The sequence below is a fragment of the Maniola hyperantus genome, chromosome 21, assembly GCF_902806685.2.
Source record: "Maniola hyperantus chromosome 21, iAphHyp1.2, whole genome shotgun sequence".
Classification (NCBI taxonomy): Eukaryota; Metazoa; Arthropoda; class Insecta; order Lepidoptera; family Nymphalidae; genus Maniola; species Maniola hyperantus.
Window position 1 is genome coordinate 4,855,467 of NC_048556.1, and position 69,970 is coordinate 4,925,436.

Below are 69,970 nucleotides of genomic sequence, written 5' to 3' on the forward strand. Positions count from 1 at the left end.
TTTCTACGAAAACAGCCGTATTTATACAAATTCACTCCAGTAAGTCGATTTTATAAAACCTGCATCAATCATTACTACAATTTCAATTGTTGTAATTGGCTGAATTTGTGCGATTCTTGTTGCAACGATGCATTGTAGCCAATAATGAGCGGGCGTCAATAAAATCAGAGGTGATTGCGATCGTGACATTGTAACTGTCATTCTACCACAATCGAGCAGCAGATACCCTCTCCGCGATAGATCGTATGACATCGAATGAGTGAAATATCGATTTTATCAAACTACCTCCATTAGACAAATAAATAATTATGTCATTTACCAACAAATTCAAATCAATTTTTAGAAATAACCTAACAGTACTATATTTAATAAAATTCAACAATTTTATCAATTTAGGATAAAACTTTTATATCACCTACTTACCTAATTAACTGTATTTTTTACAACCTTTGCAACAACCTGCCTATTTAATGTTTATAAAAGGAAACTTCTATTATTCTAACTCTATTACAAAGCATATAGATTTTAATTCAAAGACCTTAAATGATCCATCACATTCCAAGCATAGTTGGGAGCATGAAATAGTAACATTTCACGGTGCGTCCGTCCGTGGACAGCGCCGTGTAAATTGTACTAAAGGCATGACACATAAAGTGCGACGGCTGCGACTAGCGATCTTTATGTTGTAGACTAGAATCACTAGATGGATCATTCTGACGGGCTGCAAAGTTTTTGTTGCAAAACTTGGGTTAACTTTATTGCAAACCCGTCTACGACGCGACATTGACTCCAAGTGGCCTACTTACGCAGCGTTCTTTGACTTCTAGCTTCAGTCAGATGTTTCGTAAACTTTTACAAAATTATAGGTAGGATTTTTTTATTTTTTTGTCCGCGTTTTTTTTCTGTGGTATCATACTATCATATTATCAGTACTATCACCTGTCTTCGTTTTTGCCAGCGTTCTGGTTACCTGTATAATAGTAATAACAGTAAAAAGTATACTATTTTGTGATTTTACCGTGGTAATCAACTTAAGAAATATAAGTGAAAAAAGAGTCTCAGAAATATTACCTTTATACATTTCAATTTATAAGAATTTCTAGGACAGAATTATTAGTCGCTCGTCACTGCAGGTTGAGCGTTGTGTGTCTGTGCCTTAATACTTTGCTTTGGTACATCTGAGTTTATGGAGGCACGTGTTGAAAATCTTATGTGAGGAATCTTATGTTGGATAAGTTTTGAACTTGTTAATAGATATCTATACCTATCGAAGTTGTATGTTAAATTGTTAATGTAGGTTCCCATAATACATAATTAATAGCTTATGCCCGCGACTTTGTCCGCGTGGACTACACAAATTTCAAACTCCTATTTCACCCCTTAGGGGTCGAATTTTCAAAACTTCTTTCTTAACGAATGCCAACGTCATAATAGCTATCTGAATGCCAAATTTCAGCCCGATCTATCCCGTGGTTTGAGCTGTGCGTTGATAGATCAGTCAGTCAGTCACCTTTTCATTTTATATATTAAAAGATTAACTAGTAAAGTTGGTTACCGTTAGGCATAATAAGTTTTTTTTAGAACAACTGTATCATATTATCTGCATCTCACTAATTCGTTCTATCAAGTAAAATTAAAAAAAAACCTGTAGAACAGTCAGTCAGCAGTCAGTCAGTGGGCTTTACATCGCGCGCAACTATAACGTCACTTTTTCTCGATAAAATATAGCACATGTCTATTTCCGAATACCTTTGTCGATACTACAGTCGATCTAGCGACGGACATTATTGCTAAAAATCATTTTCATTTGGTGATTAGTTTTTTCACTTTTTTCACAGTGTTAAAAAAGGTAGGTGTTCATTTGTTTTTTTTCAATAAAAAGCTTTCTATTTGCAAGCCAGTTCAAGCCAATTTAAATAAAATATTTTATAAGTTACCTCCTTGGTTGGCATGTTTCGGAGTAAAAGATCGTTCAATTTTTGAATTACACGGCAGATATGAGTTTATTTGCTATGCAATTTACTTGGCCGCTAAACCACGATAGTTATGGATTTTCATACAACTATTGCTCGCATCTATTTGGCCAGTACAGCAATTTCGATTTATCTCGTACACATATGAGTGAATTCTCTAATCCGTGATCTCGTAGAAGGTTGTCAAAATAATGCTCAAAGGTGGGTGGGACAAGTTGGCCGGCATATCCAATAAAAGCCACTTTTCAAATGAGCTTATATATCACACGCTTAGATTTTATTATGGGCAGAACGCTGTAAGCCACCGGAGAAAAGAGATATCTCTCCTCTGCAGGTAACATAAAAACGTGCAGTTTTTACTAGTATTTATTGTAATTATAAGTACCTAGTTCAGCTATAAAGCGCGTATATTACTGTACTTAAATTACTCCAGTATGTATGTATGCTATTCTCAAAATATGTCTTCACTAACGTCATGAATTATTTTTGTATATAACATTAAGTACATACCTGAGAAGAACAATGCTGCAACTTACATTGCATGCAACAAGCTCGGGTTTTCCGCGGTTTTCCCCGGTGGTTTCATGAGATAAACTATTGCGTTACAGTAATTGTAGGTTATAAGCAAAAAACTATCATACAATATAACTCTATTGGTTATTAGGCCAGAGCTCATACAAAAATGCCCATGGTCCTTTCCAAGCATGTTTTAGAAAATGATTGATGATTTTCAAACTTTGGGAGATTTAGTTTCGTGATTTTTCACAGGTTATTTTAAGGAAGGTAGCAAATGAAAAAGCTGTTCATGTGATTTTTCACATGTTATCTCATATCTGTAAAATGAACCATCTCTAGTCGATATTATGGACATCCACGTACATCGACCCTCGAATAGAGCCGGTGCTTGTAAGCATTTCTCAGCAGCCAATTGACGTGATTACTTGATTACATACGATAATTCTGTCAAAAGCGGGCAGATTTGACATAATGACGATCGAAATATTTTATCCGTTCGATCGGTCGGTATCGACGACGTCAATCGACGTTGTTACAATAGTGAAGTCAAGATGGATAATCAGATGTTTTATTTCGGATATTTTTAGGGTTCCGTACCTCAAAAGGAAAAACGGAACCCTTATAGGATCACTTTGTTGTCTGTCTGTCTGTCCGTCTGTCTGTCAAGAAACCTACAGGGCACATCCCGTTGACCTAGAATCATGAAATTTGGCAGGAAGGTGGGTCTTATAGCTGACATTTGGGGAAAAATCTGAAAACCGTGAATTTAGGGTTAGATCACACAAAAAAAATTAAATTGTGGTCATGAACTAATAATTAGTATTTTCAACTTTCGAAGTGAGTGACTATATCAAGTGGGGTATCATTTGAAAGGTCTTCACCTGTACATTCTAAAACAGATTTTTATTTATTTTTATGCATCATATTTTTTGAATTATCGTGCAAAATGTCGATGAAATACGACTGTAGTACGGAACCCTCATTGCGCGAGCCTGACTCGCATTTGGCCGGTTTTTTTTGTTGATCTTAGAAACATAGAGGCCAGCTTTTTGATTCAATGTTCCATGGAGTTTTAAAGATTCACTGCCTTTTATATTGGGTTATCACGTTATCTGGTGACGCGTTTAATGGGGATTTTGTTTGCTTGCTATGAATATCGTCCATTTAGAATTTAAATAAGAATTAAAAAGTGACTAGTTAAATGGTTTAATACTAAGTGTTATAGAAGCTGCGACGTCCACCTCCTAATCGGAGCAAAGAGTCTCCTAAAAAGTTAGAGGTGTGTACTCGATCCCGGGCACACACCTCTAACTTTTCGGAGCTCATCGTGAGGAAACCTGAGAATTCTCCACAATGTTCTCAAAGGTGTGTCAAGTCTGCCAATCTGCACTTGGTCAGCGTGGTCGACTACGGCCAAAACCCTTCTCACTCTGAGAGGAGAGTGGTTCTTTGTAGTGAGCCGGCGATGGGTTGCTTATGATAAATACTAAGTGTTACTTTTGGTTTTGGATTTGTAGGTAGGTATGGGAGCCTTATGGTACCTTACTTTTTCTCTGAAGTCTACATACATGTACATTGTAGGTACTGTACATCATATTATGTTTTTCTTTCAATGTGTCCGTTAACTGAACGTTCAACCCCAGTTTTCATACTCTACTAAGGTAAAATGTGTTCCAATTAGTTTTAAATTATTAACTAGGTAATTAACGCCAATCACCTTATTTCAAAAGCTTTTTATATGCCTTATTAGATTATTTTAAAAGCTAAGTTGCAAGAAGTAGGTAATTACCTACTAAGTACCTTGCCGACTCTACTCAAAAAGTCTGCTTTCCGAACAAGGTTTTATGAAAGTCTTGATTTGGCATACTTAGTTGATGTTTTTCATATTTTAATTTAAAACTTTTCTATCCATTTTTTATTTTATCAAAACAGAATCGCCTTTGAAAGAAATAACAAGCAATAAGTGTCTAAGAAACTGTGATAGCCTAGTGGTTAGGACGTCCGCCTACTAATCGGAGGTCGAGGGTTCGATCCTGGGCTCCTCCCCTCCTAACTTTTCGGAGTTATGTGCGTTTTAAGTAATTAAATATCACTTGCTTTAACGATGAAGGAAAACATCGTGATGAAATCTGCATGCCTGAGAGTTCTCCATAATGTTCTCAAAGGTGTGTAAAGCCTGTCAATACGCACTTGGCGAGCGTAGTAGACTATGCCCAAAACCCTTCTCACTTTGAGTGGAGACCCGTGCTCTGTAGGTATCTAAATACACCACAACATAAGAGTAATTTGTGTAGGTATTATATTTATTTTATACAAGGTTACTCCACCTGAATTTACTTAGCAATCTATGGCGCGGTAATTTTAAATATTCAAAGGGAATTAGAGCTTATTACTTCCAAATAAGGCGAAAATTGCATGAACACAATTTATGTCGTAGGATGTCTTTTACACTTAGCACTTTAGTAACAATAGAGCCGATTTTCAGCGGTTAGACCAGTTTCTTCATTAAAGGAATGACGTTTTTTGTTTTGAATAAAAACTTTGGTTACGTGATTTCTTATGTTAGGTACCTACTTAAAATTTTTAAATTTTTGAAGAATCTATTTTTTACATGAAATACATTTTCAGTTTTCCCTAATGCACAACAAATTATCTGGTGGTATTTTTTTCATAAATTAAGAGCTTATTAGCTTACCCAACCGGGCTTCGTTTGGGTACAATTTAAAGTGCATAGTCAGCGGTCAACTATTAATAAATTTATTTCTTTTATTGACATGGAATCATACATCGATTGCAGGTTGCTTGAGCGAGAAAATAGTTGACAGCTGTCAGCTAGTAGCTTCTTCATAAGAGGTCGAACGAAAATCCTATCCCGTCGGTCCCAGTTATCATCCCTATATCTGCTTCGAAAGTACTTAAAATTGTAATCGTTAACTATAGAGTAAATGATTACAATTTTACTTTCGAAGCACATTGGGGTAATTTCTACATAGGTGGAAATTACCCCAATGTGAGCTATTACTATATTTAATAGCTGTACTTTTTGCAAAATTCAGATTGCATATATAAATATTATAATAAGTACTTAGTTTCCAGTAAACTTCTGATAGTCCTACAAATAGGATTGGACTAAAGAATGTAAGTAGCTTACATTGTATCAATTTGTAATGATAATAGATTTTTTTCCCAAATTATTACAACTTAAATATAATTACAGTTAAAAGTGCCTGCCTGGAAAAGCTTTCTTGCAAAATTACCCCTTATTTACTTACCTTAGCTTTAAATGCTTCTTAATTCATGTTAAATATTCATTCATTTGCATTCGTTATTTTTTTAAATAAAGTGTTTTCTTTTCATTTTAAGAGTATCTGTTTAGTTATAAAATAAATTAATGGTTATCTAAAAGGTATCCCCGATAGGTTCAAATACATTATACAAAATAAAAAATTTCATTCAAAACCCCAAAACCAAATGCAAATGTTCATGGGCGGCGGTAATCACTTAACATCAGGTGACCCGCCTGCTAGTTTTCTCGCGATTTTTATTTAGAAAAAAAAACCAAAATAGCATGACTCTTACCTCAAAAACATTTTGATAACGGCAATCAACTGAACTTGAAGTCACAACACAAACTCAATTAAATTCCATTTCAAGTTAGAATTAAAAAACAAACACGACCACACAGTTTGAACGGAGGAGTCTCAGTGATTATAATGACAACAACCCTAATAAAAAATCACTAATTTATCGTCAAAATATAACCATAAAAGGAGCCATAAACGGCACGTGTCTGACATTATTCAACACCTATACCGCACAGAACGACCGAAGCACGATACGAAAAAAATCTATTTTAATTCAAAGCTAATGATAACGCGTCGATATATGCGTGAGCTTTTTATTAGAATGAGATTAGACCGATCCTTAAGCTCGGATACCGCCGTGCGCGAGCGCATCGGAACAGCGACTATAAAAAGCCTCCAACAGAGCCTCTCTTTCCCGCTCGAGTTACTTATTTTCTTTTTTTTCTCGAAACGCACCTTAACGAGTCCCGCCGTGCTGGGGGACATCCAATTTCAAAACTGTCTTAAACACTTTTGACTTGTCATCCGAAAAAAGGTGGCTTTCGTTTTGAAGAAAAAAAAGAAAATTTTAAGGCTTCATTTTTAAGGTGCATTAACAGCGTGCAACAAGGACGGATATACCGTGCGTTTTCTCGTTGTTTTGGCGCGAGTGGAATAGAATGAGTCCGTGCTACAGGTATTGCTTCAAATTAATGAGTTTGAAAGGGACGTAAATAACGTTGTAATTACGGAGCGGGTTGGGTAAAAGAGATGATAGTATAATGAGTGTAATGACAGTTATTGATAATCAAGTGCGTCTTGCTGTGCGACGATTTGCGAAGAGGCATGTGTCTGTATCATGATACGGAATCTTGAACTAATAAGATTTTAATGAGACAGTTGAGTGGTGCGCTTTGTGTACAGTTACGACCTTTTTTGTAATCGCTTTACAATAAGCAGGCGTTAACAAGTACATATTATACGATAGCTAGCTATTATATAATATGTACTATATACTATTGAGCATTATTTACATAATTAACGTTGTAGTTAAGTGATTTGTGATTTATTGCCTTCTAAATTTTAAAATATTTAATTAGATATGAAATTGTAGAGATGTAGAAACGTGAATTTCGGTTATTTATTAACGTACCTAGGACGTAACGTACCAGGGATTTCAACATTAGACAGACTAATAGACAGACCACGACAGATACTAAGTACCTATTTACATTTGAATACCATACCAACTTGAAAAAGATGCGATTGAAGTACCTAGATTACGTTCAAGTAAAGCACCAAATAAAGGCAAATAGAAAAAAAAGCCAAGACCCGAGAATGTTAAAATAAGTTAACTTTTAGTTCTGCATAGAAACTTTATTCTTCAGTTAAAAGTTGTTTGACGATTGAAAAATCGGAATTAAAGCAGATATGTAAAGTCAATTCAAATGAAGATGCCTGATAAAAATCAAAACAAAAACAAAATAAGTTTGAAAGCACAAAAAAGGCAATAGTAGCCCGCGGCCAGCTCCCGTGTTACGCGTAATCACCATAATCTCATCATCACACTAATACCCTGGCGGATGCACAATCAATTTCACCAAAGCCGTTTTATCGTGACCATAGTATATCTTTGTACCTACATAATATCACAATACCATCTATTTTATATTATTATAATACTTACCACAACTCAACATTTAAATAGGTATCTATTTATTTAATAATAGCTTTATTTTTAGATATTAGATCTTCTTCTGATCATCATCATCATGTTCCATCCACCCATCACCAGCCCACTAGCATAGGTATCCTCTCAGAGGGTGTAGGCCATAGTTCGCCTCTCTAATTGTCAGGCATGCAGGTTTCCTTACGATATTGTCTTTCACTGTTGAAACAAGTGATAGGTATATTAATTACAATATCTTTAGCGCTTATGATGATTTTAATATCGATAACCAATCATTGTCTGATCGCTACTTACTTATGTTCTATATTGTCCAAAAAACAGGTAAATTGTAAGTAAGACTAGCAAACGAAGACATATTATTTTGTACCATGCATCGTACAAGATATTTTAACACAACAAGTTAAAAGTTTAGTAAACTTATTATGTTCATGAACACATTTAGATTTTCTTATTTTTTACATTTTTTTTTGGAATATTAAAATTATAGCCAGGAAAGCACCCTATAGGTTTCTCTTGACAGACAGACAGACAACAAAGTGATCCCATTTTCCTTTTGAGGTACGGAACTCAAAAAAGTTTCGAGGTCGCAAATTCTAAACATAATAATTGAAATATGGATCTCAAGGGAAATATTCTTGGAATTACAGAAGGATGTCCGGAAGATGATGTCGATGCAATTGTCTGAATCACGAATGAATAAAACCATATCGTGCCATTACAAACAACACAAAATATGAATAAATTAATTCTAACATGAAGTGGTTAATTCATTTCCTATTTATGCTCATTTATATTTTATGCCTGCAAAGTAATTTATAGCAAGGATTCATGAATGAGGTAAGATTTAATAATCTGACCGTCTTTGAAAAACTTTTGCAAAAACTATAAAATTTAAAGACTCAGTCATAGGTCATAGGCAAATAATAAAAATCGGATTTACAAATTTATTTTCAAACTTTTAATTTGCTTCGAAGCTTTCATGTACATAATATAGAACTGATTTATTTTAAAGAAAGGTAATGTATTGTATAATTTTCATAAGAATTAATTTGACAAAATAAGTGACTGATCTTTTCATACTTTTTGTTTGTTCATATAAATATAGGATAAGTAGTATGCCTTAACTCAATAAATAAAAAACACGATTACTAGCTTCTAAAGGAGTACATAAACGATTATAGGTACTTTTTGTCACTACCTTATAGATTTAAGCAAGAAATTGTATTAAAGTATTAGTGACGAAAAAATAAAATCAAGAAAAATCTCAGAATTTGCGATTCGCAAAAAATATTACCTTAATACAAAAATTAAGTCGTCTACGTGACCTTATTGCCATTAAGATCTACTTTGATATAAAAAGTTGTCGTTTAAAAACAACTCTTACAATTGCAAATAAAATTCTCAAAGAGTCAATAGATGATTTGATAAATTGATTCGTGAACATCAATATAAAGAAAAGACGACTCTTTTAACTATTCAAAGGAAAGATAGCGATGATAATTTGAAGTCTTTGAAATTCGTTTAACGTAAAATAAATAACTGAAGGGTTGTTTAAAAATAAAAACAATCATTTTTATTTTAAAGTTTTGAAAACATGGGAGGGTTTACGCTATATATAAACTACCTACTAGATGGTGCCCGCGACTTCGTTCGGGTTGATTTAGGTTTTTCAAAATTCCGTGGGAACTGTTTAATTTTTCGGGATAAAAAGTCCTAAACCTACCATCCTTCCCCGGGATGTAAGCTAACTCTGTACCAAATTTCATCAAAATAGTTTAAACTGTTGGGCCGTGAAAGGCTAGCAGACAGACTGACAGACGGACAGACAGACAGACAGACAGACAGACACACTTTCGCATTTATAATATTAGTATGGAGTATAGAGTATGGAGTAAGTATGGAGTAGAGATTTATAAGCTACTTATTCATAAACCTATCATCATTATTTGGGGCCACCACGCGTACATGATGGTACATCGTACACCCACCAGAAGGATAAAGTGGGGGGACCACGGACCCCACCGGAGATCATTCCTCAAGCAATTAATTGGTCATAGAAATAATAGAAAAGAAACCGTAAAAACTGACTTAAATAAGGCAATATCACAGAAAGGCCGAGGTTGGTGATTTTCGGCAGTATCAAAAGGGCGTCTGGGACGTCCGGGCGGCGCGGAATCGTAGGGCGAGTGACATCGCGTCATTAGGCGGCCACTCACGCGCCACTAAACTGCGACACGTGCGCGCCCTATCACATACAGTATGATATTTATTAAATTCTATTACAAGTTAGCCCTACTGCGATCTTATCTGGTGGTAAGAGATGATGCAGTCTAAAATGGACGCGGGCTTGGAAGGGTATGGCAGCCTTATTAAACCCACACCCCTTTTCGGTTTCTACACAGCATCGATCGTACCGAAACGCCAAGTCGCATGCCTCCCACTAGACTAGACTAGAAATAATTTAGAACTTATTCATTCCCAAATCGCCCCTGTTTAGTTTAATTTATTCTTATGTGTCAAACCATACTGGGACCAAACTATACAAAAGTTTTTATTTCTTTCTATAAGTACATAGAACTTGCATGGCCGTAGCCAGGAATACTTCAGAGGGGGTTCGTCAGAGCGTTAACAAGCGCAAGCAAGCGTAATTTTTTATTATTTTAATACAGAAAAATTAAAAGCGATAGCGAAACTAGCTCGGCCATAATAAAATTTTATGTTTTAAAACTTACCTTTTAAATAAGAACTAGTTACAAATAAAGTTATTTCTTGTCCGGCTAGGCTAGTTCGACATAATTAATTAATAACATAACCACCCACAACATTTTTTCGTAATCCAATCCTAATTAAGTACCGGAGCACCCTGTCGCGTCGCTCGTCATGATGACGACGTATTTAACAATAACAGCAGGGAGGTCCGCCCAAAGGTGCCGGCGTGACTTACAAAAGCACGTACTGCACCCTAATGTAAACAATAGACAAAGGGCCCGCGGGTTATTAGACTAACCGACTCTTATCAGAGCACCCTATCGCACTGTACGGGGAACTTTGGACCAGATTCGGCAGTTTTTGGAGCTGTAATGGAGATGATATCGGCGCCAGTATGTGGAGGTTCATGCAAAAATGTATAGCCAGAGGGCCTAACTTCATAACATCATTGTTACGAATTTTATCTGATTATCCAGGGACTCTAGAGAGGGCTATCTTGCTTACTAGCCAATGTGCTGAGGGGGGTGTTGACTGTTGGTGCTTCCGCATGACTGCGTAGAAATCATTTACGCACATGAACACCCGCAAAAATTGCCGACCCACCGTCCACCTAGTGGGGGTCTTCCAACGCTGCATCTTCCGGTGCGAGGTCGCCACTCCAGCACCTTAGGACCACAACGTCTATCGGTTTTACGAACTATGTGCCCTGCCCATTGCCACTTCAGCTTCGCATCGATCATGATGATGATGATGACATTGAGTTTGCCTATTACTGAACAAGTCCTGGTTCTGTCTTTAGCTTTATCATTGTGGTCAAAAGTTTAAAGTCCTTGACCCTTAAAATCCACCTGTCCTGAACTTGACCTCGAAGGCTAATCAACGGAATCACCAGCGAGCGGAGAGCGGGCGGGCTCCGATTTAATGCACCCGCTAATTACGCCTTGTTCAAATTGTAGCTTTCTCACGGACCGTAGGGCCGGGTTCCACCTATACAGATTAAACTAAACACCGTTTAAAATATTTTTGGAGCGAAAATCTTGAGATGGGGGCTTTATCGCAAGAAGTGAAAAACGAATGAACGAATGCGGTGCTTAATTGAGAATAAGCTCATTGTTCTGTGGTTGCCTATATAAGAGAGCTAGACAGCGAACATGATTTTATATACTATGCGTATTTGTACACGTGATTCGCATTCTTCAGGTATTCCAGAACACCTCACTTCTTTTTTTTCATGTCTCTCCACTATTGGAGGTTATCTTATCATTCACCAAATGGAAAGGGAAATGCGGATTGTTACACATTTTATTTAGGATTTTATAACAATTCTTTGTTACTAGTTCACGTATTTGTTATGTGGACCCACTAGCAAATAAAATATTTAATAAATGAATTAATTATTTTTACTATTAGGTAAGTTGATTGAAACACATTGTAAATAAAAGTTGACATCGTTTAATTTAAATAAGTCCTAAAATAATATGCAAAATTTACTTTAGATTAATCACTGACTAAGAAAATGGTGCAACTGCATAAGGATTCACCCGAGTCTTGGTACCTTACTGGCATCGCTATACTTTCTGCCCTAACCTGTTACCGGTCAACCTTCGGGCTATCTTCATCTCTATCACGCCCACACAACCTGCAATAACTCTATCTCGCTCACCGATCTCAGGTCAGACCAAGGTATTACCGTAATGGTACTTAAACACATATTTAAGTAAAGATACTTTTTGTGCAAAAAAGTTACGTCTGTGTACGATCTTTCTTCGTTGTAATTAACTAACAGCTGCCCGCGATTCTGTCTGCATGTATACCTAACTGAGACTACGTGTCCACTAGCAATAAAACTTGCAGATTGCTTGCTAAAGTCAAATTGCGGAACTAATTTTTTAATACATTTATTTTTGTAGAAATTGCCGAAAAAGGCCCCCCTGGCGCAGTATTGAGCGCTGTGATCGTATAAGTGGGAGGTTTCAAGTTCGATTTATATTTGATTTCAAGTTGATTAGGTTACTGACTGGGTCATCTTAACAGAGATCACGCACTCATCCGATCCGAGTCCGTGAAAATACGGATTAAAAAAATATCTACGACATTGTCATAAGATAAGCTACCATACAAAACAATAGAAACGTATTTTCTCGGATTCGGATCGGATGAGTGCGTAACCACCGTAAGTGGGTAACTGGTCGTTAAATAAAAAAATACCTGCGTAAAAAATAGTAGGTACGTAGTTTTAATTAATGTCTGAAATGCAGTATTATTGAGAATCCAAGGGATTTAGTGTTTATAGTGTAGGTACTAAAACATCTTTACAATTATTCAATAATAATGAAATTAAGTATGCTTATCAACATTAAAATACTAAAAACAAACTTCTATATGGCCCTGTGAACGGGACATCCAGGAATATCTTCTACGTGCGTGAAAACTGTGAACAATTTTTTTTTTAATCTGACATATTATTTTGTAAGCGAGTAAAATTATTAATATAGGTATCTGAAAAGTGTACAAAGCACAAAAATCATAAATTAGATGTGTATGAGATATCTAATATATCTCTATCATACCATATGCGGAAAAAATATCGCAGATTTTATGATAAAATCTAAATATATTAAAGAAAAAAGTGACTGACTGACTGGCTGACTCATTAACTGATCTATCAACGCATAGTTAAAACTACTGGATGGATCGGGTTAAAATTTGGCATGTAGATAGCTATTATATGCTGTAGGCATCCGCTAAAAAAGGATTTTTGAAAATTTAACTCCTGAGTCTTAGGGGTTAAATTTCTAACCCCTATATCAACCCCTTAGGGCCTAAGGGGTTGATATAGGGGTTAGAAATTTGTGTAGTCCACGCGGATGAAGTGCTAGTCATAAATGAAATACCACGTTAACAAAGTCGCAGACGACTGCTTTTAAAACAAAAAAAATTGTCATACTTAGGTTAGTGTCACAGGCATATTCCAACAAGTCACATAGATCCAAAAAAGTCCGTTTTTCATCACCCATTTTCCCGCAAATTGGAATGGTGTCATGAATACACGTTTCTGCTAGGCTGCAGAATTGGTCGATTTTATTCTGAAAAAAAAAAGATACCTAAACAATTTCAAAATTTTATAACAGCCCCCAGGCAAGCAATACGCACTACCACCACGCAGCACCACACAAATCCTAAAACTGCTTGCCTGGTGGCTGGTTTTTTCCTGCACGCTTAACAGTGGGAGGACGGGCGTTGCATGTTGCATGCTGTTGCACCATACCGATTCGATTTGTTTCCGTGGATTATAGCAAATGAAGGTTTTGGTTCATTGTATATCATGCATTTCCGCAAAGTAACGCCTGCTTCTATACATCGTTTTAACTGTGTCTTAAGTGTGAGAAAAGTTGTAGATAAAGTTCGCGACAGGTCGAGATGGCAATCGGGGTACGAGGCGGGGGACGCACCGCACACCCGCACTCGCCCGCACCGGGTTAGTGTGGGGCTGTGCGGATGTGCGGGGCGTCCCCACCCTGATTGCCATTTAGACCTGTCGCGTATTATACCTACGCTCTTTAGATATCAATTTATAGTAGCCCACATTGAATAAGGTCTTACGGATGGCGTGGATGCGTAGTCAGGAAGATGGCCGCAAGCCGGTAGAAGGATCCATAATATACCTGAAATATAGCATTATGCTAATTACGCATCATATTAAAGTATTAATTGTGCAACGCAATCGTTCGAAATGTTTACGCGCTTATAAATATAGCTCCAAGTCATATTGCAAACGGAATGACTTTGCATAAGTAAATAAATCAATTTTAAATCGCTTCAGAATATTTTGATATTGCTTGAATATCGTTTTATTCTATAGTTTAATGGTAATTATATATTATAAATTTATTTTTAGGAAGTCGTAGCTAAGAGTCGAAATCCCGAACTTGTATGCGGGGCTATGGGAGTCCATCCTATTACCATCCCAAGAAAACTCCTGCAACATGTGTCATTGATGGAAAAAAGTTACAACCCTCAGCTATAAGGAATCGTTTTTTATCGATGGCAAGTTAGTCCTTGACAGCGGTCTCACCTGGTGGAAAGTAGCTGCCATACTCCTTCCAGGTTAGACTGCATCATCACTTACCAGGTGAAATTGCAGTCAGGGGCAGTTGGAGGGAATAGGGATATATGGCAGTTTTAACTCATGTCCTCATTGGAGTATCATATCGATCTGTGTTTGTTCTCTGCGCTGCGGGTGGTTCACGCCACTTCACCGGGCGGCATAACAAACGGATGAAGCACAAGCTCACTAAGGCCATAAGCCAAGATGGCGGGCCCTAGTGAAATCCCGGCTTAAAGAATAACACCAGGGCACAAAGTTGCCCTGCACCACACCCAGGTAAGGAGCAGTGGCGTAGCTAGGTAACCAAGGGCCCTGGGGCAAATCAAAAAATGGAGCCCCACTGCTATCGAAACTGGTTAGGTTTTATCAAGTGAAAATAATACCTAAATATACAAATACATTCACAGAAAGAATTTAGGGGAATTCCCTAGTAACTTTCGAATTTCTCTCAACTGAGTTGCCATGATTAAATTTAGGTTGCAACTTGTCATATTTATTTTGAAAATGGGAGAAATTTTCAAAAGTTTAGTTCGATCGAGATTTTCTGGTAAGGATTCGAGGGCCCCCTGAGCTTTAGGGCCCCGGGGCACTGCCCCGCCTTGCCCCTAGGTAGCTACGCCGCTGGTAAGGAGGCTAAGCCTCGACGCCCGTACCCCTGTCTGGCCGTTCCGGCCAAACGGAGAAGACCCACACATCATTAAGACGTATACTCACATTGAACGATGATGTTCCACCACATGCTGGTGTATCGATCTATTAACTATGTCTATTAAATGATAATATCCAATTCACTCGTGTTGTGGTTTATTATGGCGATGGCGGTAAACGCAACGCGAATAGAGCTGATGACAGGTGTTGCCAACATTTTATTTTATTCTTAATTTATATAAAAACTAGATGATGCCCGCGACCTTCGTCCGCGTGAATTTGGGTTTTTAAAAATTCCGTGGGAACTCTTTGATTTTCCGGGATAAAAGTAGCCTATGTCCTTCCACGGGATGTAAGCTAACTCTGTACCAGATTTCATCAAAATCAGTTAAACTGTTGGGCCTTGAAAAGCTAGCAGACAGACAGATACACTTTGGCATTTATAATATTATTAATATTAGTATGGATTAGCTTCGCGTGGAATTTAAACTAAACCTTTATCTGTATATATGTACCTCTATAGCTCAATCCACTGGTTCTAGAAAGCTAAGATTTCAGAAATTATCAGAAATTTGCAAGCGAAGCTGGGGTGGATCAGTAAGTAAATATACCTATACCTAAACCTTCTCCCCATTGGTGGAAACCAAATGAAAATTCGTACAATATTTTCTGAGCTTAGCGCGTACATACAGGCAAACTTGGCGGAGAGACTTTTTATTCTACTTATTTATATTTACCTATAGCTTACGTATTATGCTTCTTTTCATGATTTTGGTTTTAACGAAACTTGAAATTTTGAACTTGAAATTATTGAATAAGGTAAAGGTTGATTTTGAAGTTATCGAGTGTTAGAGAATTTTATAGTTAGTTTACAACCCCTGCCTACGATATGTCACTGGTCCAAATAGTTTTCAACATAAAGCGCATGTTTTGTTATAATTTCCTGTTCTACAGCCATAGTTAGTGTTCAGTGCAAACATGGCTTTCCTAACAACAAACTAGAGCATAGACGGCAAGTGATTTGATCGCTCGTGTAAGTTATGATACTTTACAAGCTTTATACTAGTAAGTGCATATTAATAGTTGTAATTACTCTCAAATACTGTTGTATAACTATACTTTTACTCAAAAGAAAAACTTGTTTACTTTTTCAGGTTTTTTAATTTTAGGATTCGTAGTTGAAGTTTGGTCACATGTTGAAATAGAGGCAGAAGATTATTTTTTCCCCTTAGAACCAGTAAGCAATCTTTTTTAATAATATTTCTCAATTTATTTCCCTATTTACAATAATTATTAAAACTGTATGTTCTTCTAAAAATTGTCTGTTTAGCCGCGGTAATCTTTTAGATTATAAATAAGTTAAAATAAATTTGTTTTAGGTTATTAACTTCTGCAAAATGGCTGACCAGTGTCAACATGATTTCGTACCAATTTGTGGACAGGACTCTTTGGGTATTTCTAGAATGTTCAACGATAATTGTGATTTGTACGAATACAACTGTGATGAGAAAAAACGTAAGTATTCATTTCTTTCTTCTTGTTCATCTGATAAGAATAGATTACGGGATAAAAGAGTTTGAAATTATAATAAAACGCGTTTATTGCAGTCATCGTTATATTCTATCTATCCCGTATCAAAAATTTCTATTGTAAAAATTTTCAGTTGCTAGGTACTAGACCGGAGTTAGGAAACTGGCTGGTGTTCATGCCCCGTGCCTCGGAGAGCACGTAAAGCTTATTTCTCTAGTCTTGTAAAGCCATGTAAGATTTTCCATTGGGTTCATTTCATCTAAGTATGAGAGTGAGGGTTGGAGATGTGCGCCTGTGTGCACACACTTGTGCAATGTAATCTCCCGCGTAGATGGCTAATCTCTATGGAGAATGGTCGCCGTGGCCGAAATTCAGTCATTGTAATTATTATTTTTTACCAAAGCAAGCTTTAAATCTTTGTGTGGTATAAAATACTACTTTTACGCAATTATAATTATGTCCTTTATCGATTGATTAAAAGTCTACTTTTCTAACGCTTTGTCAGGCCACAAACTACAAATCATTAGGAATGGTTCACTGGGTCCGCTGTGAACATTTTCCTCATTTTTTGTTATTTTCTTTGCGTTAAAGTGTCCATCGAGGCGTATTTAACTGTACGTTTTTATTTTCAGAGTACCGACATGTTAGAGTAGACGTATGCAAATACGAAGCAGCTGCGGCCGAGAGAATGGAAAACTGACTTAAAAATGATAATATGAGCCGTGCAATTTAAACTTTCAAATTAAATCCCTTGTTATTTTATTATACGCAATAGTGCCATGTCACAGTATAAAGAGAGACACAGTAGTCTGAGGCCTTCGATCTCTGTAGGTCGATTTCGTAAAACCTGCATCAGACATTAATAATAATTATTAATAATCTTAATTATTGTGATTGGCTGAGTTTGTGCGATTCTTGTTGTAAAAATGAATTTTAGCCAATAGTGAGCGAGTGTCAACCAATCAGAGGTGATTGCGATCGTGACATTGTTGTCGTTTAGAGGACCACGATGACTCTTCAACATAGGTTCGAACTACGCAGGCCAGTTTGGGTCGGTCCTTCATCACACCCTTGTCGTACGATTGCTACTGCTGGACACGGCTTAGTCGAACCATGCACTTTAATATGTAAAAGGTTTTTTTTAATATGAAATACTTCGACTGACTTCGGAAATGTGTATGCGTTGAGATAAAATTATGTTCAAACTTTTGAGATGAGAATAGATTACCTGTGACCATGATAAGTTTTGATTAATTATTATAATGGATTATTATTGTTTTAATGCATTTTATAAAGTACATTGATTTTAATTTACGGTGTTTATATTATCTTTTATTGATACCGTTGATGAATAATATAAAAAGTTGCGTGCTTGGGTCACTATCTATTGTACATAGATAGACATTGGCCTAAGCATTGTGGAAGGAAGAAAAATGAATGAAAATATATTTTAATAAAAAAATACTTTAAATAAAATCTCCACTCGTCTCTATTTGTATATTATTAGGTATGTACTAGATGAAGCCTGTGACTTCGTTTGCGTAGATTTAGGTTTTTTAATAAGTACCCCGTGGGATCTCTTTGATTTTTCAGGATAAAAAGTAGCCTACGTACGCCCTGGGGATGAAAGCTACTTATATTCGCTACAGAGTATCGAATTTCCTTAAAATTCGACAATCATTTATAATAAGTATTATTAGTATCGATTTTCTAAAACGCCTACAATCTACATTAAAGTTAAATTCTTCGCGTAAATAAATTGCAATACTTAAACATTATTAAAGCCGATACTAGTTGTAAATAGCCTAAGATTACATTAATAGGAATGCCGTAATGCAATATCTAGATGCATATTATAATTGCCCCATGTATTAAGATGCCGTTTTGATAATATATTATGATACTGAGTCTATGAGATTATTAATAGAGTAATATGAAATCATTTTATTACGTCATCCATGAATGCCGATGTTACAAATCGTAATTAAAAAATTAAATAACACGACTACAGCTGCACTGCCAAAAAACGAAATATCATCATCATCATCATCAGCATGCGGAGGTCCACTGTTGGACATAGGCCTTCTCTAAAGAGCGCCACCGTACCCGGTCCTCAGCCTTCCTCATCCAGCCACTTCCCGGTAGCCTCTTTATATAGTCGGTCCATCGTGCTGGAGGGCGTCCCATACTACGCTTGCTTAAACGCGGTCTCCACTCAAGGACTTTCCGGCTCCAACGCCCATCGCCTCCACGACCGGGATGACTTGCCCACTGCAAAAAAAAAACGAAACGAAAAAGTTCTGTTATCACTCGAGATGATGTATCTAACAATACCTCTCTTTGAAATATTAATTTTTACACTTTCCCCAAAAAAGATGCGTAATTAATGTTTTCAGTCTGTATGTGAGTTTCTTTTTTCCACCATAACATCTAAATGCCTGAACAGATTTGAATGTATGGGGCATCGTAAGAATTCTCACATCACCCTATGTGACACTAATGATATTTTTTTCGAAAAAAATTCAATATGGCACAGTGTAGTTGTTTTTTTTTAAATTACTACTCGTTTGAAAGTGTGTCTGTCTGTCTGTCTGTCCGTCTGTCTGCCTGTCTGTCTGCACTGCACGTTTAACCGATTTCGTTGAAATTTGGCACACCGATAGATTGCATCCGGGGGAAAGGCATAGGCTACTTTTGATCCCGGAAATTCAAAGAGTTCCCACGGGATTTTAGAAACCTAAATCCACGCGGACGTAGTCGCGGGCATCGTCTAGCTGATAATAAATTGCTTAAAAACGCACATAACTCCGAAAAGTTAGAGATGCGTGCCTGGAATGGTACTCTGGACCTCCCGAATAGCAGGCGAACTCGCCTCAACCACTATTCCATCACGTCTTTTTTTCTTAAACTTACATACTTGTACCTTACTAACTAATTTACTATATCCGCGAATACATTTCGCAAACAGAAGCATGCATAAATCAATGCTACCCATGGGCATGTTTGCGCGCAAACACGTGCAAACCAAACACGCAGTGCGAAGCTGCGTAGGCATTTGACGTCAGTGTAACAACTGTTAGGAGTTCCTTGAAGTATTTGCTAAGGATACACAGCCCTATTTACTTCACTTCTTGTCTTTTAATATAATATCGACGCATTTTAGCGCAGCGGCAGAGTGAACTAGAGTGAGAAAATAAGCGGTTTGATCCTGAATCGACAATTTGTTAAATCTTAAATATATAAAAGGAAAAGGTGACTGACTGATTGACTGACTGACTGACTGATCTATCAACGCACAGCTCAAACTACTGAACGGATCGGGCTGAAATTTGGCATGCAGATAGCTATTATGACGTAGGCATCCGCTAAGAAAGGATTTTTGAAAATTCAACCCCTAAGGGGGTAATAGGAGTTTGAAATTTGTGTAGTCCACGCGGACGAAGTCGGGAGCAAAAGCTAGCTTAATATAATATCGACGTTAAAATACGTGCGCAGCGGCAGAGTGAGTGTGAGAAACTAGAGTGAGAAAATTATCGGTTTGATCCTGAATCGACATTCTGTTAATTAAATATTAAACGTGAGTGCAGAAGGACGGACACCTAGTCGTTTCATAGCCTACCTAGAGTCAAATGTAGGTAACATTTGACGCCTGCCAGTGTAGGTGAAGCCTTGATGTTTTAGAGTTCCGTACCTATAGTGTTCCTTTTTTCATTTTGAGGTCAAAAGGAAAAAAAGAACATGCATATGATCACTTTGTTGTCTGTCTGTCTGTCTGTTAAATTATATCAGTGCTGTAGTCCTGAGATTTTAGTAACTAGACACAGTCTAACCTTCCATGGGCTTACTCAAGAGCCCAAATACATTTTCAAAAAAGAAAATAGTTTTCAAAATTTTAACTCAGTCGGGAATCGTCCAAATTTATAAGGTCACAAATAAAAATTTATCGATCGTTCATTATAGCTTGTTATACATAAATCCAATAGTTGGTTCAGCAACTATGAACAGGTAATAGCTTGCAGTCCTGTCTTCATATACCTTGTAACGATCAGATCTTATTACATGCAAACAATACTCAATTAATAACGTGGCAGATTTTCATTGTGATGGCAGCCACACATTCGCAGCCTATCGAATATCGGCAATCGATATTCCTGTCTTCAAACTAGCAGTTAAGAGGGGTTTATTCGTGGTGAGCTCGAAACAAACGTAGTTTGGGCTTTCAATTGAATATTAACCAATCAAACTCAATGCTTTTTTGTAGATACGTTCTAGGAACTAACTACGTGGCAGAAAATAATGTACATCGACCTTTAGAAGGAGATAGCGGATTTGTAGAGCGTTGTCTCTGTCACTCACACCTATATGACGTTTTGTCGGTCTTAACGACAGAGACAACACTTTACAAATCCGCTATCTCCTTCTTAAGGTCGATGTACATTATTTGCTGCCGAATACAGTGTGTCTGTGATTTCGAGGTAGATACTAGATACATACGTTCTAGGAACTAACTAAGTAGGTACTTCTGTATCTGTGGTTTTCCAGATTTCCGTTAAAAATTTCAATAAGTATTCAGATTCTAAGTTACACGATCTCAAGAATTTACATAGAGCCTCAATAGCTCAATCGGGAAAGGAGTGGTAAACTCGCGGAGCATAAAGGGGTGATTCTGCTAGCCCTGGGACTGGGCCCTGGGGCTGTTGTTCTACCTCTGGACAACCGCTTGACACTATTTCTTGCGACATCCTGTATATTATCTCCTATCATATCCTATCACTATCATATTATTTAAATTATTTTTATAATTCGGATTCTTTCTTGATTAGTGCCAGAGGTAGTGCTTTTTAAATTGTGCATTTTGAACGTAACAGTAACACGTGCGTGTGTTTGCGCTCGTATCTCCGATACATTTTTCAGTTGCATTTCTACTTATGCTGTTCATACAATTTAGTTTATACAGCAAGCTTCGATTTATGAAGTATTTATTATTTACTATTGTTACTTTTATTTACTACTTAGACAAATCACTAAAGTTAACGCACCGAAGGACAGAAACTATTTTAATCAAGAGACTTAAAAGATTTTTTTCTTAAGAAATAGAGCGATAAGTATTATAAAATCAAGACCCCCCGCTATTTTTAGATACAATAAGTGAATCAGAGCTCTTATCATGCGTCGCAATCCTACTACCAATAGATACCAATACTACCAATAGAAGTAACTACACTGCCATAAATAGGCCTCTTGAAGAGATTTCTACATTCCAATGTAGATGCTGATTATTTCCAACAATGACTTCCTGGACACAGCATAAGACGTAATCATGGACCGTGGACATGGCCTATAATGTGCCTAAAATGCGTGTTCGTTAAAGAAAATAACTGTAAGAAATCTGATAGGGTCTTATTTCTACACAAGACGTCGAATGTAGTTAAGAAATTTAAGTTGGTACAATTTCGTACTCTTTCTTTTATACAAATCATCCTGTATACATATTTAGACAGATGCTGCCCGCACCAGCCAGGTCTATTACCAGGTAAGTGATAATGCAGCTAGACGAAACGCCGAAATTTGTCTAAGACGCGGGGTGACACCACTCTTTACAATGCCCTGTTAAATGGTATGGTAAAAATGCAGTTACCGGTACAGTACCAAGTAGATGGAGCATTATTACCGCTCCATTTTAGGTTAATGTAATAGTAGGAAGTAATAAATTTCCTGTTTCTTGAGCTTTTTATTAGATTTCCGTACCATGACATATTGTGTTCTTGAAAAGCAAAAATCTGCAAGCAAAATTTCAAGACCCAGTTACAATAGAAACCCGATTATCCGGCCCTCGGTTATACGGATTCGCGATTATCCGGACTACCAACCGAAAATTGTTCGGCCAAGTGCCAGTCAGACTCGCGTATTTTTTCCGCCATTTTGTACGATAAATCAAAAACTATCATGGATGAAAATCTGTTTTAGAATGTACAGGCAAAGCCCTTTCATTATGATATCCCACTTGGTAGTTATCTTACTTTGAAAATTGAAAATACTATTATAGTGAACTACATAATATGCACAAAACCCGCTTTTTTTCGATTATCCGGATTTTCGATTATCCGAATCTCTAACGACAACAATTAGTCCGGTTAATCGAGTTTCCACTGTATTAGATCTCTACGTTGATATGTCATCCAGTCACTTTTTTCTTTATATACCGACCTACATAGGGTCATTATTATTTTTTAAATTGTAATAAGAAAACTTAAAGCTAGCCTTTATCTAATTACTGTACAAATCATGACCGCGTGCCAAGAATACTGGCTGCATTTCCGCGTTGGACATGTCTCGTATTTAAAAAAAAAATAAGACTCCATGGCCCCAGGGTCTCCACGGCAAACGACGACAAACGGGAACAAAAATGTACTTAACTCTCGATAAGAGAGGCATACTTGCCGCTATGCGGTTTCAGCCATTATTTTCATTTATATAATTATTTTAACTTTATTTTTGGACATAAAAGTTGCTATATTTCATACCTGTTACAAAAAATCAAAGGCAGTCGCAGTGGCCGCCACTCCATCAATATTGACACGATAGAATAGCGAGGTTACGTCAAAATTGTAACCAACAGTAGCGATAAAAAATAAGTTAGATATTTCACATATGACTGAGAATAAATAAATAACAATATTATGTGGACTATTCACGTGGAATCTACGAATTTAAAGCAAAAATTGAAAATAAAATGTTACAGGCCGGCTGCAGTAGATTTTAAGTTATAAGATGTAGCGTCCTGTTAATTTACCAATTCCATCATCATCGTCAACCAATAGTCTTTCACTCTTCGACCCTATGTCTAACAGTGGAAAACTATCGGTCTCTTGTGGGGACTTCCACATACCAAAGTTTTGTGTCGTCTGAATCTGCAGCGGTCTGTCCCCCTCTTCCAACGCTGCACTTTCTGGTGCTAGGTTGCCAGTCCGAGACTTTGGGACTCCAACCAACGTCTATCGGTTTTTGCAATATTTGCCCTATTTATTGCCACTTCAACTTCAAATTTTTTGACTTCATATTACCTATCTAACTTTTCGTTTTTCCGCAGTTTCTATCGGATATTTAGTAAAGTGCCAAATATTTTGCCTGATATCAGTCGTAGATGATTTGAGGCACGCAAAGAACAAGCGAGGCACTAGCTCCTTGTACCAATAGCCGTAGCAAACAGCTCGGTCGCCTTGTTAACCTAAACAGTTAACAAGGATCGCAGCACTTAGCTGGAGCACGCAAACTGGGTGGACAAAGCCGGGATCTGTTTACTGTGCCTAGTTGCGGCCTAAGTGGGTTAATTGTTGATAGAATGTCGGTATCACCTGCCTGACTTCTGCCCTTACCCCTTACACTGCTGTTACCTAACATAACGTAGTCGAAATATAACCAGGATCGACGCACTTATACTCTATCCACGGAGAGAAGTTAATATACGGCTCTCTCTGTTACGTAAGCCCATACACATGCCAAAGACAGTAAGTAAATGGGCGTTAACCATTTTGAGTTACCAACCAATCACAAACGAATTCAAGTTTTCCGTACTACTCTACTAGAGAACAAAACTGTTTTCAAAAAGCATTCAAAATTCAATTAATGAAATCAGCATAAGAAAGCTTGGAATGAGTTGCTTAACAGCTTTGTGATAGTTCTAATAAGTTTAAGTGATTTTGTAAAGTGGTGATAAAAAAAAGAATACCCGGTTGAGTTTGTTGTGGGCTCTTCTTAGACTTGGGCGCATTTGGAACCCTCATAGCTTTAGTTTTAATTACGTATATATTTAATTATTACCACTATATCATCTTACAAATTAACAATTTTGACTATCAGTAAGACGGCTTTCACGGCCCATCCATTCAACCGATTTTGACAAAATTTGATATAGCGATAGCTTGCATCCCGGGGAAGGACATAGGCTACTTTTTATCGCGGAAACCAAAGAGTTCTCACGGGATTTTTAAGAACCTAAAACTACAAGGACGAAGTCGCGGGCATCATCTAGTTCTGAATAAATCATTTCAAAATTTAAAACCTAGGTTCGTTTGTGATTGATTGGTTACTCAAAATGGTTAACGCGCACTGACTTTTTATCTTTGTCATTTGTATGAGATTACGTAACAGAGAACGCTGACTCAACGTCTTCTCTCCGTGAATAGGGTATAGTATCGTGCCTAGCAGACACTTTTAGCGATCGATAAAATAAGTTTAAATAAAAACTATCCTGTCTTATTTAACAAACAAGTGGTCTCAAAAACATTTACTAGAAAACGCCTTTCACTTTCTTTTTTTCTAACAAATAATAATTAATAGTCATCCATTAATACAATAATAGAATAATTATTGTGTATAAATATTGCAGTTAGTACATTTTTCTCATGCGCCGCGGAGTCAATTGATTAGGCGGCTCGCTTTGTGGGCACCGCTCAACAATTTGCTCGCGGCCGACCGCCCTAATTTTAATGGCCTTATAAAATTTATACTTAATGTATTTATCATAAGACGGGATAGCATGGATGTGGCTCTTTATTAACAATTGTTTTAATCCCCGACCCAAACAGAGGGCTGTTATAAGTTTAACGTGTATATTTGTGTGTCTCTGTATCTATGTGTCTGTGTATCGGCGATCACACACTCATAAAATCCGAATCCGTGAAAATACGGATATAAAAAATATCTACGATATATAAGAACATCTACTTCCATACTACCCATACTAATATTATAAATGCGAAAGTGTCTTTCTGTCTGTCTGTCTGCTAGCTTTTCACGGCCCAACGGCTTAACCGATTTTGCTGAAATTTGGTACAGAGTTAGCTTACATTCTGGGGAATTACATGCTACTTTTTACGCCGGAAAAACAAACAGTTCCCACGGGAGTTTTAAAAGACCTAAATCCACGCGGACGAAATCGCAGGCATCTTCTAGTATGTCATAAGCTTCCATACAAAACGAAAAGTATTTTCACGGACTGGGATGGGATGAGTGCGTAACCGCCGTATCTGTGTACCTCGGCGTTGGCTGGGTAAGTATCATTGTAATCCGTGTGTCTGTCTGTGGCAACGGAAGGACCGATTTGGATGTAGTTTTTTTCGAAAGCTGTTAAATTGAGATGGTTCTTAGTGTTTAAACGATTGAAGATTATCAGCTATTTTCTCAGCCGGTCTACTGTCGATAACAGTTATCTGTCGATAACATACCAGAATTTCATGAAAAATACGCAAATGAAATTCCAAAGTTAGCAACACGGTACGCTGTGAATATCCTATGTACATAGTTTACTCTGTGGTGAATATTGTGGTAAATTATTAATATTCACCACAGAGTACACCACTATGTACATGGGACAGAATTCCGCCGAATTAAAAATATAGGTAATATCCATGCTATTTCATTAGGTAGAGATAAATGAATCTACTATTGTTTTATTGTTGCGCTAACATTAAGCATCGATGTATAGCGGCCACACGTAAACGAAATCGTCATCTCTTATTTCGTAGACAATAAAAGTTATATTGCAATAACAATTAAATAACAACAAAAGATAGCTCAAGTATCTTATGACTCGAGTAATAAGGTTCACATTAGTAGCAGCAAGATGCCCAAAAGGATGGTAGAAATTGTTCTGGGCGATGAGGTGGCTTCATACAAGGATATGGTGATAAAAATAAAAATAAAGCTTAAACTGTTTACGATAAATGATATTGATGAGGAATGAATAGCTTTTCTTCCTGTGGTTACTTAAGTAGTTTGAATATAAAAGTAAATTATTGTGCATTAAGTTGTAACATTCAAAAACTAGTAGGTTATCTATCTAAGTTATACTTATCTAAGTTTTTGAAGTGAAAACTTATGTGCGTTGCCGCGTCGAGTGATTTTGGGCTGGGTAAAAACTTCAAGGTCGCGTCACTGAAATGCTAATTGGAAAAACCGGCCAAGTGCGAGTCAGACTCGCGCACCGAGGGTTCCGTACTACAGTTGAATTTTTTCGACATTTTGTACGATAAATCAAAAAATATTTAGCATAAAAATAAATAAAAATCTGTTCTAGAATTTACAGGTAAAGCCCTTTCATATGATACCCTAATTGGTATAGTAATCTTACTTACTTTGAAACATTTTCATGAACATATTTTAATTTTTTTTCGTGATGGAACCACAAATTTGCAGTTTTCGGTTTTATCCCATTTATTCGGTGTGCTATAAGACCTATCTACCTGCCAAATGTCATGATTCTAGGTCAACGGGAATTACTTACCCTCTAGGTTTCTTTACAGACAGACAGACAACAAAGTGGTCCTGTAAGGGTTCGGTTTTCCTTTTTAGGTATGAAACTGGATAATATATTGATCCAGTAATGATTAACAAAAAACGTATAAAAAATGATCATTCACCAAAAACGTTTCAAAAACTAATCACATAACAAACGTCGTATTCCGCAAACATATCATTTTACAAAAAAACATAAGACAAATATTCTATTAACAAATGTTTTCCTTTGTAATTTGTTTTTCAACCGTATTATTTGTAGGACCAGAACTTTTATAACGATGATAAAATGAGTCCTAATTTTGCCAAACGTTGTTTGTAGAATGAAACTTTGTAATTTGTTTTTCGTGAATTGATCGGTCACCGGATACATTACATGATGTATAAACATACCAGAAGTAAATTTTAAATATTAATCACGACGCGAATAGGCTTATCGAGAGTTTTACCTTTTATGTTAACCTTACTGATTTAGGTTAGGGATCAAAATGGCGACCTAAACACAAATAGAATTTAACAGTCGGTTGAGTCTGCGTCTGAACGAGACTCGTTTAAAATTCATCAACCACCCGTATTTATACAATCGACTCAAGATGGCTGTCTGGCAATAGAGCATACTACTTCCATTTCAAAAGGGCGCCAAATACAAAATGCGATAACAGATGCATCACCACAGTTGGGTAAAAACTTCTGGAAGAAGAAAGTAAAGATGTATGAATGAATTAAGCTCTTATGTAGGTAGGTCAATCCACAAGACATTACAAGTATTTCTGAACCAATAGTAACTACCTTCCAAGCATGTGCCAAGCGATCCCACCCTACCTAGTAATGGAGTTCGGATGAAAAAGCTCCGATAAAGGTAAATAATGATGTTGTGGTGCGCCTTAATTAAGACCCTGTGGTAGCAATTAAGCTTCAGACAGAACCTCCTGCTAATTAAGAAATGGATTCTTGCAATTTATTAATTGGAACAATTTATATTTGATACTTGAACTTAAGTGAGAAAACTTTGTATGGTAAAATATTGTATAAAATATCTCTCAACAGCTATAAGTACTCACGTATTTAGTCGACGTTAGCCCGACTAGTTTCGAACCCATCCGGGGTCCTTTGTCAAAGGAGTCAGTTTGCGCACGCGTCGCGGTTAAGATTGATAGTTTAAACGCTAAAATAAGGTAAAATCATCATCATGATGAACCCGACGCCGGCTCACTACAGAGCACGGGTCTCCTCTCACAGTGAGAAGGGGTTTGGCCATAGTCTACCACGCTGGCCAAGTGCGTATTCGCAGACTTCACACACCTTTGAGAACATTATGGAAAACTCACAGGTATGCAGGTTTCCTCACGATGTTTTCCTCCACCGTTAAATCAAGTGATTGCTTAATACGCACATAACTTCGAAAAGTTAAAGGTGCGTGCCCGGAATCGAAAGCCTGACCTCCGATTAGGAGGCAAACGAGCTAACCACTAGGCTATCACAGCTCCAAAAAAAAACTATGCAACATTATTCTATCTTCATCAACTACGCCACAATTAAGTCTAAAAAAGTTCATACAGCTCAAACTACTAGACGGATCGGGCTGAAATTTGACATGCAGATAGCTATTATGACGTTGACATCCGCTAAGAAATGATTTTTTAAAAATTCAACCCCTAAGGAAGGAAAGTAGGGCTTGGAAATTTGACAATGTTGAGGGCATAAGCTAGTTGATTATAAAGTCTTTGCCAGGCAGGTACTTAACAAACTTTGACAAAGACGTTTTCCTCTTTCCATCGACTTTTTTCGTAAAACACCTACCTACCTACTAAGTCATTGTTCCGTAAAAGCATGAGTTGTTCGTGCGTGAAAAGTTGACCCTTTTGTTGTTATCGATCAAAAAGTAACTGAAAGAAACAAAAGCTACAAAACGTACTGAAATAAAAGTAAACTTTATCATGATTTTATTGAACGGTTTAGTTTGAAAGGAATTACAAAAAGAGGTCTGGTGTTATATCGTCAAGAATAATTGAAAAGTAGGTACCTAGTTATACTTAAAAAACCGACCAAGTGCGAGTCAGACTTGCGCACTGAGGGTTCCGTACTACAATCATATTATTTTATCGACATTTTGCACGATAAATCGAAAACTATCAAGTCTAAAAAGTAAAAAAATATGTTTTAGATTTAACAAGTAAAGACCTTTTATATGATACTCAACCCACTTGTGATAGTATAATTTGATTTAAATATTTAAGACATTTTAATTTTTTTCTTGTGATGTAACCACGAATTCACGGTTTTCAGATTTTTCCCCTCATGTCTGTCATAAAACCTACCTTCCTGCCAAACTTCATGATTCTAGGTCAACGGGAAGTACCCTAAGTAGGTTTTCCCGCCCCCGATATCTCGACTTTTCGCGTACCGATACATTCATGCACCGATTAATCCATTGATAATGTTACACGTGTCGTGAATTCTGTACTTAGAACTATCATTGGCGTCAATGCGCAAATCGAGGGCGGGTGTCCTTCCTTTTGTACGTATGTTTTTGATCAATAAATAATTTATTATTATTGTTAGCGGCGGCTTCCACGTATGGAATTAGGTTTTTTTATAAATTCTAATTTTTCTGTCTTCTGGAATAAAAATAGTAGTCTCTATCTTTGTCCGTTTCTAGGATAATAAACTAGCTTTGTGCCACGTCACGATTCACGGTCGGTTTAGCGTTTGAGCTGTGAAAAACATTTCAAAGAACACAAACCTTTCAGGAAAAACACACTTTCGCAGTTATAAAGTAGGTATGGACGCAGGCATCGCCGTAGCCAGGAGAGAGGGGTTTGGGGGTCTAAACCCCTCCAAAATCCCAGACGGACAAATTATTATTAAAATGCATCATACACTAGTTCTTGAATTTACCGATTTTTTTTTGTAAATAATGTATAGCTTTTAAAAATTAGATTATTTCGGACCGAATTATTATGATAGGTAAAAAGGATCTGTGTACAAAGTTTTCAATCAAATGATTATATCAAGATAAAAATCAGATATTTAGTAAAACGAACTTTTAGGTTAATAATATTATTAGGAAGTCCATGCATACGGAATAGAGATCCTGTTAATTGAGAGCTAGAGGTTTTACATCTATGGCACAGTGCAAAGTACATTCGTATAGAAAAGTGTATCAATTGATAGCACGTGCGATGTCACCCGGACCTACCCCAAGAGTGGGGACAATCGATGCGAGTCACGCAGTGCCGCGCATGCGCCCTGCAACTGCGGTACTGGCGGCGAGACAAGTGGGTCATGTTTTCATATGGCACTTTTTGATAAGGACTTGGTTAATGGGTTTAATTACCCAATTTATAGTTTACACATAACTTTATTTTAACTTGTTAGGTCCACCTCACAATGTTTATCGAGTTACAAAATTGAAAAAAATATAGTGCACAATTTGTTTGTGTTTATTTTTATATAGTGAAACACTCAATACTAATAAACTTATTGAGATGAAAGTTTCACAGTGCAAATGCATCTGGATAGATTTAAATACTGCTCCAACTTTGATTGAATTTCGTTCTCTATTGGTTTGACATTTTTAGTTTAATGTAGCACCATTAAGAAGTTCTTTGATTTATATTGATGCGTTCTTGGTATATTATCCAAAACGAAATCATCGAAGAACTATTAATTAAAGTGGCTTTCATTTTAACAAAGTAACGTTTCAGTATTGGATTTTACAAAAAATTATATTATAGCTATTTTAACGTTTGAACTATCGTGAGTGATATTCATTATTAACAAATAAACGTATTAGGTATATACGACGGCTAAACGTGATGTGACGGGGCTAGAACTGCTGAACCGATTTTAAAAATTCTTTCACCAGTAGAAAGCTACAGTATTCCTTAGTAACATTTTATTTTCAAAAAAAATCCCAACGAAAATTGTAATAAGCTACCCGTGCGAAGCCGGGACGGGTGCTAATAATTTATAAAATAACTTTCCAACGAAATTAAAGCTTATTGAACTAATTTCTCTCCCCATAAATCTTCATGCCACGAAATTAGAACCTCCGAAAACCGACCTAGTTCCACCGTGACGCAGACTCAAAACCCGGCACCGTAACACATTTGTGCGCGACATTACTGCGGCCATGCCAGTCGTGTTGCGGCAAGCACGCGTCAGTAAAAGCTCCCGGGCCTAGAGCTGACTTAGTGCCACTAATTCTAGTTTTATTTACAAGGAAAAATGTAAGTGGTATTTTTGTAAGAGACCAATAAACTAATTTTAACTTAACACCATATAAATAAGAGAAGATAGAAAAAAAATGCGCAAAATATTTTAATCGCAATTTTGTTTTCGACTAAGCAATGGTGTAATTTTATTTTAAAGATGAATAATAAGCACAGGTTGCGTGGAAGAGATCAATTTTGTGATAAGGTCACCCTTTGTTGTACTAAATTATTATATTATCTGTAGGTACTTTCATGCTGTAATAAACCTATGCAATAAAGTGTTTTAAAAGAATAAAAAAAAAAGTCTTGACTCACTGACTGACTCATTAACGCCAAGCAATTAGACATAAAAAACTGAGATTTTGCACAGAATTATTCCCTTTATGTAGACAAGGAATAAGGTTGTAGTTTTTCAAATTCACACGGGAACAAAGATGCAGGCGGTTCCTAATCTACCTTAACTAATGATCCGATTCTGAATTTAGGCTAACTAAAATAAATTACATATGTACGGAAGAAGTCGGGCAAAAGGAAGTTTAATCATAAAATAATAATATTATGCTTGATGAATGAGTTGAACTCATTTTTGCTTAGTTTAAAAAAAGTATGAACGATTAGAGAGATGAAGAACTATGACTTGAATTCATAATGGAAAAAGTCCGTAAGGCATTTTCTGTATACCTACTGTTTAGAGATCATTGTAAAAATGTGTGTATCTAAACGTAGCATGTGTTTTTACCTAAACATGAAATATAGAAATTGCAGTTTTGAATAATCGGAATTCGGAATACCATTGCATAGGTTCAGGTTTTATTGTGATCCAATAGGTACACCTAAACGTTTCATATAGCAATAACATACATAACAAAAGCACACCCGATCGCGACAGCATATATATCGATTGAGCTATTTATTATGTAGGTACCATATTATCATTGATCCATTTTGATAAATAGTTACTTAGTCATTCTATTGATGCTGAAAGCGTGACAGAGTTATTCCTATTGTGAAGGAATCCTATTTTACATTTTTTTCTTTCTGAGTCGCGGATGCAGATGTTATGAATTTGTATGTAGTTACTAACTTACTATAAGCTTTGATAGCCCAGTGGATACGACATTGCCTCCTATTCGGGAGATCGGTGGTTCAATCCTAGGCACACACCTCTAGGCTCTAACTTTGCAGAGTTATGTGCGTTTTAAGAAATTTAATATTACTCGCTTTAACGGCGAAGAAAATATCGTGAGGAAACCTGCATGCCTGAGAGTTCTCCATAATGTTCTCAAATGTGTGCGTGAAGTCTGCCAATCCGCACTTGGCCAGCGTGGTAGACTATGGCCAAATCCCTTCTCATACAGAGAGGAGACCCGTTCTATGTAGTAAGCCGCCTATGAGTTGATTATGATGATAATGATGATGACTAACTTGCTCAAAGAGGAACTTGGGTCCAGGCACTGGAAGCTCCCACCATGCCTCAACTGTGTCTCTTTGCGCTAATTGGCTTTTCCGAGGACCAGGGCTTTACCATGCTTAGTCCATCCAGTTTTTTTTATTCTGATAAGTACATGCTAGCGCTTGACGGTGATTTTACCTAGTGGTGGGGAATGAAGCAAGCTAATTTGGAAGGGGTAGGTAGTTTTAATAAAACCATACTTAGCTACCCCTGATCGGTTTCTACGCAGCATCGTACAGGGACGCTAAATCGTTTGGCAGCACGACTTTTCGGATAATATTATGGTATGGTATGGTTGAAAGACCACGTCATGTGCTTTCCACTGCGCCAGGAAGGTTGTCATGTTTTTTCCACTGAACGACCCAAGTATCAGCAGGATCCTCTCCCAACCTCTCTAAGTACCCAAGCTGATGGAGTCTTACTCAATTGATATCTCTTATCGAAATAAAAATTTCATTCAATGTGCGGCTCTCCATAAAATCTGCGAAATAATCAATGAAAAATAAACCATTACCGATAAAATCTTTTCAAATTCAAACAACATTTAATCAGGTATTTTTAACACTAACTAGAAGCACATTATTATTAGCGGAAAAGTATTTGATGGCCTACTTCACGATCTTTTGGCTCATAGCCAATATTTTATTGATGTTTCTTTCAGTAACATCGATGGTTAAGCTTTTACATGATATTGGTAAACTTATCTAAGAGATCCTCAACGTATACTTTTTCTTTACTCTGCCTACATGCCTACATACCCTATATTGAGATACCCTAATTATGATGATTTTGAAAATTCTAGGAATTTCAATTAATATCTAATCAAATTACAGTTAGTTGTTTTTTATCATCATGATCATCATCATCGTTAGCTAATAGAGGTCATACTCGAATATCACGTTTAATTATAATATACAAAATTACATTCTGGGTTTTGATTTCATAAGAGTATTTATAATCTTTAACTTTATCTTGTATACATTTTTGGACTGTAATGATGGATTTTGTTCTTCTAGGGCGGCGGAAGGTGGTGCGCCAGGCGGCTTGGCCCCAGCTGAACCTCAAACTGGTCCAGATGGAGAGATCATTGGAGGACCTCGAACGCCACAGCAGATCGCTGCACAGAGGAGGCTACAACAGACTCAGGCACAAGTCGACGAGGTAAAGGATTTTATGATTGTTGCTCATCAGTACCTTATTAGTTATTATAAATGCGGAAGTGTGTTTGTTTGATGGTTTGTTGGTTTGTCCTTCAATCACGTTGCAACGGAGCAACGGATCGACGTGATATTTTGCATGGGTATAGCTTAAGACCTGGAGAGTGAGAAAGGCTACTTTTCATCCCGGAAAATCAAGGAGTTCCCACGGAATTTTTTAAACTTAAATCCACGCGTACGAAGTCGCGGGCTTCACCTAGTCCGTAATAAAAAACAAAATATCATAATCAATTTTGAACATTTTAATTAAGTTCTTTGTTTAAGTTAGGTTGACAATGGTATTGATTCTGATGGCAAGTACGTAGAATATTCACGTCTTTTTCTTACCTACTTTCGTAAGTAAGAAAAGGGCAAACTAATTTTAATTTAAAACTGTCAAACCTCGTGAACTAAGGTACCAGTCTTGACTGTTTTTTGTTGAGTAGGAATAAAATTTTAAGTTGTCAAACTAAATTTCTAAAAACAGAAAGATGCAGATACTCTAAATTGAGTTTAGACAAACACATAAGAATCGACACCATTGCTAACAAAATATAATTTAAGCATCTTTACTCATGGCATTGTCCAACTCAAATTAAATTTACAGGTGGTTGATATAATGAAAACGAATGTTGAGAAGGTGTTAGACAGAGATGCGAAGTTATCAGAATTAGACGACAGAGCAGGTAAATATTATAAATAATTAAGAACACTAAATTATTTTAAAACTAAAGCATGAAATTAAAATTAATCAAAATTTATTTACAGACGCACTTCAGCAAGGGGCGTCGCAGTTTGAACAACAGGCAAAGAGCTTGAAAAACAAATTTTGGCTACAAAATCTTAAGGTAACATAAAATTTAAGGTTACACTTGACCTTCTTGATACAAAGTAGAATAGGATAGAACACGTGTAAAAACATAAAAAACAAATTCTACGCACTGGATGAAAGAATGTATTTAATAAGTATACTTATATCAACGTAAAGATTAAACAACTGGGTCTAGAAACAGAACAACAGGATCTTTAAAAAAACCCTACATGCACGCGGAAGGGGCCGCAGGGTGAAGGGTTCGTACACAGCTACATGATAACCACGACTTCGTCCACTTGGATTTAGACTTTAAAAATCTCGTATACCTACAGAGAGCCCGTGAAATATGGCCTATGTTCATCTCCAGGATACAAGCTACGTCTGTGCTTAGTTTTGTTAAAATCGGTGAACAGATAGGCCGTGAAAAGGTAGCAGACAGGCAGACAGACACATCTTTGCATTTATATTATGAGTATGAATGTAGTGATGAAACACACATTGATAACATCTGTAGTGGTTAACATATTATAACGTTACAGATGATGATCATAATGGGTGTCATTGGAATCGTAATAATAGGTCTACTGTTTGGTGAGTATTGAATTTTTTGTAATTGTGTTTGTTAAAACTCATTGTTGTAAAGTGGTTGAATCTTAGAATAACAGCAGAGTTTAGATGTACTATATTATGTTTGTGCCCTATATTTAGATGAAATTTGTGTGACTGTTCAAATCGCAATTTTTTTTTATTCATTTTAAGATACCTTTTAAATTTTAACAAATTTCATCTTTGTCGTGGAAAATGTTAGTGTAATAATTGTTATTGTCAAGTAAGTATCTATCGTAAATAATAATATTATGTACTTCATATAATATTTTACTTGATTTATATATTTATGTTATAACTATGTACTATATTATTAGATTAGATGGATATAAATATAAAGTTATTAATATTCTAGTTGTATAAGGTCGCAATGTTTAGGATGCTTCGATTTGCTTACTGAGTTCTTCCTCCATTCTGTCTATAAACTTCTGTATTTGATATTTATATCAACTGTCTTTAGCTGATATTTATTGGTAACACTTTCCTTTCTATCCACAAATTGTGTTTTATGTGCACTAAATCAAATTACGATAGTCACAAAACATGACTGCTCAAAAAAGAAGTGTAATGTTTTAAGGATTGTTGGGCAAGTTTCTTTAGTCCACCATATTTTTTAAATTCCTGAACAGATTTGGATGTACGGGGTATCATTAGAGAATAAAATTCAGTATAACCAGAGTGAACTAGAGTGAAAGAAGGTTTGATCCTGAGTTGACGATAATATATCAAAAGGTGATGCAAAATCCTGCGTCGAATGTATTAACATTAGACGCCTGCTAGTGACATCGAAGCCTCGACCTTTTGTTAGAAGTTCCCTTACTGGCGTAAACTGTGATATAGCGCCATTTTCAAATGTTATTTTTTTACTTTTTAGTTAGTTTTTTGGCAGGCCAGTCGTTTTCTAATTTTTTTAATTACGACTTTTCAATAATGTTTCTGATTTACTTATAGGTGATTTATTGTGATTTGATTTCGTGCATATAATATTTTCTTGTCTTATGTTCATTATTGAACATAGCGATAGTGTAGCAGCTAGATGCTTCGTGGCGTATGTTCTGCTTACGGCTCTTTGCAGGTGATAACATTAAACAAATGTTTGGTTAGTTCGATACCGTGGCACACCGAGTGTGGCCGGCGTAGTCACTCCAGCTGTAACCGGCAATGCTACTGCAACTATTCCTCACAATTGTAAGTCTGATAGATCTTCTCCTTTCCTTCTTTCGATGTTGCTGTCTATGTTTAGAGCTTTTAGATTTGCTTTATCTTTCGTAAATATAATAGCATTTGCATCTTTAGTTTGATGTTCTTGTGAATGTTCGTATTGTAGCTTTGAACATTCGTAGATCTCATCTGATGTTATTTTGATTGCTTTAATTTAATTAAAGTGAGTTCCTTGTATGCCTGCTTATCTAAAGCGAAAAGTAAGAAGTAGTACAATAAAGCAGTTTACATTTAGAAATATTTGCAAATAAGACATACTTCATACACTATACATTGGATCTGGCATAGAAGTAACTCGCTTTTAGTCCAACAAACCTAATAAGTAAAGTAAGTATGAGTAAAGTAGGTAAGCTATATTTACGGTTATCCTAATAATTTAACTTTTGTATAGTTCAGTTACATTGTTGAAGTGTGAGGATGTCATTTGATTTGAAATTGTTAGTTTGGGTGAAAGTTCATTAATGCGTAGAGAAAAAATTATCATAAGTGTGTTAAAAACATTTCAATCTCGTAAAAGATTTTGACTTTTTTTGATATTTTTCATCAAAGTGTACGCAACCAAGCACGTAACGTTTTTTCATTACACTGACACGAACACCTACTCATCACTTTGATCACTAACTTTTTTTAACCATTTTCAATACTTTGTATTAGATTCTATAAGTATGATATACTCGTATGTGTATTTAGAGGCAATAGATTCGCAGTTTTCTCTTTTGAAATATTTTTGTAACTTGAAAAAAAATTTTTTTTTTTCAACTATTTACACTTCCAATTAAATACACCATATTATTTTAAATATACCTCGTTACTTTACTATCCACACTAGTACCTCTGATTTTGAGAATTTTACCTAATAAATAGGTACTTAATCATAATTACATTGACATCAAATAATTCTTTGTAATAATAATAATAATTATAAATACCTATTTGTTTCGTGTCAATATTATACATACAATCTTCAATTATTTTTATCTCTATTTCACTAAAAGTACCGAAGTATACATAATTATAATATTTCATCCCATCCTGAATCAATATTATAATATTTTTGGCTGTATTATTAAAATTGATTTATATGTTACAGGAAAATACATGTAACCATTCATCGCAGGATCTCTACTTCTAAATAATGTAAATTACAATTATTAAATCTATAAACCACTACAATATAATATATAAAAAATATGAACTGTAGAACATAGCATAGAAATACGTGTAACGGTTAATTAAAATCCATCTATACAGAATATAAAAACTGTCGAAGCTGTAAACTAAAACGCTCAGCATTTAGATATTGTACAATAGCTTTTTACATAAACAGAAAACTAGATAAATGTCACTGAGTATTTATCAGATTTTACTTCAGTTGTGTAAATAATATCTAACTTTTATTGATAAATCAAAATCAATTTTGTTGAAAACAATGTGAACTTAACTAATTTATTTATTTAAATATACAAGAGGGACATGATAAAATCAAAGAACAGAGCCTCAATAGCTCAACTGGTAAAGGAGTGGACTGAAAACCGAAAGGTCGACGGTTCAAACCCCGCCCGTTGCACTATTGTCGTACCTACTCCTAGCACAAGCCTGACGCTTGTGCTAGGAGAGTGGACAGGAAAGTTAGTTAGAGAGGAAAGGGGAATATTAGTCATTTAATATGGCTAATATTCTTTTAAAAAAAATGAAATTTTTAAATAATTTATAATGAAATAGACGTTATCTGGTATAATGCAATTATTTCATAGTGTTTGGATCACATGACACAATATTGATTCAATGCTAAATACTATATCATCAGTTACATTAAAATGTAACATTTCGTCAATTTATTCAAACTGTCTCCATGCATTGTAAATAATAAGCGCTGTAGTAGAAAAGTTTATTTGCGTGCCTTGACTTTATCTGTAATTTGTGATATCGAATTGAATTGTAATTTATAAATTATTAAATCAAATTGTAATTAAAGGAATATACTATTTCCAAATTCAGTAAGTTTCAATATCGGCCTACGAAATTAGTGGTTTTGTTTGAAGACTTTAAAACTATTTAAAATATTATTTTTCTTTATATTGTTCTAGTAATCAAATTATTAGCAATGTTTAATAGTGAAAAAAAATATATTGCTAAGTAAAAAAATACGAAAAACGCCAAAACTTAAAAGTTAATAATTTTAGAAGTATAGAATTATTATTAGTATTAGTTCCAGATAGTTATTTAATGATGATGCGAATAATATTTACCTATATTTTCAATTTAGCGTTATGTATATACGTATAGCTTTTATTGTGATTTAAGGTAGGTTTGCATCGCACAAACGAAAGTGAAAACAAGTTAATTTTAATTACAACGAAATAGAGAAATATTTATTTCAGTACCTATTGTTTGTATTAAATAATGATTATGTTCTAGCGTAATTCATATTTATATTATTATTGTAAAAGAAGAAGCAGACAATATACATATTATTATGTATTTAAATCAATATGTTTCTAAGGAAAACTATTAAACTCACAAATTTGATTGCTCAGCAAATGTTTCTAACTGTGCAACATTATTGCTTTAACTAGGTACTGCATAAATATAATTATTTCTTCTTAAAAATTTTGTGCTATAAATATTTCTAATTGTGCATAAAATAATTTGTAGTATTAATCTTTTGTTTGAAACTAGCTTATGCCCGGCATCTGTTGCAATGCGTAGTTACGTTGACAACACTATGCCAGACCCTCCCCCCCCCCCCCCCAAAAGAGGAAGGAATAGGGGCTGGAAGGTTATTATGTGTTATTCGGTGCTGGTGCAGGGTGCGCGTCGTCCTGATGTAATAATGTTTGTTTCTGAATAAAAAAATGCCTTTTTGGGCTGAAATTTGGCATGCAGATAGCCATTATGACGTAGACATGTACTAAGAAAGGATTTTTGAATATTCTGCCCTTAAGAGGTGAAAACAGGCGTTTAAATTTGTGTAGTCCACGCTTACTAAGTCGCGAGCATAAGCTTGTTTTTTATATATAAGATTAATCATAGCACAATTTTTTTTAAATAAGTTCGGATAAACGGGTTTAGGTATCTTGATGAAGCGAATGTAGACAAGGATAAACTTTATTTTCATAAAAATGTTATAAGTTTATAGTACAAAAAAATCCTGTCTTCATAATGATTTGATGTATGTGGTAAGCATAGTTAATAAAGAAAGTTAGATATGATATCGGAAAGAGGGTAAATACTGAAAGAGAATTTTTTATTTATTAATTATTTCCATTTCGGTCTTATTTATTGTTTTTATTTTATGTAGTTATTAGTTGCGAACATTGGTTTGTGTGATACCTTCGTTTTAAAATATGCCTTCACACACAAATATGATACCGGTAACTTTTTAATTTAGTAATTAGTTACAACAAGTTATTATTACTAAAATACAACATTAAAAATAATTATCAGATAATAATATATGAATAAAATCTCCAACTCTATTAGTGCTATTATTATCAAAATATAGTTTGGTATATAATATTAAGAGGGCATCACACTGAGTAAAGCTTTAATTTTAAGTATCATTAAATATTAAATTTGCATATTTACACCTACGGGAAAAGAATGGTGCCATTGACAATATTAGTTACTTTATCAAAGATGGATTAAAAGCTTACATACCATTAATAATTAAATTGTTTCCTAGCCATATTACTAACGCTTTAAGACTTTACTCTCTTGTGCATATTTTTAACACTAAAAATGATACTTAATTGTTATATTATTTTAATGGGTTATTGCTAGCACTTTTATGATTGAAATTACTTATATTAATATTTAAAAAGTCTGATTACTATCAGATATTTATTACTTTATTGTCGAGTCAAGATTTTAATTTCTTGTTTGTATAAAATTCAGAATTTATTGTTCATATGTTTTATGAAAGTCTTGATAAATTCCTTGTTGCAAAATACTTGCACTCCTATTTCTAAGATTTTAGATTAAAGGTGTTCAATGTAAAAACCTGTTGTCTTTTTCTGAAGTAGTAAAATATATTCGTTTCAATAGAAGAATCGGAAAGGATTCAAGAAATGGTTAATATAATTTAAATGTTTTTTAGTAATAAATAGAAAAAGTACAATAATAATAACTGAAAAAGTTAATTCTTGTATAAAATCATATTACAAAGCATCTTTTCTATGCATTCTAATGAAACAAATATATGACTAATTATGTGTTAATAAATTAATATAATCAGATAGGGTACTTACTTTACAGTTAGTACTTAACTTGACTCACTATTACGATATCACTATTATCTATACAATTTACTGATAGTCATGTCTATAAATTTTACACAACATATTTGTTTTTCATAATATTTTTATTATTATTATAATATTAGACTTTCACTAGTTCCTTTCAATAATACCTACAATAAAAAGTAGGAAGTAAGTATTCAAAAATTGTATACCTACCTATTTGAATTTAATTTACTTAATTTAATATCTACTGCTAGACATATTTTAAATGATATTTACATATTGAAATCTCCTCCAAACCTTAAAAAAGTTGTCTAATAAATGAATTTATTATTAAATTCTAAGTAAAACAGTTAGCCGTAGAAGTGTTGCCATTTCATAGTTTGAAAGGAGATGTTTCGAGAATGAAAAAAACGGGCCGAATTGAGAACCACCTCCTTTTTGGAAGTCGGTTTAAAAATAGGTAAGATACTTTAAAATAGAGTTTCAAATTAACATTTTCTTTGAAATGGGTTTGTTTGACGGTACGAAACCAAGAGTTTACGCGTGTGAACTGCAACTCAGAACAAAATCCATCATGGTGGTTAGGCCAACGTTAGATGTTATTCATTCCGTATAATATTATGACGTTTATTTGTTTTGTTTGACATAAACCATAACCAATTTGACTTAAAGTGATTCACAGTTAAGACGGTCAGAAGGTCAGGTCAGTTAATGGCATTTTCTTTTTTACTATAAGCAAAACATCGTAGTTTCATCAGTAATCAGACGCCATTATTAAAAACCATGAAATAATTAATAATTTTTTTTTTGTAAACTATACATTTAAACTAATTATTTTTAATGTTGCCGGGATATAGGGATTTCCTCAATTGTCAAAGATTGTGGCACAATTTGAAACATCTCCTTTCACTTAGTTTAAATACAATTTAAAAAATTTAATCTGTATTTTATACATAATTATAAAATTATAAGAAGTGAATCTGAAATTAAGTGATAAAATGATAACATGTCTCAAAGAGAGATCATTCAAAAAAATTAATTTGACAATAATTTTTCTTAAAATATATACTTAATGAACGAAATATAAATACTCTTTTACTTTTAATAATGATAAATATTATTGTTATATTTAATGAACCATTTTTAATTTCTCAGTTTACTTTCATATTTTTTCCTGAGGTGCTGTTTAACATTTTTTCTTGTTATTTATAATATTATGATTTTTTCAAATATTTCAATGTTACTAGTATGCATTTTTTAAGTCTAACATTTTTATCTTTGTCAATAATATCACCTTTTCAGTGTTTTACTACTTTAGTTAAGGCATTCTTTTACCGTGTTTGTAAATCTTATACATCTTTACCATAAAATTATATAAAAAGTTAAGGTAGGTTCATATTTTTAACATGCACTCGTTTGTTTCACAGAATAAAATTAAGTATACCTACTTAATATAATTATAATATTAGTGTCGACCTTGTGTCGACATTATTTGGAATCAATTCAATTGTATCTGGAATACATTCAATTGCAAAGGATGTTAAATTCAAAATGTTATTCAAATACACCGTGTAAAATCGATTTTGTTTTATTTTTTGTGTGTATTATCTACCTATAGAAAAAAAACTATCCAGAAAAGCAATGAATTTTACATAGGTATGCTTGAAGATGCATTTTTATGTGATCCTCATTTTCCCATTTAGATTGGTAAGTGAAGGTCTTTCGTGATAGAGTCTACTGCGTGCCACCCGCTTCTTTTTTTAATGAATATGTACTAAAGCATATTTCATCCATTCATTCATTCAGCCGCCTGCTCACCGCACATCATTCATATCTCCGCTGAAATTGAAACTTGTCCATAGAAAAATAAGGCACCTTCCCTCCTCACAGCTTTAATGGTTCCCAGTTTCACCAAAGCTAAGGGCAGAGGAGATATGGAAATAAATATTTACAAAACATCTTCTCTCCTCTCTGCTCCACTTTTATGGAAACCCGCCCTAACGGCGATTACGCAATGCACATACGTCATCCAAGTTCTATCCGTCATCCGTGAGAATACCAGCGATCTACGACATAATATGTAATAAGCTACCTACCATATAAAACAAAAATGAACGTATTTTCACAGACCCGGATCGGATGAGTGCGTAACCGCCGTAAGGTTGGAATCAATAACGTATGGGCAAGTAACGTAAAGCACACTGCGTTATGGAAGTCGCGATATGCCAATAAATAATTTAATATTTAGCAGCATTTGCTCCACGAACACGACAGCTACGTGTTAATAATGCAAGACAAAGAACAATATTCGTAAATTGATAAATTTAACCCTGTCACATTCGAGCGAATAAAATCCAATCCCACACTAATGCAATTTAAACTTTGTTCTCATGTTTTTACGGTGCCAATTTGAGAAGTATTTTTGTCTATGCTAAATTCTGCAAGCCCTTCATAGACTACAGCTTGGAGAATGATGTGAGAGAGCGAGCTTTCTCTTTGATAGCCGCCATTTTGACTTACAATAATGGCCCGTGTGACGTGAGTTATAAGTTCTTGTCACTAAGCGTTAAGTAATGTCGGTAGTGTACGAACTCTTAATGTAGAGTTCAATTAAAAGGATAAATGATGCCAAGTGTTTGTAGAAACATTGTATAGCCATGCATGTGTGTATAGCAATATTAAAAGGCTGTGTAAACAAAATCAACGTCGCCCGATGCCACATGTTTGTGGTTACAAATATTAAAAATCAGAATATAAGTAAAGATGATGATGTGCCAAGCATGCGTTGCATTGCGACTCGTGCGTCGTACACCTCCTGCACCAGTGCATGGATAGTACAGTAGTACAGTAGTGTAGTAGTAGTAGTAGTAGTGGTAGTGCAGTGTATGGATGGTTTCTGATATACCTAGGTACCAATATCAGAAACCTAGGTATATCAGAAACCACGCACAAAATTAATATCAACAATACTTTAAAAAGTTTAAGCTCAATCAAATGAATGCTACGCAAACGCATAGATAACATACAGACAGAACGACAACATTATTTTTTAAATATAAAACGTATCAATCGACAGTCGACTGTCGACATCACATATTATTAAAACGGGAAAACTAAATATAATGATGTGGTGTTACGTAGTTCTTAGGTCACGGGACCTAGAAGAAAATTGAGCAAATGTACCCATAAGTCCGTGACAGGTTGAGATGGCAATCGGAGTATGAGGCGGGCCAACACCCCGCACACGCGCAAGTCACCTGCACTCGCCCGCATCGGGTTAGCACGGGGCTGTGCGCGGGCGTTCTCTCCCCTATTGGCATCTCGACCTGCCGCGTACTATAAGGATGAACGGATGGGCGGGCGGTGCAAGTTATGTTGCATGTTGCAATATGTAGTGTGCGAACACATATTAAACGGACAACTTAAATATGGCTGTAATTTTAACCTACTTGTGATTCATTACGTGTAGTGAGTGATACATAAGTAATGTGCGAATACGATATTTCGCTGAACAGACAGTCAATTATTTTCTCTGTGGGAACTGTCTAAGAAAACAAAGAGTGTTCAGTTACAGCATCTTGTAGTACCGAATCACTTACTACTTACGCGTATGGTCAATCTCACGGACTTCTCGAAAATGTTTTTGTCGATTATAGCTTCTCAAAATGTTCGAAGTGTGCCTTTTAAATTAACCGTTAATTATTTATTCAAGAATTATAATTTATAAATCCAAATTGAATAAGTAAAAAAAATTAAGCAAAAATAAGTTTAAAAATTACCTTTAATTTAACATAATTCCCAACAATCCACTTCCATCATTGTTTTCATACCTATAGTTATGACTACGTGGGTTTAACTTTCTAGTCTTTAGTTTTGTATTCCAAAAATGTGAAATCTGTAGATTTTGTTGATAGGAAGGCTTAGGAAGGCATTTAAATTTTTATCACAAAAGTGTTAATTTTATTGTTTTAAAAAACAGAATTTCATTCAAAAAACATTCTAAAAATATTTATAATTTTTTCATTCAAATATGTTAAATAAATTCTAAAGAAAGTACCACCAACACCTGCCTATAATATCTATTTTAAATAAGTATCGACATTTGGCATCGGCATGTTTAGAAATAACACCTATTCAATTAATTACGTAACTACTTCTGAAATTATCGTTGTCCGTACCTCTTTATTATAGTCAAGTAGGTATTTCATCGTGAAAGTCTGCAAATTCACACTTGTCCATCGTGATGGATTATAGCTAAACTCTTTACCTTGTGAGAGGAACCCCGTGCTACGTAGTGAGCTGGCGACGATGGGTTGATTTGATCGTAGCGTAGTCTCAATATAATAAAATCGAGTTCGAGTACAAACGGTAGAGGTTGGCAGGATCTCGGAACTAGATCTGGCGTTGCTCGGAGATATTGAATTTAGTGTGAACACTCGGAGCATTATTTAATTACGTGTCAAGCGGTGAGCTGTAACCCTGTGCGCAGGTGAGAGGTGATACCACAGAATACTTAATAGGTAGGTACAGAAGGCTCACTACGAAACGACGCGACGTTTAAATAATAATAATAATTTCATCCCGACCGAATTTCGCCATGGAGATTAGCCAACTGCGTGGGAGATATTATAGTGCACAAGTGTGTGCTCAAACAGAGGTGCATTCTCAATTTTCTCACTCTCATAGCCCGTTAGGACCGAAATCCAACACGACCAGAGAGAGATCAGGTGCAGGACCGATGGCTTTACATGCTCTCCGAGGCACGGGGATGAAACGCCACCAACTTCCTAACTTCGGGCTAGTAAGTATGTTAATCTATATGTATAAAAAGAAAAGCTGACTGACTGACTAACTGATCTATCAACGCACAGCTCAATCTACTAGACGGATCGGGCTGAAATTTGCAGATACCTATTATTATAATATCCTCTAAGAAAGGATTTTTGCAAATACAAACCCTAAGGGATATAATAGGGGTTTAAAATTTGTGTAGTCTACGCGGGAATAAGCTCACACAAAAACGTAAATAAAAAACAGTTTTGTCTGTATACGCAAGTGTGGGCACAGTGTGCGCTGATACTTCGCGGTAATGGGACTGTCAGGTGTTTGAGCTGCAAGTATCGTTTATTTTGTTTGGCCTCTACACTGTTTATCCCTGTGTCTACGACCGGACTGCTTTCATGGAGCAGACGTTATTAAGGTATCTGTACAAAAGGGTAAGGAAAGCTTTTTAGCGCCACATAATTTATGATTGTATTTTGTGGTAACATTATTTTGTGGTGTGCCAACAAAATGGTACAAGAAGCTGTGATAGCCTAGTGGTTAAGACGTTCCCCTCCAATTCGGAGGTCGGGGGTTCGTCCCCGGGCACGCACCTCTAGCTTTGCGGAGTGCGTTTTAAGTAGGTAGTTAATTATCACTTGAAACCTGCACACCTGAGAGTTCTTCATAATGTTCTCAAAGGTGTGTGAAGTCTTCTGCACTTGGCAAATTTTGAATCCTACTTTCTTTTTTTCTCCTCGCTAAAGATACGTCCATTACGTCAAAACTTTAAGACTATCGACCGATAAACCAATTTTATCAAAATTCCTCAATACATTTAAAGCATTCCTTTCAATCTACGAAGCATTCGTTCTAATATCCGAAGTCAAATATAATGAGATCAATCGTAATAAGACTCGTAAGTACCAGCATCATAATATTTTTCTAAAACTCTCACGGAACAACCAGGCATTGAGAAACAAGCCATTAGAGAAGCAGACCTCGAACATCAAAAAAACACTTCCACCATAGTATAAAGTAACTAAAACGATAAATATTTTAATAAACTCTTTTATTCTTGTTTCAATACCAATAAAAATCACGTCCTTTATGAAGATAGCGATACTATTGACAGATAGAGTAAAAGCAGGTCATCGTTTCACGACCTTCATGGCGCTGTGGTAAGTAGTCTTGTCAGTGAGAAGTTCCAGCTTTGATTCCCGATTGAATCACTTAGGGAATTTACAGTTTCTAAATTAGTTCAGGTCTGGTGGGATACTTCGGAACAGGTCTGGTGGGATACTTCGGCTGTATGTAGTGGCTACCACACTTTGGAATTTCTATTCTAGTTTTTTTAAATAAAAATGGCGAGCAAACGTGCAGGTCACCTGATGTTAAGTGATTACCGCCGCCCATAAACATTTGTAGAACCAGAGGAACCACCAATGCGTTGCCGGCCTATCAGAAATTTGTTGGTCTGCCTTTTGAATAACCCCATGTTGTAATCTAATGGGAACACCGCCGAAGGGAGTTGATTCCACAGTTTGCATGTGCGTGGAAAAACGCCACCACAAATTGTTTGCGGTGGTGTGCGGTGCGGTTGTAGAAAAAGGAGGGTGGAATGAGGGGGATTTGTTGTTATAGCGGCAAAAGAAATACAAACTGTGTGGAAATTTCAACTCTCCACCTATTACTTACGGTTCATGAAATACAGCCCACTGACAGACAGAACGACGAAAGCATAGCGAGGCTTAGTAAAGTCCCATTGACAACCTTGGGGTAGCGAACCCTAAACAGCACGACTGATACTATTGTCATCAGCGAGTCGACCTCGTCGGTGTATTGCAGGATATTTCTGTCTCTAGATACGGAAACCTCCCTGTAAGCAGGCCTGTGGTATCGAAGAAATGTGCCTAATCATACAATCAATGTTCAATCATTGCAGATCAGACGCGGCCCGTAATCCACCAACAATTGCAAGAATTATTGTAATCTTGCCATTGTATTACGTTTTATATTGTTTCACGTGGTACTGGATCTACCTAACTTAAATGTAAGTAGGTATGCTGTTATACTTGATTTAGAGCCGAATATCGTCAATAAAGTGATGCTCTTATTGTATGTTAGAAAGGTAAGGAAGGCTAGTTGACAAAGTTATATCTCCGAATAGTACGTGATGCAGACTTGATGATGGAAATAGGCTAACTTAGAAGGAGTATGGCAGTTTAGGAGAACTCTCCAGTCTCCATGGGCACTCCAAGTCGAGCGTGAGAGTTAACATGACTGTGTACGATTTTATTTCAAAAAAATAATATGATTACGTATCCATGTTCACGGATAGCACAGGTAGTTAGGAACATTATATTATCTAGGGATCTTCGTTAGAGGATTTTTGAAGTAATCCATAGAGCGAAAGTAAGTGATATGAAAACAGAATAAAAAGCAGGGAAAGTACGAAACGGAAACACCTTAGTTTGTTGAATCTATCACCAAAATATTGGTAGCCTGACAGAAGAAAAATAATATCTATCATAGATTAATTATTGGTTTCGATTATCCATACTAATATTATAAGTACGAAAGTGTGTCTGTCTGTCTGTCTGTCTGCTAGCTTTTCACGACTCAACAGTTTAACCGATTTTGATGAAATTTGGTATAGAGTTGGGTTACATCCTGGGGAAGGACATAGGCTACTTTTTATCCCGGAAATTCAAAGAGTTCCCGCGAGATTAAAAAAACCTATATCCACGCGGACGAAGTCGCGGGCATTATCTAGTATCTATATAATACGCAAAGGTACACCTATTGAAAAAAGCTGGTATGAATATCTTTCACTTAACATGGTAGAGTCGGTAGACTCCATTATTTTTAAGTATATTGGCTTGGTTCATTCAGGTACCCTGCAATATTTTACGTGTAGTGAGAACAATAACGACAGCGATTTGGAATTGGAATTGCTTCCATCTTGTTTTCATATCGCACGCATTGGCGCGCGCCGGTAGCTGGCCACTTTAGTTCGATAAAGGATAATCGCGGCCATTAGGTAGGCTAGCTCATATTTTAGATGAGAATATTCAATGAGAAGTAAGATGTAGGCGTAGTTTTAAGGTACCTATCCAATCAAGGGGACAGGCACCTTAAGACAAGCAAGCGTTTCCTATTGTTATCAAGTCTCACGCATTGGCGCGCGCCGGTAGCTGGCCACTTTAGCTCAATAAAGGATAATCGCGGCCATTAGGTAGGGCAGCTCATATTTTAGATCAGAATATTCAATGAGAAGTAAGACGTAGGCGTAGTTTTAAGGTACCTATCCACTGAAGGGGAAAGGCAGCTTAAGACAAGCAAGCGTTTCCTATTGTTATCAAGTCTCACGCATTGGCGCGCGCCGGTAGCTGGCCACTTTAGCTCAATAAAGGATAATCGCGGCCATTAGGTAGGGCAGCTCATATTTTAGATGAGAATATTCAATGAGAAGTAAGACGTAGGCGTAGTTTTAAGGTACCTATACACTGAAGGGGACAGGCAGCTTAAGACAAGCAAGCGTTTCCTATTGTTATCAAGTCTCACGCATTGGCGCGCGCCGGTAGCTGGCCACTTTAGCTCAATAAAGGATAATCGCGGCCATTAGGTAGGGCAGCTCATATTTTAGATGAGAATATTCAATTAGAAGTAAGACGTAGTCGTAGTTTTAAGGTACCTATCCACTGAAGGGGACATGCACCTTAAGACAAGCAAGCGTTTCCTATTTTTATCAAGTCTCACGCATTGGCGCGCGCTGGTAGCTGGCCACTTTAGTAGTAGTGTAGGTCAGCTCATATCTTAGATGAGAAGTAAGACGTAGGCGTAGTCTTAAGGTGCATGTCCACTGAAGCAGAGAAGTATGTAATAGACCAATCAGATACTTAATAATTAGTAGATGTGATAATGTTATTGAGCCATCTCTGTGTACTAATAAGTCTGCTGCTCCGATTGGCTTAAGTCGACAGGGACTCTTAAGGGGTTATGTATCCAAAAATTGTAATACTGGTAAAAATTATTAAATATATTTATTATTATTTAAAACATGATAGTGATTGGTTGGTGATTCAAAATGGTTAGCACCCATTGAGATTTTTGGTTCTATCATTTGTATGGGATTACATTACAAAGAGAGCGCTATATCTACTACCTTCATTCCGTGGATAGGTTATAGCTGTATAGATTTACCTAGTGAAATGAAAGCTATTAAGTTTTGTTAAACCTATAGTCGAAACTTTCCCGCACCTACACGCAATCTGTAATCGAATTACGTTCAACAATATTAGATAATTGTCGATAGTTATCACTTAATTGTTAATTGTAACTGCACAGTGGCTTATCGATTGCTACAGATAACTGGGTTGTGACCTAAGATTAGGGATGTCCAATAAAATATATTAATTGCGCTTTTTACATACATATAAAAATAATACTTATTAAAAATATAAAACCTAAGTCCAAAAACAGTGACGTTAGGCCATAGACCTTTTAAGATTTTGAACCGAATACCTTTTATCTACGACTAGCGATCCGTCCCGGCTTCGCACGGGTAGCTTATTACAATTTTCGTAGGGTTTAAAAAAAAGTAATGACCGATGACCTGTAATAGGAGGCGACGAGCGGGTGGATGAGGAACTGCGGCGGAGGACTGTGTTTGGTGACGCGCTCTTGAAGTACCTATGTTCTGCAGTGGACGCATATAGGCTGATGGATTGGAACTGCTATTAAATTGTCAAATAATAATTGTTAATAGCCTCGATAGCTCAGCGGTTAAAGGAGCGGACTGAAAACTGAAAAGTCACCGGTTCAAACCCCACTCGTTGCACTATTGTCGTACCTACTCCTAGCACAAGCTTAAAGGGGAATATTAGTCAGCATGATAAACTTAGCTAATATTCTTTCAAAAAAATTTGAAATATCTGAGATTGGCATCCCTGCAACAGTTGAGGTGATCCAAGGCAATTAAATTTACATGCAGGAGGTGTGAGATATGACTTCAGGTAATATAAACAGGGCCATGGTTTGTGTAACAATTAAAATTGGTTTGCAAGCTGCGGCTATAAAAAGCTATTAACTTTATGTTTAAAAAAGTCTCACAAGTAGGTATTTTTAAATTATTAAATTTAACAATGGTTAAGATGGTCCAACTAAAAATTTGAAGGAAATTATAAAATAAATAAACATAATGTTTTTAGAGTTTAGTTACAAAATAATATACTTATTCTTTCATGCTTTTTATAGTTTAAAAAAGGTTAATTTACGATATTAGAGAGACATTGGGGTAAGATAAAAAAAGCCTATGTCACTTTCTGAGATGCAAGCATGCATTCTGGGAAGCATAATAGGATGCATGCAAAAATCAACCACTATCACTCACTCATTACCTTGAGGGAATTCGATACAATAAATCAAAGGTATCTACAGAGTAAATTCTATAGAAAACTTAGAAGACACTCTAAAACATTCCTATAACTTCCGAAGCCATCACGCCTTATGCAGTAGTGAGTGAGTGAATAGAATCAATTCAGTATTTACAATAATGACACAACTATTAGGCCTAAGTGGACTCTTGTCGCGCTACACGTTACGGCTTAAGTGGACCGTACAATAAAATTTTACTGCTTCACCAACAGCTACCAGGTTGTTATATTTTTTAAGTTAAATTTAAGTACGTAAATACAAATTAAGATCGAGATAAGATTAGAGATAAAGGTTTGAATTTCTTAATTAATATTTATTTATGGTTTCCATAGAATTGTAGCAAGTTTAGAGTCGTTTCTAGGGATCCGTACCCGAAGAGTGCCAACGGGACCCTATTACTAAGACTCCGCTATATGTCTGTCAGTCAGCGGGCTGTATCTCGTGAACCGTAACAGGTAGAGAGTTGAAATTTTCACAGAATGTGTATTTCTATTGCCGCTATAACAACAAATACTTAATAAAAAAATTCAAAATGGTCGCCATGACTATTGCAAAAATACGTCATGTCTTGTACGATGGTACGGAACAATTCGTGTGTAAGTCCGACTCGCAATTGACCGATTTATTTATTTCGCTTCCTTCCTGGGCCTATTTCCGCAATGGATTTAGAAAGTAATAATTCTTAAATTAATACTTAAAATTTCTTTGGTTTCCGCACTTAGATTTTGTCTGTAATCCGTTGCTCGTGAGTTTTTACAGTGCAGAGGTTTAAGTATTAGAAATTCTAATGACATCATCGAGATGTGTGATCACTTTTTTTTATTCAATGACTGGTTAGCCCTTGAGTGTGATCTTACCAGGCACTTACCAGGTGGTGAGTGATAAATGATGATTCAGTCTAAGATGGTAGTGGGCTAACCTGGATGGAATATTATGACAGTTGTGTGTCCATACCGCTAATTAGGACGGCCGCCTGTCGACTGGGTCACGGGAACACCGAAGCAATCAACCGCGACCCAGTCAGCGACGTCCGCCGAGGCAAACACTCCCCCAGGCACCCACTCACGAGGTGTCCCACCGCACGTCAGAGGCACACCAACGATGTAAGTGACTACTTATTATCCCGGACAATCAAAGCATACCCACGGGATTTCGAAGAATATAAATCCATAGATTTATATTCCCGCAACTGCGGGATTATAGCAGAGTCCCGCAACTGCGGGAATCTGCTGCTAGTGATAAATAAATACTGTTCCAAAAATTGCAGTTTTAAGTAATATTCGAAACTTAAAACTGATTTCTATTTAATAAATACTATAGCCAGAACAGTTGACGACTTCTGTGTGTTCAATATGGACATTGCACAGTTGATAACATCGTCCAAGTGACATAAAATTGTGCCGGCTACACTGTATACTGAATGCGCTTAGAGTGAAGAAATATACCACGCGGATTCATTGAAAAACCAGAGCTATATAGAGCCACTAGATATACCCACTTAATTTAAAGAAAACAAGACTGTATTTTATAAAAAAATTGGCAGTCAGTCTACTTCCAATAGAAGTGAAGGCAACCGAAAGACTCCTTGATACTTCCATTAAAAATTTAACCTTTAATAAGTTGCGTTAAGGAACAAATTTTAATTTTTTGAAATTATGTGGAAGACGCGACTTTGAAAGTTAAGTTTTTTCAAAAATCTAGGGTCCAGTAATTCAGCGTCATTTCTTGTTTCTGTACATCTCTGTTTATCTGTTTGTTACTGGAGTAGCGCGATGTAGTTATAGTCCTCGGGTCACGTTTTAGACAAAGCCTATGGGTTTATGTCTTAATTAAGGACCACACGCTCTATACTAGAGAGATGAGATGTCTGAGAGCATTATGTGGACTGCAACCATTGGATACCTGTAAGCCTTTATTTAAGAAACATCATATTCTTACCTTACCCTCTCAATATTTATATGAATTGCTATTACTAGTAAAGAAAAACCCAAACTATTTTAAAACTTATGCTGAGTTGGGTGAGGTGAGATCTCGTAGAGCTCAGAGAAGGAACAAACTAGTTGTGCCTCCTAAAAGACTACAGATGTTTGAAAAGAGTACACACTATATGGCAATAACTGTGTACAATAAACTTCCTGACAACTACAAAAACACTACTATAAATAATTTCAAGAGGAAAACTCATGAGCTGCTTATAAATAAATGTTATTACAACATCTCGGAATTTTTGATTGATGAGCTCAAATAATTTGTCTAAAATAATATCTAAATAATGTAAATCTGATGACTTAGATTAGATGACTGAAATAAATTATGGTCTTTGTAGTGCAATAGTTAGGTATCCCCTCTGTATGACATGTAAAAATTTAAATGACTGTTATTATTTCTATTTTTTTTTTCTCTTGTTTTTGTATGACATAATTAATTTACTTTCTGAATATTATATAATTTTAAAGATTTTGTAATTTACATGTACTTACATGTTTTTAAAAATTTAACTGTAATGTAATATTTAAATATTCATACACCAATATTCTAAGGTAGAATGCATAAGGCTCGCCAACTAATTTTATAACCATGTTATGTCAGCTGCATTCTTATGAATAAATTTATTATTTATTATTATTTATATTAGAATCGAATGTGTAGGAATTCTAAATATTTGAAAGCTTAGACACCATAAATGATGCCCGCGACTTTATCCGCGTGGATTTAAGTTTTTGAAAATCCCGTGGGAACACTTTTATTTTCCGGGATATAAAGTATCTAGCCTATATCCTTCCCCGGAATGCATGCTGTGTCTGTACTAAATTTCGTCAAAATCGGTTGAACAGATGGGCCGTGAAAGGCTAGCAGACAGACAGACAGACAGACAGACATACAGACACACTTTCGCATTTATAATATTAGTATGGAATAATCAACGTAGTATTTATGTACAGCCTGTTTATCCGCGAGCTAGCTACCACTGTCGTATTTAAATGCCAATTTAATCAGTCTAACAACCGGAGGGCAAGGAAATATCACCCAGCGTATTGTTACAAGCGGTGGACGTGAATTTGTTAAACCTGCAGCCCGCAGAGATAGTTCAAGTTATCGCGCTTGATACCGCTGTTGAAATTGTTAATTAACTAGTGTTTGTTAAGTGCACTAAACCGATTTATGACACTGTACCAGAATTAGCAACTAACGTTTATAAGAGACTTTGCATGTAATCGACAAAATTGTCGCACTTTATGAAGCTCAGTGTCTTGTAACAATACACTACAAACCAGAATTAATAACTAGCGTGTATAAGAGATACTACAAGCAATCGACAAAATAGGCTACTTGACTCATATCTAATTTCGTCCAATAAATGATTATTTATTATAGTATTTTGCTTAAGACAACGAAATATATCAATAACAATTTTTAAAAACGCAGGATGGATATATAAAACCAATTTAAAAAAATACAGTTTTTATTTTTATTTGAAACGCAGAAAACGCTGTCAGCCATGATGTGACGTCATTAAATATGTAAACAAAGAAATGTCATCCCTATGTCACGCGGGGACTAACGTAGTATCGATATATATAAAATTTAAAGTCCTGACTAACTTATATATCAACGCACAGCCTAAACATCTAAACAGCTGGTCCTAGATACATGAAATTTGGTGGGTGTGTTCTTTGTAGGTAAAGAGAAGGTATCCACTAGGAAAGGATTTTTTGAAATTCCACCCCTGAGTGGGTTAAATGGGGGTTTGAAATTTATGAAGTCCACGCGGGCGAAGTCACGAGCATAAGCTAGTTTTTATATATTTCTAAAACTCATAGTAAACGTAAAAAAATATCGTTTTCTCTTTATAAATTGAATAAGTTATTAAGTAAGACTTACAACAAACTGATCTTTGCAAAAATAAATTTGGGTTGAAGTCTTTGTCATATAGGATCCCTTTAAGCAAGTCTTCGCGTGTTACGTATATTTATTTCACTGGGCACTCTAATCCACAACTTTCCTGTGGTCTTTATCGATGCGTTTTTTACATTCTCGGATGATACAATAACGATAATTACTATATTTTTCATGCAAACTAGTATAGAAGTCATGTTTATTAAACTTTGGGACGTCCGAGGTTATGCTGTTGTTTACAAATGCATGACGTCAGAGCACAGATAATCTATGGGCCAAACATGGCCGACAGTGTTTTCACCTGTCTAAGAAAAATATATTTTTAAATTAAAGTTTTACGGTTTTTAGGGCGCAAAAAAATATAGTGTTAATTTTTTTGATCTAATAGGACAAATATTAACCATTTAAGACCAACTTAAAAAAAGTGTCAACTAGCCTATTGTCGCACTTTATGAAGCTCACTTTATTGTTACAATAGGCTTCTTTTAAGCTCGGAAAATTTAAGAGTTCCCACGGGATTTTTCTAAATAATGAGCAAAATCACAGGCATCATCTAGACTTAAATAAATACATTTTAAAAAAGAGCCTTTTGGATAGTGTACCTATGGAGATCGAACTACTTAGGAATATTCACGGAGTAGTGTGCGCAAGAGTTTCCAGTAGACAAATAGGCTGGCATGTTTGACGTTTGGACATAAATCTGAGATAGAGGTATAATAGACAACAAATGTAAGCTTATAAAACGTTTAAAGTTGTAACGGATTTTTTTAAAGGAAAGGTTGTTCTAAGGGAGATAATATAACAACTTGAGTGGAATAAGGACTCATTAAAATTACAACGGTGTTTGTCTAAGGGATCTGGGATCTCTAAGGAACGTATGGATGTCTTTATGATGATACGACTGGGTTCATCTCCAAATATCGTTTAAAGCTGCAAGAGCAATCTTAACCTTTAATAAGTTTAGATGCCCTAGCATGAGGCAAGGCAATACTTTCGCGCGGGACTTAGTAGATACATAATATTGAACAATATGACAATTTCAATTTCGAATCACATGTCAGAATATGTCAACGAATTTATGTTGGCAAAATGTATAACACAAGTTAATACAAGTAAAAATAGGCCGGGAAATTCTCATGTCTTGCGTTTGGAAGTGTGTCTTGCTTTGACACTTGGGTATGGAGATAATGTCGTACTTTCATGCTATGAAATGCGCGGGACTTGTGGTAATGGTAAATATACATCGATGGTAAAGATGGTGTAGTTTACCTAACAATTCAAAATGTAGTACAGGTGATACCTACCACTTGTTATAGGAATACAGCTTCTACCGAGAACTCGTAGTAAAAAACTGGGTGCGCTCTAAAATATACGTATTGAAAATAATTATGACGTTATGAAGGTACACTTAAGCAGAATTAATGTTTGCGTTAACAGTTTTGCATATAGGTACAATACAATTTAATCAGTTTTCCTTAATGTTCAGTTAGAACTTGCTGGAATCTAGGACCAGATCGGTCTCATTGTTAACTAGAATTCAAACAACAATGCAAATAAGGTTGAGGTCATAATGAGGTGTTCCAATAATACAAAAGGTGAATAACATAAAAAACGTTCAAGTACTTGGTAAGAACATAGATTTATAAGAATTAAGACAAACTTTTTGGAATAATATCGTTGTCATTTTAACCTACTGATTTTAACCATCATCATCATCATCGCGTGCCCTCTTTGAAGCAAGGTTTGGCCGTCAAAATCTTCGTATTATGCTTATCGTTCTTGACCAGTAGACGTCCACTGCTGGACATACATTGGTTTCTTGTAGAGGCTAAGACACGCCACGTTCTTGCGCCGCCTGAATCCATCGGCTCCCTCATTGATGGCGTTTGTCCACCTAGTAGGGGGTCTACCATCGCTGCGCTTTCCGATATGACGTCGCCATTCCAGTATCTTGGGCCCTCAATATCTACCGGTCCTTCCAACTGTGTGCCCCGCCCATTCAAGTCAGCTTCGTAATTTCTATTGAATTATCATGTCGATGTCGGTTACTCTAGTTTGTCTATGGATCATTTTCGATTTGATCACGTAGCAAAACTTCGAGCTTAACATCGTGCGAATGATAAACCCTTGACAGAAAATCCTGGCGCTTACGTACTAGGAGGCCCGAATTCAAATAAAATAGGACAAGGGCAAGAAAAAAAGAAGAAATACTTAAGTGGAACTGGGAGCAATAGCTTTTCCACCGGCTATGTTGGTTGTATCTACTTAAGTTTGGACGTACCTTAAGAGACGTTGTCTAACTCTGAATGACGCCTGTAATTCGATACGGTGTAGACCTAAACCAGTCACCACCAATTAATTGTCCCAGGTGTAACATTGAATTAATATGTTTTGTCATTCGCAACATTATCTCGACGAATTTGAACTTATGAGTCACTAGATTGTTCTTATCTAGTCTAAAATATGTACCATACATATATTCATTACTCCTTGAAATTTAATTAATTTCGTATTCGTGCCTTTTGGTGTGGAGACATTGGGGCCATGGAGCCCGGGGGCCCGAGCTCTTTTTGAGAAAATTTCGAAAAGGGTTATCGTTATCGAGTCAAACGGGGACCCGAGAGTTGGCAGCCCAAACCTTGGTCAAAGAATTAGTTTGGCTCAAAGAATTTTTTTCAAAAAAAAAAGTTTTATGCAATTTCTGATTTATTGGTTCATAAAGTCACACACGATTGTGAGTTGCACAAAATTCCTTCATGATTTAGTTAGGTAACTAAACCATTCTATTCTGTGTAACCATACAAATCTCATGCAAAATCTACGCGTTATGATTTCCAAGAACCAAAGTGCAAAGTGTCACAACTCGTGAGTGTGACAGTGTTTTGCATGATTTACCCACTATAAATAAATTATATTGTAGTATGATATGATAGATAATGTGTGTATATTAATATATATACGGCAGATTAGATTAAGGAGAGTCTTAGAATAAGTAATTGTATTATCGTAATACCAAAAGTGTTCAATTATAAATTTTTAAATACAGAAATCTGAACACGATTTTCGAAAATTCAATCCCTAAAGGGGTAAAACAGTGGTTTGAATTTTGTGTATATTCCACGCGGATGAAGTTGCGGGCACAAACTGGTATGCAATAACATATTATTTTGAGTTTCTTTACAAATTATGACATTGGTACCACTCAGAAGGTCGAGAAATTAGCGAAGCCTTTACCTTCATCCTTTTACGTTCCCTACATTAATTATAACACCTCTTTAACTCGAAATTTATGGCGTTGTTTTGTTAGTCATTACTCGGTTTAAATAGTCTTAGGGGTTTTTTTGCCTCGTCGCGCGTCGGCTTGATATTGGGTGTTTATGTTGCCATAATTTATTACCTCGGGCGGTGGTTTTTAATGTTTTGAAAGCTTTAAGGTGGCCGTAAACTTACCGGCACGGATATGCTAACTTACTTGGTTAGAATGTTTTTATGATAGGTACTATAATATGAATCGGAAAATTGTGGTGGTAAAAGAGAATAAAGAGCACTGGTTAACCTGTATCACAGTTTTCTTAAATACTCAAAAATACTTATCCTGACTGATTCACCTATCAACGCTTAGCTGGGGATAGAAACTTGAAATTTTGAAAGTCCTAGGTAGGTTTCTTATGTAACGTACCTATGACTCACTAAGGATTTTTCAAAAATCAAGGCCTTAGAGCTTAGGGATTAAACGGGGAATGAAAACCTGTCATTTTTCATGATGAATCAGTATTCAACATATTTGAGCTTCAGGTAATAAAAAAGTACGTATTTGAGGGTTTTTGGAAATCACACGATCGCCGATTTTCAAAAATTCCTTTCGAGCGAAACTAGTCAGCTTCTATGACTTTCGAATTGTTTCATTTTCTAGTAGATCATGGGTCTCAGCCATAACTAATAGAAATATTTAATTGCGAGTCGATGACCATATTTTGATAGACTTTTTTTTTTAATTTTACACAAGCGCTTGGCTGCAATTAGAACTGCTGGCAAGTGATTATGGCTGGCTAGCCAAGATGATGCAGATTAGGTTTCGATTGAAGAGTAGATAATACCTACACATGGTAAAGAAAATGCACTGTTCCGGTGTACCGTCCAGAAATGCCTGAAGCTGTGCTTAGTTTTTTAATATTCGTGAGGAATATTCTAGAGTGTGGAAAATCCTACTGCAGGCCAGCTGTGGTTTGACGTCTATTGGTCGAGAAGATGACGACGATGACTTTAGAAGTTGGGTTATGTGGCAATATTATTAAGTAATTGACGGGTTGGGTCTCAACCGGCCCGGACCGGTTCCGGTCAAGTCTGCGGGCACGTGGTAGATTTATTGTCGGACGATTCAATCTGGGCGATCTGCGGCCCTCGTGGTTTTTTGTTGGCCTGCAATTTTCTATTTGTTTGTGGTTTCGATTCGCGAGTAGGCTTCGCGGCGTATGCTTTAATTTCAGAGACTGTACAGTACGCGGCAGAAAATAGTGTACATCGATCTTTAGAAAGAGTTTTGTAGAGCATTGTCACTGTCGTTGAGACCGACAAAACGTCACATAGGTATGAGTGACAGAAACAACGCTCTACAATGCCGAAATCTCATTCTAAAGGTTGATGTACATTATTTTCTGCCGCGTACTGTTATAAGTATGTGTATGAGTATTAAACTCATACTCAAACTCAAATCATTTATTCAGATTGGGTATTAGTACCTATACACTTTCTGATGGTTAATTGCTGAATTTGCAATACAATGATGTACCTAGCTGTGATAGCCTAGTGATTAGGACGCCCGTCTTCTAATCGGAGGTCGGGGGGTTCGATCCCGGGCACGCACCTCTGATTTTTCGGAGTTATGTGCATTTTAATTAATTAAATATCATTTGCTTTAACGGTGAAGGAAAACATCGTGAGGAAACCTGCATGCCTGAGAGTTCTGCATAATGTTCTCAAAGGTGTGTGAAGTCTACCAATCCGCACATGGCCAGCGTGGTAGACTATGGCCAAAAATCCTTCTCACTCTGAGAGGAGACCCGCGCTCTGTAGTGAGCCGGTGATGGGTTGATCATGATGATGATGATGATGATGTACCTAGTGGTGATAATTAATTATGTTAACTTAAAACTAAAGCAACGAGGGTTCCAAACGCGCCCAAGTCTGAGAAGAGCCCACAACAATCTCATCACCATCGTCAGCCGATTGATGTCTCTTGCACGGTCTTCCACACGCCACGTTCTTGCGCCGCCTGAATCCAGCGGCTCCCTGCGAGATATTTGCTGCCGTCCGTCAATTTAGGTTCGAACTATGTGCCTTGTCTCTTGCCACTTCAGCTTCGCAACCCGTTGAGCTATGTCGGTTACTCTGGTTCTCCTATACAAAATATGAAATTAAAAAAAAAAAAAAACATACAGTCGAATTGAGAACCTCCTCCTTTTTTTGAATTTGGGTTAAAATATCGTTAGGTACCTAGGTATTATGAATCATGGGAACTGTTGTTTTTGGTTATTCTGTAGTAAGCAGGGAATAATAGTCATAGTAAAAGTTTTTCAGACATCCGACCGACTTATAAAGTTTTTTAACCCAAATTCAACGAAAAACCTGCAATACTTATTTTTTTAAATTTCGTGCATGGCAGCGCTCTTGCACAGTATGAATCGGCTAGGTAGTAAGGAAAAATATTTTTTACCAGTTATTGTGGGTTAAATAATATGATTAAATATAATCTAAATCAGTACAGAAATATTCTTCTTAGAAGCATAATTATTACTTACCTTATCATTTTCCTTCTAGGTACTTGTACATTGTCTTAGTTGGAACTATATCTCAAAACATGAGTGGTGTGTGACTAAAATAAAACCACCATGACATCAGATTCCTGGATGCTTTAGGAAAAACCACATTAATGCATCAATGATTTTTGTAGCCTATATGTAGATAATCCATACTTAATGTGTCTGTCTGTCTGCAAGCTTTTCACAGCCCGTTAATTTGGACGAGGTGCAGAGATAACTTTCATCCCAGGAAAGGACATACTTAGGACAAGGCTACATTTTATGCCGGAAAATGAAAGAGTTCTCAAAAGATTGATAAATATCTATATCCACACCGAAGAAGCCGCGGGCATCATCCATTTGATACAGAGATAGAGTAAAAATAGTTACTCTTACTCTTAATCGAGTCGTATGCGCAAGGACCTGGGAACCCGCCGCAATAATAAATACCAAGGATATCCTTAGGTACCATTTTGTTTTATTTTTATTTATTCGTCATATACAAGTTAGCCCTTGACTGCGATCTCACCTGATGGTAGTAGAAGATGCAGTTTAAGATGGTAGGGTGCTAACCGGGAAGGGGTACGGCAGATTCAAAATGATTCATGGAAAAAGGTCATGACCCTCAGCAATGAGGAATACAGAGAGAGGTATTCAACCTAATCCCCACCACCCCTCCAATAAAGTAATCGGTGATCTGAACAATGGATGCGGGCACGTGCACACCGAATTGTTTTCTACCGCACAAAAATATTCAACGCACATCGACGCACGGGCAAATAAAAGATACAAGATGCTGTAGTGATGTGAGAAATATCGACATTTAAACTATCGAAATAAATCTAATTTATGTAAAAGGAAAAGCTGACTGACTGACTATCAATCAACAACTCCTAAATGAGTAAAATAGGGGTTTCAAAGGGAAACCCCTACTCGTCAAAGGATTTTTGACCAAAGTGCATTCATCAATGAAATTAATTAAAGGCATTAGGACTGAGATCACAGATTAAGAAACAAGCACTATTTTGGACATAGAACTTGGAGGAACTTTTAAAAACCTTTTTGTTTATTTGTTTTCTTAGTAAGAATTATTGCAATACCTATATTGCCAAGATTGTCATTACGAGCGGAATTAATTGAGTGTCTTTTAATTACGCCGGAGTGTCACGCACAAACCGTTATGAGCAATATTTCAGTAATTAAATAAGTTTTTTGTAGTATTCATAACATTAGTGGATGAACCTTGGCCAAGAATGGGCATTTCCCTTTGTGTGTGCAAAATCCTGGAGATTGGAAGACCCTACAATAGACCTGTGTCCAGCAGTGAACATAATATATTGGTTGATGATGACGACGCGAGAACTTTTATGTGATATGACTATCGAAATTTTGGGACAAACTTTTTGGTTTGTTTATCGATAAATCTTTTGATTTGGATAGGTACCGACTCTAGCGCGAAGAATCGCCTTGCATAGCGGCGCGTACGGGAATCTCGCGTTACGCGCATCCCACTTTCCATTTCCTCACATATTACAAAGGCTTTTTACACCAAAGGGTATGCCTGCCAAGAATGCTTGTTCGAGATGTGGAATCTTATCGCTCGTATTTTACTTTGTTGCTTTCGATGAATAAACTTTTTATACGGTAGATAAAAGTGGGTTCGGTTGAAGCCCTATAAATATTTAAATCTTTTTCCTTTTTATGATTTTCTCACTGCTGGGTCTAGACTTTTGAAATGTTGTATGGAGGTTTTAAACGTTAACGTTAGCGTAGGGCTGGAATTTCTGAAAAACTTTTTTATAGATATAGATAAAGATTTCCATGAAATTACCATAAACTTTTCGAATAGCTGATTTTAATAACAGAATTCACACGGATGAAGTCGCGGGCATAACAATAACCTAAGAAAAACAATAGGGAATCGCCTATTATTATTATAATTAGAGGTCAAAAGCTTCAAAGATTTTTTCAATCTACAGATGCCTACTTTTTTGTACTTATAAACAGATATTTGTTTTACGTCCTCGCTTATATAGACGTGCAGGATTCCTTTCGCATTATGAGGATAAAGGTATTGTTCGGATTGTTTATTGGACGGGCACAATAGTCTGAAATACGCGGTAGTCGAATAAAGTGTATGCGATCAATAAATATGTCCCCGACATGGTATGGTAATATTGAAATCGGTTTTAAAACATAGAATTGTTTACGTTAAATAAATAAAAGGTTAAAGCTTAGCTTACTGTACGGAGTTCGGTATCGTGTATCAAAAGATAGATTGTCTTTTAAAAACTTACAAGTCGATACAAAAGTAGATAATAATTTTAACAAAATGACTATAATAGCGGCTTATTTTAAACGTGCCTCTTTTAAATGAGCATTTTGTCAAAATTTTGTTATAGGCCTTATTTACTTACACAGAACAAAAATTTAAGCATTGACTTAAGATCAAATAGAAGTGAAAACTAAAACTATCAAATAAAAGTGCTTATTGGTTCGAATTTTCAATTTAATTATTGAATCAAAAATTAAAGTTTCATAATTTTACAGTTATTGGACTGATTAGATTTAAAAATTAATCATAAGTAGAAGTTTAAGCTAGAATAATATTACTTATTAGCCCATAGGCTAGATGGTAGTAGTAATAAAGCTGCCATTTTATGATGGTGCTTTATGGTAGGAAAAAGAAAAAAAAAAATGTAAAAAAAAAATTTTAACCATTATAAAAATAGCTTTTACATATCGGCACTCTGAGCACTATTGAAATTAACATGTCGATGAATCGATCTTGAAGTTTTTGCCCATCTCAAAATCAGTCCTCCCAATTTCACTTCTGTCGGCAGTACCCACTCCCCAATGACTGCCATTTTGTTTACCTTATAAAAAAATCTTGTCTGTTTTTATTTCATCTAATTTCAAGCTCTCGTCTCTCCTCACAAAATAGAACGTGCCGGTTTCTAAAAAGTGGCCAAGCCACTTCATTAGCGCAACAAGCCTGCGCATCGCTATGTATTTTGTATGAGACACCCAAGCGGGTGGGTGATGCCACTACTTTTTACAAAAGAGATAAGATACGATATTAAAGAAAGAATAGTACAATTTTACCTACGGCTGAAATTAATAATAAATAAATTTATTTGTATAGTTTAGTTCTCAAAAAATTGCAGATCCCTAGGGAAATTTAAATAATGTGAATTAACACTATTAATTCTTATCAAAATAAAATAGTTGATCATCTGAAATATTCAATTAAGACCAAAATTGCCCTTTACATCATTTAACTTAGAATAATATCTAAGGATATCACAAAATTAAAATAATATGAAATATCGCAGAACTAACGCGCAACAAAACGAGACGGAGGCGGCGCGGGCGGCGCGGTGGTCCCATTTATAATAATAGTATAAAAGTATGGATATAAAGTTAGTATAATAAATCACTCCTCACTGACACCACATTAGTATCTACATTGCACCCATGCCGGGGCGGGTGGCTAGTAAAAGAATAAAATATGAAAGCAGGTGCAGAATCACCCAACAGCCAGTTAGCCGGCGACGTATTGCGTATTGCAGCTTGACTTGCGAGTACAAATTGATTGGCGCATCGCACAACACGTCGGTGCCGCCTTTGCGCCTGTCATTCACAGCTCACACACTCCATACATTAGATGCTTTTGGTCTGTGTCTACGCGTAACGAGCTAAATCACTTCTCACAACTGGACCCTTATTCGATTTGACATAGAAATCGAGAAATGCGTGAAACTCACTTTCGATGGCCCTTCTGAATACCAAAACTAGGTTTCACGAATGCCTATAGTCCGTGACAGGTCGAGATGGCAATCGGGGTATGAGCCCTGTACATCCGCGCTCACCCGCACCGGTTTAGCGCGGGGGCTGTGCGGGTGTGCGGAGCTTTCCCTCCCCGATTGCTATCTCGAGCTGTCGCGTACACTATACATTTGAAAAAAAAGGAATATCTCTATATCTCTAGACTCTGTAAATAATAACAAAAAAAACCGGCCAAATGCGAGTCAGGCTCGCGCAATGAGGGTTCCGTACTACAGTCGTATTTTTTCGACATTTTGCACGATAATTCAAAAACTATGACGCATAAAAATAAATAAAAATCTGTTTTAGAATGTACAAGTGAAGACCTTTCATATGATACCCCATTTGATATAGTCACTCACTTCGAAAGTTGAAAATACTTAGTAATTATTAGTTCATGACCACAATTTTTTTTTGTGTGATCTAACCCTAAATTCACGGTTTTCAGATTTTTCCCCAAATGTCAGCTATAAGATCTACCTACCTGCCAAATTTCATGATTCTAGGTCAACGGGAAGTACCCTGTAGGTTTCTTGACAGACAGACAGACAACAAAGTGATCCTATAAGGGTTCCGTTTTTCCTTTTGAGGTACGGAACCCCAAAAATGAATCGCCAAATGTGTTGCTGATCGCAAATCTCGAGAACAGCTGAACCGATTTCGGTAATTCTTTTTTTATAACATATTCTTTGAAGTATGAGGATGTTTCTTACGGAGAGAAGAATCGACTGTTAGGCGCAACGAAGTTCGCCGGGGCAGCTAGTATCCTAATAAAATTACTTAATGCACTAGATGGGTCTCTCCGAACCAAAATCGTGTTTTATGAAAATGTCGAAATTAATAACTCTATGAGTTACCTAGCAAAAACGAATTGCAGTCTGCAAAAAATATTGTTGCTATTTATCCGTCTAATGAATAAGCATTTTTTGCGTATCTCTGCAAATAAACTGTCTTTTCTGGCGTTATCAAGCAGCCCTGATGCCTTGCAGAAACAGGGCAGTCTCATCAAAGCCATCGACAATTTATTGAAGGCCCCCTTTGGGTATAGTGACCACACGCACAAAACTGCGCCTATGAAACTGCATGTTTAAAAGTAAAATCAATAAGTTCTAAACAGACTTCTCTACTCCCTCAGAGGCACCAAGCAATAAACACCAAGAATTGTTTATCAACGGTAATAATGGAAACCATGGAGCATATTTAGAATAAATTTATAACCAAAAAGCATTTCGGCGTACGCGCACGCGTAATCTAGTTAAGGCGCACACTCTATACATTAGTGATTATTTACGGATTGAACCGCGCCCCGCGGGGATGTACGTGCGATACGCAACTAATCTAATCTTTGTGCCCGTTTCCATTCTACTGGGCAGATTCTCTTCTATGTTGATAAGCTTAGGCAAAGTACCTTCTTCTTCTTTGTAAGCCCTTATTTGTCCATTGATGGACATAGCCTCCGTGAACGCCATTTTTCCTGGTGTTGGGGAGTCTCCTCTAAAATTTTCCCGCATGCTTGCTGATGTCATCGGACCAAATCTGATAATAATGGAAACCATGGGCAACCAGTATGCGTACCTATGGTGCTCGGTCTCGGATAAGATACACGCGCATCGTATTAAGTTTTGAATGTACAGGCATGATAGACCTCAAAATAAATAACGTTGTTTTAATCTTTGGCACATGCCATGTTCCTTATGCTCTTTGAAGTATATCCTCAAAAGTCCCAACCCCTAGGATGTCGGCTTCACCCTTCCCCTCTTCACTGTCGCTCATCTTTCGACGTTGTTGCTCGTATCCAAACGGGTATAGAAGTGACGAGCAAGTGACGTGAGCTGCCGCTTACTGCAGTTGTAGTGCGATAGGTACCGACGAGCGGTCTGAAGTGACGCGCCCTGCAGTGCAGCGCAGCTCAGCTCAGGTCCGTTGGCGCCTTTATAAAAATTATAAAGTATCGTTCCATCACTCGATACAATGGATACGCGCACCGCGCCGCTCCATAATAAATATGCACTAAGTTATGTTACGCCGGCAGCTCAGCGTTGCATTAAAGATATGGCTCGCTCTGATTCGGTTTCAATGTTTCCGCCGATTCGTTTTACTGTCTGTTGTCTTTTTATCATGGATATTTAATTTAACAAGCTGAAGATTAAACCAATCTTCTATAATCATCAGTAACTTTTTATCAAACCTTAAAACGTGCATTTCGTAGGTATGCGATATTTTATGAAACACTGGAATGTGACGTCACACGATAATGGCGTACTTTTAGTTTAATCGATAATTTAAAATGGTTAATATTACATTTAAAACTAACAAAAGACGTGGATTTTACGTATTTTGGAGCACCCTCTATTTAATAATCACTGAGGAATAATTAATTTTTGATGTAGTCAAAATACCCAATTGACTGTTTATATCTATTTACTTACGTTTATTAAGGTTGTATGTAAAGTTCATTTAAAAACCTATGTCACGGCCACTTGTAATCGCATCGTATAAATCAATTGAATATCGCAATAAATAATAGCTCTGACATAATTATTATACCTATTAACAGTTTATTATCATACATCGGTAACCTCGGTAACTAAGTAATCCTTGATTGCTTCTAATAATAACTTGCGTATGAATTTAAACTGGAATATCTAATAATTAAAGATCTCAATCTATTGTTCTGCGATAGGTATTTCTATTTTCCTTTTAAGTAAAGTAAAATTAATGTCACTTGGAGAAACAGTAACAAAAAGGTGGACTAAAACGTCGGCTACGTGCGAGTCGGACTCGTACACGTAGGGTTCCGTACTTGTTCCGTACCATCATGAATGAGAGAAATGAATTTGTTATACACTAGCTTGTTCTCGCGACGTTCGTCCGTCGAAGAACACGCCTTCCAAATGCGTTGATATATCAGTCAGTCAGTCAGTCAGGACTTTTATATAAACAGTTATTAGGTAGGTACCTACATCGTATATTATAACGCTTTTTAATTTTAAACGCTATTGACGCTACAAATAATAAAAACTTTAAAATGGCCGGCAAGTAAATCAAATAAAAAAATTGTGCGTAAGTCCGACTCGCACTTGACCGGTTTTGTTTGATTGAGCCACATAGAGATAGGTATCTACTTTGAGCGTATACCAGCATAGCTCTTTTGTCAGCTTAGTGACAAATAAATAAAGAAGGACGGGATATTCAAAAGAAGAGTTACAATCGAATCAGATTGCTTTTATCTATTGGTCGTTACAGTAAGCACAAATCCTTTTTTTGTGAACCTTTTTCTACTTATTACGACGCATCAGTATTCGAAAAATTTATTTCTTACGACCCAAACTTTTTGTTTAGTTTGATTAAGGCATTTTACGAGACCACAAATTGATGGTCGTATTCTCATTGATGATGACCAACTTAATGTGATCTCTGGTTTTAGAAGGATGGTAAAAGAAAAAGGTTGTTTTAAGTGTCATTTTAAATGGGTGGATTTAAATACCTACACGGTTGAAGCGGATCGTATCGATTTAGACACTTAGCTATTTGGAGAATTTACGGAAGTCGAATTTAAATGGATGGTTTGAAGTTCGTGAAGGTACGCAGCTGGTAGGCTGGACTTTTGGATACATGACCGTAATGGGTGAAGTCCGATGACACAATGAGTGAATTCTTACTGAAAGGCGTTTGGATCCTACTTCCTACGACTATTAAGTAGGTACTCTAGAAGGAAATCTTCATGGTGGTGGCATTGATAGTGGGAGAAGATTAAAGACGTTATGATTTTAGCGTTTAAACTACCGTGAGTGATTTCCATTATAAATAGGCCTAATATCTATCCCGGCTGTACTCATGTGTCTAGTCGACGTTAGCCCAACTAGTTTCGAACCCATCCGGGGTCCTTTTTCAAGGGAGTCAGTTCGCACACGCGCCGCGGCTGTGACTGCGGGCCGCGCGCGCCGCCGCCCGTAGGGCCCGCTGCGAGCTGACAGCTGCCGAACGTCTCCCGACAGTTCTTGCTGATCTTCATCGCTGGAACCGTCACCGTAATCCAGGCAAGCGGAGCTAATGGTGTCCTGTCCCACGACTGATGTCCTTGATGTCTCGGTTGTTGCCTCATACTTAAGTGGGAGGTCTTAGAATTTTTACCGGCATGGCAGAGTCAATTTAGAAATATTATTTATTATTTCTAAAATGACTTAGGTCTCGTTACTGACACATGACCTTAACGTGCAGCTCAAACTGCTAGGTCAACAAAACTTGAAATTTTGCGTGTAGGTAGGAAAATATTATGTAGTATGAATCTAGTCATGTGTCTCTACTACGCAGACCTCCACTAAAAAAGGATCTTGAGAATTTCCAAAGGGGTCTTTATAAACGTCCACGCCGATGAAGTCACGGTAAAAACTAGTTTACCAACTTACATACCCATCTACCAATCATGTGTTAACCGCACGTGCATCAACAAAAGCCATACAAAGCTGTTTATACTAAATAAGTAGGTACAATAAAAAACTAAAAGCCCAATCCAGTGATTGCAGCATGAAATTCATTAGACGATAAAATGCCGTAGAAAAAACGAACGCTACATTGCAGCGCAGCAGCGGACTGTGACGCAGAACGCGCGTCCGACTTCATGCTTTGGATGCCGAATTGGACACGATAAAATGAAAAAAGGTGTTAATTATTATTATTACAGATTTACGGCTCAAAGTAATAATCAATCTATCCGTAAACTATTGCCCTTAGCGACGTTGTGAATTGTCGAAAAAGACCACACAGTTTTTGGCAAATAACAAAGTTACTATCGACGGATTACAAGAGAGGATTGGTTAGTTATTATTAATTTTGGCTGTGAGGGTGATTATGCACTGCATCCGATCCGAATCCAATTTTTAAATTTTTCTCTCCGTAAGAATAATGCTCGTACTTCGCTTAGCGAAATCGGTTCAGCTGTTCTCGAGATTTGCGATCAGCAACACATTCAGCGATTCATTTTTATATACCTAGAGATGGGTTGATACTTAGTGATTGGCTTTAAAATAAAAAGTGATCATAGTAATTTATAAGGTTTGAAAGAAAAAGCGTTCGGTTTTCCGCATCAGGGCTCTATCTGCAGGGCAGTAAATCCCGCGGTGCCACGAAGCTACAAATTACGCTCAATATCGTCCGATATGGCGCACATCTGTGGGAACGGGCCACGGCTGAGCCGGCGAGCCGATTTATTAGAATATAAATTTTATTCGATACCGTTTACGTTCCAGTTTAGCTAGTAAGTTAGGAGTGGTGTTAATTTTTCATAATATTACCTTTTATATCAAGGTTTCTCTAATTTTTGTTAAATTTATGTATAAAAACTATAAACAAAATAAGACTAAAAACTTCTCATCTCCATGCAAAGTTCATTGTAATTTGACTGTGAGGATTATCATTTACTTATTTATTTGATACCGTTTACGTTCCAGTTTAGCTAGCAAG

At 36.3% G+C, this 69,970-nt stretch overlaps 4 protein-coding genes across 6 annotated transcripts in view; 2 read left to right on the top strand and 2 right to left on the bottom strand.

Annotated features, from left to right (window-relative positions):
- Positions 1–6,439, bottom strand: part of LOC117992382 (PAS domain-containing protein cky-1-like) — a 21,226-nt gene extending 14,787 nt beyond the window's left edge. The window contains exon 1 of the mRNA XM_034980063.2: positions 6,069–6,439. Within this exon, the coding sequence (XP_034835954.1) occupies positions 6,069–6,079 (11 nt within the window). The 5' untranslated portion in view covers positions 6,080–6,439. The remainder of the gene's footprint in view (positions 1–6,068) is intronic.
- A 6,359-nt stretch (positions 6,440–12,798) lies between these two features.
- Positions 12,799–15,312, bottom strand: LOC138403825 (uncharacterized). Its single transcript, XM_069505726.1, has 4 exons — positions 15,274–15,312; positions 14,055–14,116; positions 13,399–13,537; positions 12,799–12,882 (listed from the first exon to the last, which is right to left on the bottom strand). The coding sequence occupies exons 1-4, from the start codon at positions 15,296–15,298 to the stop codon at positions 12,830–12,832; spliced, it is 279 nt and encodes a 92-aa protein (XP_069361827.1). The 5' UTR covers positions 15,299–15,312; the 3' UTR covers positions 12,799–12,829.
- Positions 15,313–16,178: 866 nt separating this feature from the next.
- Positions 16,179–17,445, top strand: LOC117992404 (uncharacterized). Its single transcript, XM_034980096.2, has 4 exons — positions 16,179–16,272; positions 16,362–16,444; positions 16,587–16,722; positions 17,370–17,445. Exons 1-4 carry the CDS (start codon positions 16,248–16,250, stop codon positions 17,435–17,437), a joined length of 312 nt encoding a protein of 103 aa, XP_034835987.1. The 5' UTR covers positions 16,179–16,247; the 3' UTR covers positions 17,438–17,445.
- Positions 17,446–31,138: 13,693 nt separating this feature from the next.
- Positions 31,139–42,365, top strand: LOC117992396 (neuronal synaptobrevin-like). Of its 3 annotated transcripts, none has more exons than XR_011238010.1 (7): positions 31,139–31,265; positions 33,720–33,864; positions 34,507–34,585; positions 34,668–34,747; positions 35,253–35,304; positions 36,395–36,507; positions 37,631–42,365. XR_011238010.1 is itself a non-coding variant. In XM_034980085.2 (7 exons), coding segments are annotated over exons 1-7 (444 nt in total). In that variant the 5' UTR covers positions 31,139–31,263; the 3' UTR covers positions 37,633–42,365. The 3 variants fall into 3 exon arrangements, 2 of the variants coding, with proteins under 2 accessions (XP_034835976.1, XP_034835978.1); XM_034980085.2 differs by having other exon boundaries at positions 36,424–36,507; XM_034980087.2 differs by lacking the exon at positions 36,395–36,507.
- The last annotated feature ends 27,605 nt before the right edge of the window (positions 42,366–69,970 follow it).

What these genes read in the sequence shown, in the direction of transcription:
- LOC138403825 (XM_069505726.1), bottom strand. Translation starts at nt 15,298, where the DNA reads ATGTGGTGGAACATCATCGTTCAAT. An exon ending in ACTACGCATCCACGCCATCC is followed by an intron (nt 13,538 to 14,054) that starts GTAAGACCTTAT and finishes TTTTTTTTTCAG; the next exon opens with AATAAAATCGACCAATTCTG. An exon ending in TGCCTGTGACACTAACCTAA is followed by an intron (nt 12,883 to 13,398) that starts GTATGACAATTT and finishes AATTGTTCACAG; the next exon opens with TTTTCACGCACGTAGAAGAT.
- LOC117992404 (XM_034980096.2), top strand. Translation starts at nt 16,248, where the DNA reads ATGATACTTTACAAGCTTTATACTA. An exon ending in ACTTTACAAGCTTTATACTA is followed by an intron (nt 16,273 to 16,361) that starts GTAAGTGCATAT and finishes TTACTTTTTCAG; the next exon opens with GTTTTTTAATTTTAGGATTC. An exon ending in CAACTGTGATGAGAAAAAAC is followed by an intron (nt 16,723 to 17,369) that starts GTAAGTATTCAT and finishes TTTTATTTTCAG; the next exon opens with AGTACCGACATGTTAGAGTA.
- LOC117992396 (XM_034980085.2), top strand. An exon ending in CTCAGGCACAAGTCGACGAG is followed by an intron (nt 33,865 to 34,506) that starts GTAAAGGATTTT and finishes TTAAATTTACAG; the next exon opens with GTGGTTGATATAATGAAAAC. An exon ending in AGAATTAGACGACAGAGCAG is followed by an intron (nt 34,586 to 34,667) that starts GTAAATATTATA and finishes ATTTATTTACAG; the next exon opens with ACGCACTTCAGCAAGGGGCG.